Source organism: Apteryx rowi, unplaced genomic scaffold (assembly GCF_003343035.1).
Source record: "Apteryx rowi isolate R43461 unplaced genomic scaffold, aptRow1 scaffold_1226, whole genome shotgun sequence".
NCBI classification, from domain to species: Eukaryota; Metazoa; Chordata; class Aves; order Apterygiformes; family Apterygidae; genus Apteryx; species Apteryx rowi.
In genome coordinates this window covers 1-65,429 of record NW_020447449.1, presented here as the reverse complement: position 1 = coordinate 65,429, position 65,429 = coordinate 1, and the positions used below count along the sequence as shown (strand labels likewise).

General features: G+C 47.6%; 2 protein-coding genes and 1 pseudogene across 2 annotated transcripts; all 3 read left to right on the top strand.

Moving 5' to 3' along the window:
* Positions 1–8,735: 8,735 nt before the first annotated feature.
* LOC112978570 (olfactory receptor 6F1-like) lies at positions 8,736–9,689 on the top strand. Its single transcript, XM_026092177.1, has one exon. It carries the CDS (start codon positions 8,736–8,738, stop codon positions 9,687–9,689), a length of 954 nt encoding a protein of 317 aa, XP_025947962.1.
* A 19,547-nt stretch (positions 9,690–29,236) lies between these two features.
* Positions 29,237–30,190, top strand: LOC112978579 (annotated as a pseudogene).
* A 31,244-nt stretch (positions 30,191–61,434) lies between these two features.
* Positions 61,435–62,411, top strand: LOC112978561 (olfactory receptor 6M1-like). Its single transcript, XM_026092164.1, is given in 2 exon segments — positions 61,435–61,621; positions 61,624–62,411. Coding segments are annotated over 2 exon segments (975 nt in total).
* Positions 62,412–65,429: the final 3,018 nt, after the last annotated feature.

Here is a 65,429-nt window from a genome sequence, read left to right as displayed (position 1 = left end):
TCAGGAACTATCATATTAGCAGAAAGTGCTCATGATATGCTTTATGACTGAATACAACCTATGGATAGGTGGGGAGAAGTAATTGCTGATATCTATAAAAGAAGCCCTGAATTAAGAGCCTCATGTCTGATGTTTGTGTGGAGGATAAAACACTGCCAAAGTGACTTCAGGTTACGCCAAGTGTGTGTGTGTGTGCGTGCGTGTGTGTGCACACGTGTGTGCACATGTGTGTGTGGGGGGGATGAGATGTTTTGGTCTGGGGTATTTCTTTTCTGAAAAGCATGATATTCTAGTCAACATCTTTCTAAGCAGGAAAGCTAGCAGAAACCAGCTGCACTTAGTACAAGAGTGTAACAGCCTTCAAGCAGTTCCATGAGACATTAAGAGCAGTAGCCTTGTTTAAAAGGCCTGACAACATTCCAATGACCCGCCTGGATGACCTGCTGCAGGACCTTTGTCATGCAGTTCCCATCCTGCTGGGAATTCTATAGAAAAGACTTGCAGTATTTCAATGTTACAGTTAACACCCAGCCACAATCTGTAATAAAGACTGACTGTATCACCCCGGACAGAGGCACTTCACTTTGGGGCTTGCCTTCTTGGAAGAGAAATTCTTGGTCCATCGAGATGTGGCACTTCTCAAAGGACACAGGCAGAAGACTAGGCCCTGCCCTCAGCTTCAACTACCTGAACAGACCACGACAGACTCCTGCACATGACAGAGGAAACTGCTCAATGGGACAAAGCACAGAGGGAGGAGCAAAAGGCAAGTTGCGGAGAATGCCATGAGGGGTGACCAGGTTTCCTGGGGCCCAGAAGGGCATTAGGTGAAAGCTGCCCAGACTCCAAAGGGAACTGAAAGGAGCACTGGGGACCTGCTGGGGRAGAAACAAGGGGACCAATCAGAAGAAGAATTCAAGGTGTAACTGGAGCTAGCAATGAAGTGAAGAAAAGGCTTAGAATCAGAGAAAAACCTTGGCCTTTCAAGAACCTGGTGGAAAGCTGGAGTACTGAGCAGCACCACTGCCACGGTGCATTGAAACGGACTGAGTGCCGACAACTCTGAGCGCCCTCCTCAGGCTCCGGCTGCTCCCCAAACAACATCAGCGTCCAACAGAAATGACAATGCAAACTGTAGGAGCCTTGTGCAAGTGGCCAGGCAGTTTTGCAACCAGAATATGATCAGGGTCACCAACCACTGCAGTATACAGAGGGGCACAGGCACTTTCCGTGGTTGTTGCTTCCTGACTTAAGGCCTTCCTTGCCAATGCCTTCTGCTCTTTCGCATGGGTGTACACATCAGGAATCTGACACTTGCTGTTCCTCAGAGATAGCCTATGGCTCCAAGTACAACACTGGAATAAACCAGTCATTCAGAGTGCAGCAAGTCTCCACAACTAAGCAACAGACCCCTCTAGATGCACTCCCTCCAGTCTCTGCTACCCCTGGGAGAGCCRTTTCTTTCTCTGAAGGGCTCTGAAAGAAGAAGGTCAGTAGTATACCTCTCCTGAAGGCCTTGAACAACTCAATGACTTGAGGGTACAGACAGCACCATTAAATGCCACCAGAGTTGTCCCCTAATGGGTGAGTACACAGAGAGGAAGAAATATCCCCAAAAGCTGTGCAGCTGGGGCTGGTGAAGGGAGTGATGAATTCTTTACAGTCCCCAAAGACCAGCCTTCTGCTTTGCTTGGGGCAAATGACTTCCACTTAATTTCCCAGGAGGGGACCAACGTGCCAGAGATGCCCAGCAGGATCTGCCCCAGCAGCAGTGGCCAGGAGAGCCCGGCTGTCACAGTTGAAAGGCCAGGGCCCTGCACAGCCACCCAGGCACCAGGAATTGGAGCTGCTCTTGTAATGCTGAGGAAGTCCCAAAGTTCCCGGGGCTCCTCTGCGCCCTGCAAGCACCCTGCAAGCACTCCATCTCAGCTCACCCAGCCTCCTGGGGCCAGCAAGGCCAGAGGCACATGGTTTCTGTGGGAGTGGGTCCCCCTTTGGGATGTGGCTCTGGGAGGAAAGGGGTCCTGCATCCCAGAGGCTGGGGTGTCCTGCAGCTCCAGCGAGGCTCTCCAGAGTCTGCTGCAAATGCCTTTGTTGAAAAGTGATCCTTCACCTTGTAACAAATTCAAGTCATCTGCTTGTTTGGGAGAACCTCTAATCCTTCCCCCTGGATCCTCTTGTGCCTCCAGCTTGGCAGAGCATGTTTTGGGCTCAGCGATGCCATCTTCAGATGGCCACAGCCCCCCCGTCCTCCTGCAAATTGGGCTCAAACATCTACACCCAAAAGAAAGCATGTTTGGGAGAGCAGCTTGTAAACAGGTGGGGGACGCCACTGCAACCTAGCAAGTGCTGGCTGACCCCAAGGATTCTTGTCTGAGCTGGGGTGGGCAGTGCTGAGGGGAGCCCAAAACAGCCATCTACCCCAGCCCCTCCTCATGACCCCACACCAATGCTCCCCAACACCAGCAGGCCCAGAACTGGGCTCCCCCTCACTGCCCTGTGGCCCCATAGGGCTCCTCAGCCCTCTGGAGCAACCTCCCGGGGCACAGCCTGGCCCCGCAGAGAGCAGCCCCTGCCTGGCTGTGGCCCGGTCCTGCTGGGCGCAGCGGGAGGGCTGCCGAGCCCCGGGGCTGCTGTGGGGAGGGGGCGGGGCAGGAGAGGAGAAGAGAGGACACCACCCTGCCCTGGGGGCAGCAGGACACTGCCCACGGGCTCCGGTGCCCCAGCCATGCCCAGGGCCCCCACGCTGGTGCCAGGGCTGCCACCAGCACAGGCCCCAGCGCTGCTCCCCCATGCCCGCCATGGCCCCCAAGGTGCAGAGCAGCAAGCAGCCCCACGGGGCCCCTGTGGCAGAGCCCAGCCCCGGTGGGGCAGCAGCTGCACCCCGGGGCCCCGCACTGCCTGGCCACATGGGGCCGTGCTGCCCCCAGGTCCTGCCACGCCCCAGCCCTGTGCTGCTGCCCACAAGATGGCGCCCGACCACGGGGGGAGAGGGCAGAGCAGGCCACCAGGGCAGGAGGGCCCAACATTGCCATGGCACTGCCCCAGTGCAGCCCTCCTATTGGATGGCATGAGGAGGAGGACGGGGATAGAGTTCACTGATGGCTCTGCCAGCCAATTGGGGTCCACCATGGGAAAAAAAAAAGATATGAAAGAGGAGCAGGAGCAAAGCAGGCGAGAGGCGAGCGGGTGAGAGAGCGGGTGCGAGTGGGTTTGGTGGGGGCTGCGGGCGCGTTCAGCTGCTGGCAGGTGCCCTCCTGCCGGGGCAGGGGCAGCGGTGCTGGCGACGGGGCTGCTTTCCTGCAGGAGCTGCAGCGGGGGCTGGTGGGGCCGTGAGCATGGGACAGAGCGACCTGGGACAGAGGGGGGAGCTGCCCTGCAGCCGGACATGCCGGCCTGCCCCAAGCAGCTTGGCCAGGGCGGTTTAGTGGGGTTCTGGGTGCAGGAACCTTTGGCCCTGTGGTGGGTCTGGGATCCATGTTAAAGCGTTTCCCTGAGCTGCTGCTGCCATCGCAGCCCCAGGTGCTGCTCAGAGCTGCGTTTGGGAGCTGCTGGGCAAAGTGTGAGCAGGCCGCTGGTGTCGTTGCGAGGTGCCCTTCCCAGTGGTGTCTTTTGTTTTGAAAAGTGCRCTTCCGAGTGGCTCTGAGAGAGGCTGTCCCTGCATGTGATGCTGTGCCTTAGCCRTTGTTTTTGCTCCAGGCCTCTTTCTTCGCCCTGAGACCTGTGAGCCTGGCAGCATCCTGAAGGGTGTTTCCAGAACAGCTCTGTAAGTGTGAGCTGTTTTGCTTGTCAAGGGCCTTGAAAGTGGATGAACGACCAGTGCTTGCACTTGCCATTGTTGTTTCCATACTCCTAGGTCAGGGTGAAGAGTTGCTGAATTGTGGCTCTGCTGGTTTCACCAAGTCCTTCCGTGTGTCTCCAACTGTCAGGGCATAAAACAGTCAGGAATGCTGGTTGCCCTTGATGTGTAGAGGATTTTCTGGGTTTGTTCAGCACTGGGGAAGGAGCTAGACTTCTGAGTTGCAAGAAGGCTTCTCCCTCTGACTGGGACATGAGGCCCTGCTGTCTTCAGGTTCGTAATTGCTGCTCTCATGCAATCCTGCCACTAGAAAATGTTGCTAAGAATTACTTGTAGGCCTTTCTCCCATTCCTAAGTGTCCTAGACTAGGTGTAGGTGTTACCTAGGCAAAAGCTAATCTTTTTTGGGGGTAGTAACTGGTACRTAATGTGTGTTTTGGTGCACTATGAGCATTGAGAGGAGCACAAAGTGAATGAGGGTGGCCGTTCAGTAGGTGGCTCAGGCTTGGGGGAGGGCATGGGGAGCTGCAGGTGGCAACAGACACATGGTCAGGGTGTGGGTAGTGAGGTCATGGGTGTCTACGAGAGCTATGCTAGAAAATCCCCAGTGTCAAATGAATTCTGTGTAAACGTTGCTGCTAGGCCTGGAGGAGGCACATGACTCAGCCATTGCTGATGAGGTCACTTCTGTCAGAGCACCTGATAGGGCAGCTGGAGGAACAAGGCTTGGCTGTTGATTGTGAGGTCCCTTCTGACTGCTGAACCGATTGGAGAGCAGCAGAGATGTGGCTGGAAAGGTGATTGCAAGGTCATTTCTACCTGAGCAGTTGATAGGGCAGCAGCAGGTCCATGCCTGGGATCTATGTTTTTGAGATGATTTCTGCCTGAGCTGCTGATAAGGCAGGATTTGTCTCATGCCTGGGGAAGTTCTAGTGAGGTAATTTCTGTCTTAGAGGCTTCTAGGCCAGTGACAGAGACATGGCCGTGAAGRTGACTGTGAGGTCATGTCTTTCTGAGTCCCTGATAGGCCAGCAGCAGGCAGATAGGTGTGGATGTTGATTGTGAGGTCTCTTTTGTCAGAGTACCTGATAGGCCAGCAGTAGTTCATGGCTGGGGAAGTTACTTTGAGGAAACTTCTGCCTCTGAAGCCCATAGGCCAGCAGCAGGCACCTAGAGTGGGTATGCGCTTGTGAGGTGACAGGTGCTACACAGGCAAGCGTGGGACTCYGGATGGTGCAGCCCACAGAAGAGGGGTTTGCTCTGGGGTGCTCCCCAAGAGTTAACGAACCCTGGCTGCACCATGGCCTGTGGGACCACCACACTGTGGGGTTGCTGCAGCCTAGGGGCACACCCTCTAATGACCCCATCAAAGGCATCAGATCTTTTGAACAGGATGGATGTCCAGATGCTGTCCAGATGGCAGTGGCAGTCTCCTTTGCCGGGGTCCTTCCAATAGTGGTTTCCACTGGATCAGATTATACTCCCCGAACTGTTCTTCTGGGGAATTTTTATARTCCAGCTGGCTTGTGGTCCTGTGTGACCTCTCCAGTACATGCATGATCCATTGCTACTGATTACCTGAAACTACATACCAAAGCATCTCCTAACTCTCCTAAGAATGCACAAAAGACTGTCCTACATGGCCACTGCTTCATCTGCAGGAGCAGTTTCTACTGTGAATTTTCAAGGGTCTTAACTAATTACAATTTAATCAGTTCTGCAGCAGGAGCTGCTGCAGAGATTCTGAAACAGCCAGATGCTCCACCTGTGATGGTACCCACCACATTAAGCACAGGAATTGGTCCAGACACAGTAAGATCTGCCTCTGGAAATCTCTAGAACTGTCCAAAATATCCACTTGGAGAAGTCCTGCACCAGTTAATGCAACACTTAATTTGGAAGGTGGTAGGAGTTCAGTCAGTCTCCTAATTTCAATCCATCCCCTGTCTCAAACCTGTCCATCATCTTATCTGTGTGGACTACTAGATGGGGGAGTTCCTGGGCCACCCAGYGGATTAATGACTTGAGTGCTCTGAGTGCGCACACAGGCACAGGCCTGATAGCCTGTTACCCACCCACGCCACAGTTATAACTGTAAGAGAAACCTGAATTTCATACATGAAACTTGATTTTCAGAGCTTTTGCCACAAGTACTGGCTCTTAGCTAGCAGTCCGGGCTACCTCTGCAAGCAAGTGAGGCAGGCGAGTTATTTACTGTGTCTAAAGATAGGTGGGATAAATCAACATTTATTTCATGGCATTGGATATAAACAAAGAGAAAATGAGAATCCCTTGTGCAGTTCTGGTCTTCCACCTCAAGAAAGAAGAGTAGGACTAGGAAAAGTGAAGGGAAAGTTGATGAAGGTAGCAAGACGAATTTCACCATGCGTGACATTAGTTAGTCTGGTCACACCTTCAATTGACTGGGTTCTGAAATGGATCCTCCCAACCATACCATAGCTAGCAAATTCTTCCTCAAGGCCTTTTCAGTCACTCCTCAAATGTAAATCCTCTTCTTGACACTGCCGTGGGTGATTTATCTGCTCACTGCCTTGGGGAATATGGTCATGATATCCATCATTTGGCTCAGCCAGTTCCACCCCTAGCATATCTCTTCCCCAGCAGCTTCTCCTTCTTAGATATTTGTTTCCCTTTGCCCCTAAAGGGTTTGTTGGCCTCATCTTGGAGATTAAGACCATCCCATGGCTGCTTGCTGGTTCCAGACCTTCCTTTCCATCTTCCTGGGCACAGCTGAGTTCAACCTGCTTGTTGTGATGTCTTTCGACTGCTGCGGGGCCATTTGCAACCCGTTGCACTGGACCATCTTTACGAAGCCCTGGTTGGGCTCCATGCTCATCTTTACCCACTGGGTGATGGCATCTCTATCCTTGCTCAGCCCCTCATCTTATATACCAAGGTACCCTCCGTCCCCAGTAGAGACTCTTTCTTCTGTGGCCTCATCCCTTTGGAGAGAGCAGCCTGCATGGGCCCCAGCTATCTTCAAGCAGGAACTCCTCCGCTGTGTTGCTGAGCTCCTTCATCCTGACCTCTGTGTCTTATGCCTGCACTAGATGCACTATCCTGAGAATACCCTCTGGGAAAGCCATAAGAAGCCTTCTTCACCTGCATATCTCACACTGACATAGTCACTGTTGCATATGGTAGCTCCATTTTTGGCTACRTGGGGCCTGAGTACAGCAAATCCTCTGAACCAACCAAAGCCTGATAAAAGGGTTCAACAGAGGGTTACCTCCATGGTGAGCAGAGAAGCTGCTTTGCTGTAAGCTCTCAGCAGCTTTGAAGGTTCTTCTGAGAAAGTACATTCAGGAGAAGCATGATTTTAGGTGACATCCAGCAGATTAAGAAGACACAACCCTTTGAGTGTTGGAACTTACCCAGAAAATGGGGAGCTGAGACTGTAACCTCTGATTCACTGAGGCTASAGTGATATTGCTGTAGGTGACTGGGCTTGAGCTTTTGCTCACATAATTACAGCCAGTGGTTCAATTTCAGCATATCTTCCAGATGAACCCAGTCCAGAGATTCACCTATACCAGACTAGAAGCAGAGAGCAAGACTGGGCATTTGGGATCTAGGACTAACCTGAGCTCCAGGTTAAAACAGCAATGCAAACATGGGGTATTGCCCACTACTGAGCTTCTTGTTTTACTCTCTGTATAAGAGTCATCCGTTATGCTCTGAGACAGGGTCTGGGGGGACAACAGAGTCTGTGGACGACCTTTGTTTCACTGCTTGAAACCCATCATCTTCACTTCCCTCCGCCCTTGCATTTTTGAGGCATCCTATTTGTGGAGTCATCTGCTCCTTTCCTTTATATGTCTAAAACCAAATGCAAAGGTGGAGGGAAAAATGTCATTATTTATTGTCTATGTTTTCCTTGGGCTTCCTTCTGTTAGACATGTTCTTTGGTTTGAAAAAGAAATTAGCTACTAAATCAATTAAGAGGTTTGAGACTGAAATAGTGAGATTCATTGACTTCATTAGAGGTGTCTGTGAGCAGCTGGTGTCTGTACTTGTTTTCCCTTGGTCCCTATGTAGTCAACAGAGGCAAAGAGAGACTATAATCAGCAGGTGAAAGAAGTGTTACTCTCCTCTCTCTCTCTGCACTGACAAGATGGGAGTAAGCTAACTTGCTCAAACTGAAGTGCCTAACTTTTAGGCATCTAAAATATATCCCTACTTAGTATTTTTGTTGTTGTTGTTGCAGATGCTTCCCACTTCAAATAATCAAGAGTACAGCCTTTAAGTTCTTTAAGATGATAAAATTTCCCCCTTCCCCTAAAGGGAAAGCAAGGCATTTAGGTCAGGACAATGTTAAGAACAATGTTTCCTCAATGTTTCTGGAGAAACAGAGAGGAAGAAGATRTGAAAGAAAGCAGGGGATTACAAAAGAGATACTTGATATTAACTTGTTTTGAAATCAACAGCCTCACAGATGTTCCAAGTTAAAAAAGGCAAGTACTGAAAAGTAGAAGGAATAACTTCCAAATACTTATCTAAATGGATGGTCTGGCATCTGGAGATAATAGTAAGTATTTTTGCTGGAAGATTAGTTTGGCTTTTGAAACACAGATGTGATGGATGTTTGCAGTAGGTCTAAGTGAACTGGGAATTTCCCAGGGATGGCATGAAATAGTTCACAACCTCTTTAAAGTACTGTACTCTTGAGAAAGAATCCTTTGTGAGCATTTGGAAAAGGTAGAAAGAAGACAGTAAAATCTCTGAGGACTCTAAGTGAAATGTGAAGCAGAGAAATCAGGGTGCGATGAATGGCTGAGAGGAATATTTCTGTCTATGTTACATAGGAAGCAAGCAAGGGAGCAAAGAAGGAAGGATATACCCTCCCGTGGAGACTGTGAAATTCTCACACTTATTTCTTCATGCTCCTGTCTCAGCAGGGTGTACTGAAATTGGGCATGGGAGCAGGAAATGAAACTGTGATTGCTGAGTTCATCCTGGAGGGTTTCTCAGGACTTGATCAAAGACTACAGCTGTTTCTCTCCCTGCTCCTTCTACTCATATACCTGACAACAGTGATGGGGAACACAGTGATCATTTTCCTTGTGTGTGTGGATCACCGCCTGCAAACCCCCATGTACTTTTTCATCAGCAATCTGGCATTCCTGGAAATCTGGTTTACATCCTCCACAACCATCACATTGTTGGTGATTCTGAGCTCTGGTAGGAGAACAATCTCATTAAGCAGCTGCTTTGCCCAGTCCTATTTCTATTTTGCCCTCGGTTTTACAGAGTTCTCTCTCCTTGTTGTCATGTCCTTTGATCGCTACATTGCCATCTGCCAACCTTTGCATTATGCTGCCATCATGAAGCAGCAGCTCTGCACCCACCTGGTTGTTGCTGCGTGGGTCATAGGCTTCACACTCTCGAGTTACCACCTGGTCCTCCTCTCAAAGCTGACTTTCTGCGGCCCCAACAAGATCTACCATTATTTTTGTGACAACTCCCCCTTATTCAAACTGTCCTGCTCTGACACTAGCCTGCTCTGGAAAGCAGACTCCATTTTGATATCATTTGTAGTGCTGAGTTCCTTATGTTTAATCCTGCTTTCCTACATGTGCATCTTCCACTGTATTCTGCATATGCCAGCAGCATCTGGGAGGAAGAAAGCTTTTGTTACGTGTTCTTCCCATCTCACTGCCTTAGCCATCGCATATGGAAGCTGCATTGTTCTCTATGCACGGCCCTCAGAAGGTGTTTCCTTGGAGACCAACAGAATTGTAGCTTTGCTGAACACTGTCCTGTACCCGTTCTTAAACCCCTTCATCTACAGTCTCAGAAACAAGACTGTGAAGCTGGCCCTGAAGGAAGCCATCGGCCATGCAAAGGTTTGGCTTTTCCCCCGGTCATGATGCTTTTTATGACAGCAGTTCTAATTATGCATCATATATCACACACACACACACACACATATATATAGCTATTAAATATAGGTGCCTCAGGAGATTTATTTTCTCGTTGGATTGTAGTAGTGAAAGGAAGGAACGTGAATTCTGTGTCTTGGTTACAGGGAGTTATTATAAACAAAATCTAAAAAATATTAATAAAATATTGAACACACACACTTCTTAGGACTGGGACATAGACTGCCAGTGCATGCTGACACAAGGAAGTTTTCATAAGTCACCTCAGGAAATTTAGCTGAAAACTCTGGGGACAATGTCCAAGTGTTGTTGAGAAAAGCTCAAAACACTTTCTCTCCCTGAATAACAGAAGATGCTCAGCATGAAAATTAAGCTCAGACACTGCAATGGGTTCAGATTCATTGGATTCAAATCCATAATATACTTCTCAGTTTCATTAGTGCGATGAAGACAGCCTCACTGATTTGTCAATGATAGCATGCAGACGATAGTTTTATTATTCACTTTGGAGGGAGGTTTCTTAAAAATTCACATTTTTGTAACATAGTGTGACATGTCCACTGTTTAAAGCCCTGCTTTATCTATCTCCATTGATGACTCTAGGATGCATTCTCCTGAAGGGGAAGAAAAAAAAAAAGTATTCCTTCTTGGATAACTAGGCATTTTCTATCTTCTTTTTCTTTGCTAAAGGAGTTTTTCATGATCAAGAATTATATCCAATAAACTGAGTATGCTCCTATAACACTTTTTTCTGCCTGTCCCTCAATGAAATTATATATTCCCCCATTATTTTACATTTCTTTCTCCATCCATGTCTTTACATGGCAAAGTGATTGGCAGAAGCATTGATAAAAGGAAGCATGTTTTAGAGATCCCTTTTCTCCTTTGTTGCATTCCACRGGGAAGAAAAAAAGCACAGAGAAAGGGAAAACATTGCCATTGCTTTACTCCTTTGTAGTTGTTTCTAATCAGCATTTCATTTTGTTAGGGCCTCTGAGGGACAGAATTGCCCTTCACAGCTCTTTTAAATTTTGTGTGTGAGCATCCCATTTCCAAAGGGTGGAAGGCTACAAGGGTGAAATCTTTGTAGGAAAATTCATCTCCTCACATGGGACCCCAGGGAAGCTATGGCATGTTGGGTGACCAAAGCTCAGCCCAGCAGAGCACTTGGGCACTCTTGGGCAGCTGGGTCATCTTGCTCTGGGCTGGGTTCTTCTGCACCACAAGGAAGGATGTGGTGGCCCTGGGTCTTCCCATCCAGGCCCACAGCTCCACTGGCAATATGACATTAGGGTATGCAGGCAGACTAGGCTCTGGCTCGGGATTGAGATAACTGAACAGGGCGTGAGAAACTAGTGGGTATGAGAAGTCATTGGACACTGCAAGTAACAGAATGAGACCCTGCCAAGTTACAGACAGCACTGTGAGGGATGGCTGGATTTCAGCAGTGGTTAAGGGAGAGTTATATGAGAAAAGGACAAGTTTCACACATAACTGGCATATTGGGGATCCTTCGGGGAGCAGACTCTTGCAGCACCAGCAGTACTAAGGTACCGATATCAGAAGAACCATATGAGCCAGAGGTTACCTAGCTAACAGTATCAGAAATATTAAACTTGAGTACATAGGCAGTAAAACTGGGACCAATGAAGAAAAAAAACACTTAGAGATGGGCTGTTTATTTCAAAGGGGATAAAGCTGGAGAAAGGGAGGGATCAAGCTGGATCATGTAAGAAGCAGCATGGGAAAATGGAGGCAGAGGGAATAAAAGGGGCCAGTCATGTGTAAGCAAGCTGCTGGCAAGTACGCTTGTCTGGCCAAACTGAGTACCTGGTCTCTACGGTGTAGCCTATCATTGTATGAAATCCTATTCCTAGCTATTTTCTGTGTCAGCATGCTTGCTGTTCTGCATGAGTGCATGTGTGGAAGGTTTGCGGGCATCAAGGCAGCCAGCTACCTGAGACACCTGTGTGAGGGTGCATGTGAGGTCTCCTACAAGCTTTGAGTCTGATTAGCTGGTGAGCAAGAACAGGACCAGGCCAGTCGTATCGTTCGTGTTTATGAGTGCTACTCATGTCTCTGTGGTGGCTGTAAAGGTACTGTGCCCCTGTCTGAGTTGATTTTTTAGTGGTTGACCATGTTYGTACAGAATGTGCGTATGCCTCTTGGAAGTACATGCCCCTCCTCGCTGCTGGCAGGACCTGGGAACAGTGAACCGCAGTAGTCTCCCTTCCAGTGGACCAGAAAGGAGGAATCCCTTTATTCAAAAATCCAGCGGATCCAGCATTCTTTAACAGTGCAGGCCTTGGAGATGCTGCAGCCACTTGATCATGATGTCGAGGTCCCACTTCTCCATCACCTTGTGGTTCCCAAAGGGCACAGAGGCTTAGGCTTTGGGGTTGCAGCACGAAGGACCAGCTTTGGCACACATCTTTCTATTTCCCCACTATTAATTTAAGCAATACAAATACAGAGATTTTATAAGTGTTTGGGTCAGTGATCCCCTAGAGTCAAAGGGAGTTTTGTTTTGCTTTGTTTTTTCTGATCAGACTTTCCATCTGCCAGCCTTTATTGTAAAAGCAGCTGAGGTTGGACAGGCAGTGTCATATGATCTACCCTCCATTTCAAAACCATCCATAGAAAGCAGCACTATTTAGTCAATCTAAATAGCAGGGGCAATGACCAGTGTTTTGCTGGTGGTCCGTAACAGGACAGTTGTGCTGAGTAAAACTCCATTGTCTGAGGATCTGCTACACATTACTACACACATCTTCATCATGTCCAAGGGTAAAAAAAAGCTGGGGGATATTTAAGCCAAGTAACAATCTCAAATATCTCAAGACCTGTTTTCTCCTTTTACACAACAAACATTACTCTCATGTTAAAGTATTTGGGTTGAGAAGCTTATTTGAGTTCTGTCAGGCATTGCACAAACATCTCCGTAGCTGCATTATTGCCATTTCTGCCTGCTGCGAGACTACGGATAACATGGGCACAAGAATAGGGTGCCCTAACTGCAAGCTTATGTGTAGATCTGGGGCAGCACAAGACCATGGCTATTAGATTTACATGTTTTGTCCATGATTTTGTGAGACARGTGCACAGTCTACATGGAAAAGCATCACAAATATAAAAGCTGGGAATTCTTTTTCTATCGTGAAAAGATCTGGAATGTCAGCCAGCACCAGTGTTTCACACCTGTGGTCAAACCCCCAGCAATAGGAAAGGACTATATTTCCTATGATATGTAACATCATAGGAAACTGGAACAAATGCCCCAAATCACATTTCTCTCCTGGAGGTAGCACTGGAAGTAGCATGGGATGAAGAAGGGGTGGAAAGGAAAGCTCAGTGAGAATGGGAATTTAAAAAGGTCATGAGTCTCATGGACTTTCTTGGGCTGCTTATGAACACAAAATTTCTGGGCCACCCCCTCACAGCTGATAATGCCAAAGGCTGTGATGGCCCCTTTGTTGTTAGTCAACTTCTGAACAAAAAAAATGGACCTGACACTAATCACCCAGGGTGTCATATGCATAGAAGTCCCCAGCCTGAGTATGTGCTTCATAGGCTCCTTAAACTTTTCACCCATGAAACCAAGAAGCCTTCCCTAAGCATTGGGATTTGATGGTTGCAAAGGCTATTTTCTCCATTTTTAACATTGCTGAAGATCAAAAGTTATGTAGGCCCTCCTCCATAGCCTGTATATAATGGATTGGACAGCATGCTGCCCAAGGAGAAGAAAGCAATTGCTGGCAGGGCAGTGCTGACAGCCTTCATGTGAATGAAGATAAATTCTGCAGAGGAAGATGTGTTGGAGGGTGGTGGGGGAAACGGAGATAAAAGTTCAGCACCTATGTCTTCTGCGAAGCCATGTGGTACCTCAGCAGAGGGGGATTTGTGGCTCATTTCAGTGCTTGTTATTTTGGTCTCCTGTAAAACCCTTTGGCAGTTGTCTCCATCTGTGGGGGTGTATATGTGATTGAAGATAATGTTTCTCCCAATGACCTTTCATCCTGGTGGTTGATATATTCTCTCCTGACGATGGCACTCAAATTCTCTGCTGATGATCACCCTTTTGGCATCTATATACGCTGAGGTTTCAAAACTGTACTTTTTCAGGATGCCAGATAAGCTGGAGTGAATAATTCTGGTGGCCAACACAATTTCCTCAGAAGAGGTTAACTTGTTCTTTGAGAGGCTGTAGGTCTCGATTTTGGGGTGCTGAGAACTTGTTTCACACTGGAACAGCTGAATGTGCAGTCATTTCAGAAGGCTGTGCTTCAGCATCCCAGGCACAGAAATCCTGGGATGCAGGGAACACCATGCTTATTATTTCATTGCCCTTTTCTTTTAAAATGGTGTTAGGAAAAACACTGCCCAAGGGCTGTGAAGGCCTTGGCACTGGTTTGTGGGTTGGCTGAGTCTTGTCATGTTCCTCGTATGTTAAGGTTTGCATGTGCAAAACCATGAAAACAACAACAAAAAAACACGAGAAGAAAAAAATACTGCCATGCAGTCTTTGGAAAACACTGCTTCAGTGGCTTCAGTGAAGGGGTACAGAGCTGCAAATATCAGGCCCCTCTCGCTACCATGATTGACCACAAGGTTGCARAGAAAGCTGAATTTATTTCAATGCTAAGGGGACTGGAGGGTGGCCCTTGTTTTAGATAAACAGCTGTATCAGTTGAGTGGATCAACTGGTTATGTGTGACTGCAAGGTGGGAAAGGGAGGATTGGATACCGGTGTAGAGAGACACTGCAGGTTCATGGGGGGTTAAACAGAGTAGACTTAATGAAGGACTTACACCCCAAATTGCACAGGGAGCCCCAGAAACCGCTTGGAAGGGTTGATGATGGGAGGCTGCTGGATGCACGGGTCAGACCCCCAGGCGGGACTCAGTTTGTTGTATCCTAAGGTCCCCTTACATCTACTAGAACTATTTCCTTATCTCAGCTGTGCTAACCTTGAGTAGCTACTGTCCAGGAATCAGCTGGACATTGTAGACAAAACAGAATATGCCTGCCTGACCCTCATGGGAATTTGGTCAGTGTGTAGTTTCACACGCTGGGCCTGCTACCACGTACTCTGCCAGTCGCTGACTCCTCGCCAGATCTTCTGCAGGTATTCTCACTACACTCCACCCCCTGACTGACAGAGATGTGGTATTGGTGCCACCAGTGTGCAGACAAGGTTCGGACATGCTTTTCAGGCATTAGCTTAAYTAACAGCTGAGTTGTACAAGCAACTAAATTCTAGTAAATATATGGTAAATTATAACATACGTGCATGCAAAAATAATCAGCTCAAAAGACCAGGAGTATAATGTGTTTTCCCCATAGTCCTAAATCTGACAGCCATGATGACAGTCATTGCCAGGGGTTGTACCATGCTGATTCTTTGGATCTGACATTGTGTAGTACTTGGAGTAGACTCATCATCTTGTGGACTTCAGTTTCAATGGGCTTACTGCAGTGTTGTCGGTGTCCCAACTACCATCAGTGTATGGGGTTAGGATGGAGAGCAGCAATGTCGCAGCTCCGTTTGGCATGTTCATCAGGTCGCAGTTCTCTGGGAGAGAGTCTCCTAGAGGGAATATGGACTGGGACACTTTCCCCTTTGATTAGTACCAAGTGGGTGTCCTCTCAAAATAGTAACAGCTGTTGTAATGTATAGGGCCGCCCAAAAAAGAAGGGACCCCCTTCAGTATCGATTATTTCTTCCTCGGAGTATGTTGATGCCTAAAATACACACTTGGATTAGGGCCACCAACACAAAAGCCCTAATGGGGGCTGCTTTGCTCATTGCCAGTTTTAATTGCATAGGAGAGGCTTGCACATCAGCCCTGCTGAGGCCACTCACGGTTACTGAGCCTCCCCAGCGGGATGGAGTCCCGTGCAAAATGGTAACCTCCGCCCCCATGTCCACCAGCTCTATTACTCGCTGTTGTTCCCCATTAGGCCAGTAAATTTTAATTGGGACGAAAGGGTGATGATCCTCCATTACATATCATCTAATTTGGATGGGGGATGGGGGAAACCTGCCTCCCTTTCAATATCGGGCTGGCAGCTCCCCCTCCATGCACTCTGCCGGTGGGGCAGTGGGTGTCGCGGGCCCCCCTGCGCTCTCCAGACTGCTCGCCAYGCTTCCCAACCCTGTGGGCTTTGTGTGCTGCTCTGGGTGAAGCTGCAGCCACCATTTGAGCAGCTCTGGGCTGGGTTTACCGTCCACCTCCCTGCAAGGCATGGTGGCTCACAGCAGGTCTCATAACATAGTGCCGCGACTCACACTTTTTTTCTTTCTTTTTCACATTTATCCACCTGTTTCCTGACTTCCCATCTCTGCTAACAGAGGACACCTTGGCTAACTGAGATAGCAGTGTTGCTACTCCCTGCACTGTACCTGCCCCCCACCAATCACAGTAGGCACCATCATTTTAAGATGGGGAGGGGAGGTTTGCAGCATCTTAGTCCGGATGGTTTTGCTCATGGGGATCGATCTGGTCCTGTAAACTCGGGGAATAAATTCCAGACAGCATTCCTAATTGCTGCAGGTGGTTTATCCCTGCTGCAACAGTAGTCCACGCGGTGAGCCCACCATTGATGGCTGCAGTGGTTGGCCAGGTTAAATGCACCACGGCCAGCACCCACTCCATTAGGGAGGGGGAAACGTTTTGGTTTTGCTGGTGCAGAGAGTGTTGTGCAGCCTGGGATCCTGAGGCAGAGCCTCCATCCTACCAAGCTCCTCTCTAGTAAAATAAACTACATCTGCCCCCATCATCCCACAGCCTTAACAGCCACTCTAACAACTCTTTGCGGGGTTGCTGCCTGTAGCATCCCTGTGTATCCTGCAGCTCTGATGCTTTAAGATCGCCGGTAGTTGTGGTCCCTTCAAACTGGCTGCATTCGATCTGGTGAGCCACTGCTCTGACACTGGCTGGGCAGCTGCCTCCCCCTCATGCTCAGTGTCTAACTCCGAACTGGGGAGTTCATCGGTGTCCCAGATATTGCTATCCCAAATATTCATTCACCACTTCTAATTTTTCAAATATACTTCAGAAAGGAAACAGGTGGGTCTTTTCCAAAGTATTCATAAATGCACTTTATAATATCAAATATGCCCTTTTTGATGAAAAGAAATGAAAAATGGAAAAGCTACATCTGTCATTACTATGATATACCGAACCAGAGTTAATGTAAGTCTGTACTACTTTTAGAGTGACAGTGTATGATGCAAAAAAMCATGCATTTCTGTTTAATGGTAACTTCTTTATACAACTAAAATTGGAAAGCATAAAAACAAGGACTCAGAAGCACCATCTTCTGCAGTTGAAATATAGTCTATCTGAGAAAGAAAACACATGGAAGCTAATATCAAAGGTAATTCACAGGTGCTGGGAAATACAAAGAAAACTGAAATAAATTTTAATATTTATAGAACGTTTTGTCTTTTTTTTATACATGTATTCTCCATGATTTCCATCCCTTATTTGATTTGGGCTTTCCTGTCCCATGTTTAACCAAAGATATAAAATATCCCAGATCTCTTGTGAAATACATATAAATATGCAGCTTAGAGTGTTTGGATTATAAGGGGTCATCTTTCAGAAAGGCTTTCTTGGAGGAGTTTCTTGAAGATAACACTTCTGAGATCTGTCGAATCCCAAGTTTTCTTAGACTAGAGGCATAGTAGTTGCCTCTATCTCCTGCTATATAAAGTCTTATGGGGGGGGTACTGCCAATAAACATAATTGGTGCTGACTCTGTTTTCTTCTAATATGGCAGTATCCTAGAAACTCTTTGCTCTTAATTAATCATCCAAGTAACCCCCCAATCCAGTGAAATAAGGTGGTGGCGGGGGGAGGGGGGGAGGGTCCTAATCTCTCCCTGCCAAAGGGCTCACTGCCTTGCGGATCTCTGYTGCAACCTGCACAYCACACACTGCCCCAGGCCCTGAAACAAGACATCCAGGGGCTGACTTCCAGGAGGAGGCCTCAGAGAGCAGTTTTGACATGTTGGGACTTTTTTCTCTGGCATAGTKAACAAGGAAATGGTCTTGCCATGACAGAGCACTTGGAGGTACTCTTTCAAGCAACAGTGCCACAGTCATTACCTTTCGAAATAGGCAAATAAGGAAAACTTCCAAAGACAAAGTATTTCTTCAGAAAABAATTGGCCTCTTACAACAAGTTCTCCCAGATGCGTATACAACAGTGAGTGATGTTTCAAGGGCTCAGAGCTTATTTTTTGTCCTGAAAACTAAGAAAATCACAAYATTGCTTTTGGACCCTGAGAATCATCGCCTGATGCTCAAGCACTTTCCTGCAAGTTGGCAGGAAATATGTGAAGGGTCATAGTTGAGAATCAGCTTGCAAAGTTGAAGTGGTTTTATGCAAATAACTCTGCAAGACCCTTTGGTATTATGTTCCTCACCTTTCCACATGCTCCTCTCTTCCTTAAGGGAGCCATTTCTAGCCAGACAGTTCAGGTGTCCATCTCAGCTGAGCACATTTTGCAATGTGTCACTAGGTTGGTTGAGGCCTGCAGTTTCTGAAATTCTTGCCAGGATCTCCAGCCAGGATGCTAACTAAACCCCCACTTTCAGCTGATCAGATACAACTAAACTCACCATCATCATCCAAGCCATGTGCCTGCTGCTGGTGTATGAGCTGCTAAGGCAGGAGTGACCTTGCATGCACATGCCCCAGCCATRAGCCTGCTGCTAGCCTATCAGAGGCTGAGTCAGAAGTGACCTCCCAAGCAAAAACACAAACCTTGTCCATCAGAGAAGAGGAAAGGCCATCAGCAGCCACATGGGTTTGGTAGATGACTGTTAGGTCACCTCTATCTGAGCAGCTGATAAGCCAGCACTTGGCTAATGCTTGGGGCAATTGTTTGTGAGGTYGCTTCTGCCTGAGGACCTGATAGGCCTCCAAGTGGCCCAGGGCTAGGACGTTGATTGTGAACTCATTTAGAACTCAGTAGCTGATGGGCCAGAAATAGTTACATGTCTTGGATGGTGACAGTGAGATCACTTCTATCTCAGCCTCTGATAGGCGAGCAGTAGGCGCATGGCTCAGGTGATGATTGTGAGGTCATTGCTGCATGAATACCTGACTGGATGGATGCCAAAAACATGCTGAGGTGATTTCCATAAGGGCAGGGGAAAGACCAGCAGCAGGCCCATTGGCTTGGCAGGTGATTATGAGGTTAGTTGTGTCTGATTGGTTGATAGGCCACCAGGAAGCTGATGGCTGGGGACATTTTTATGAGATTAATTATTTCTCAGAAGCTCATAGGAGAGTAGGCAGCCCATGACCATAAAGGTGAAAGTGAGGTCAGTTCTGTCTCTGCAGTTGATGGACCAGGAGCAGGCACATGGGTGGGAAAGTGGCTGTGGGGTGACTTCTATGGCTGAAGCTGATAGGCCAGCACTTGACTCCTGTCTGGGGTAAGAGGTTGTGAGGTCCTGTCTGCCTGAGTACCTGACAGGCCACCAACAGGCACAGGGCTAGGATGTGGGTTTTGTGGTCACTCCTGTCCCTGGTGAGTGCTACTTGCTCTGTACAGAGTGAGGAGTGGCATAGACAGCCCTGGGCTGTGGATGGTTTTGGGCCACTGGACTCTGTGCGAGACACGGAAATATATTTTTTTTAATGGTGCAGGCCTGATAATACCAGAGATATTCAGAAAATGTCAATAAAAAATGAAACAAGAAAGAAATTAAAAAATAATCTAAAGCGAAGAAATGTTTTGTTACACTTTCCAGCTTTTAAATTTTTTGTGTTCTTATTGTCTTTCTTTGCTTTGTTGTCTTTTTTTTACATCCTGGTCTTTTTTTTTTTTCCTTGAAAAGGAAAGCGATTTCCAGAATTGGGGTGGGATGCAATCATTGGGTCACTGACGGCTTGTGCCATTGTAGGTTCCCTGGTCCCCTCTGCCCAGCCTCCATCTGCAGCTCCGAGGGGCTCTGGTCTCCYGCAGGTCYSCYGTGAGAGCTGCCAGGCCCAGGCCGGTATCTCAGGTACACCAGAGGGCCTTTCCAAGTGCCACTGGATGCTTGTGGTTAGAACAGAGCTCTGACTGAAAATGTGAAGAAGAGTTTTCAACATTTAAAAACTATGAACACACTTTCACAAGCTAAAATGACTGACTAATTTTAAAATCCACTTTTCCATGATAAAATAGAGGAAATGTTCAGGCAGGGTATGAATCTCAGGAGAAGAAATACTAATCTGCCCCTGAATTTGTGTTACCACTGCTCTGTCTATTATGCTGTGGATATAGTCTCAGTAATTTCTCACATATTTTCACGTCTTGATTAAATTGATCATTTCTAAAGTCATCTTTGCATCAGATTATTTGGACATATGCACTTTCCATTTCTTTCCAGTTTTCTTCCTCCTCTTACTCTTTATCCATCAGATACCTCTCAGCTCTCTAGTTGCTTCTCTGAGCTTCAGGGAGTCTGAAGCCTTCCTCACCTTTCAGGAGTCGTACTGTGTCTTTAGTCAACTCCTTCTGTTTCTATCTAGCCTTTCCTATCTATCTGTCAAAAGCATTGCAAGGAGGGTTATTCCTTGTGGAAAGTGGCCCTCACTGGAGGCAGCTTGGACTTAACATACAGTTGAGGAGTGTATTTGACTTCTTATTAAACTGTATCATATTTTATTCTTGCTTGTTTGCAATTAAGAAAAATTCTCCTGTGTCTGCAGCTAGTTGCCTAAGGAAAGCAGGTGGGAACTGGTGCATAGGAGCTGTAACATTCAGCTACAGACTCAAGTGGAAAAAGGTTAGATTTAAGAGTCATGTAAGTCCCCAGTGGCTGATGAGAGAAATGGCAGGGTTGGGGAGGTGAGGAGGAAAGTTGTCCATAAAGGTCTCATACTGAAAATACTGCTTTTTCTACATGTCTGGACTTCATTAGGAGACACTCTGGATCAGTATGAATTGGAGAATGTGGCTATCACTTATTTTGTAAGCCAAAAAATAAAGCTTAAAAAGGAGAAATCCTTTCTTTTTCAGGTGCTCATTGAAATCTTGCTCTTGTAAATACACTCCTGAATCCTCTCCAATTAGCCACTGAAGAACTGAAGAAAATTATGAAGAGTGACATGCCTTGTTAGGGCTTTCTGCATTTTAATGGCCTCTCRAGTGTATTTGGTGCTGAGTCCATGAACCTCAAATACTGAGAGGACATTGAACAAGCCTCTCAAGAAGTTAAAATCAGAAGTAAATTCCAAAGTTTCTTGGAGTTTTAATGGGTCCCATTGAGGGTTGTTACCCAAGAAGGCTCCCCAGGGGCTGATGAGAGCAGAAAGTTGGAGGCCCTGACTGCAGGTAGGCAAAGGAAATGTGCAGGTGGCTCTGATGCCAAGCCTTGACATGTTTTATCAAACAGAATGGCCAGGCACTGAGACCCAGCCGCTGGTTAGGGTGATCCTTTCCCTCATGCTTTGCTCAAGGCTGTTCCTGGGGGCAGTGTGAGGGTGGGGGTGTGCAATGCTGAGTGCAGGACGATACAGCACCTCCTGAGTCCCCAGGGACGAGAAGGCAGCGAGGTCACAGTGCTTTAAGGAAACACCTTCTTGAGGGCCTCAGTGGCAGGGACAACAGCCATAGCCAAGAGGTAAAAGACCTCAGTTTTGTTGGCAGCTTTCAGCCTTGGCAGTGCCCATGGCTGTCTCCACCACAGGCTGTCCTATGCTGTCCCACACCTGTGTCTGTTTCCCTGCAGACACCTAACTTGCTTTGCCACCTTGTTCTCACCTATGGATCTCCCTACCCCTACTCATGTCTCTCTGTCCTCCCTTGGTTTTGCTTGAAACAAAGCCAGGGGCTGATCACAGACTCCCTCTGGGTGACCTGTAGCACCACAGCACCACCCTTCAAGTGACATTCCCTTTTCCTAATGTTACATCTGAACCCCACAAGCTGCTGTTTGTGGCTTTTTTCCCTTCTCATGCTGTTTCCCACTACCAAGAAAATCTCCATCATCTCTGAAAGCACCCTTCAAACAGTCACAAGCTACTACCTCCACTTCAGCAGGCTAAAGAAGCCCAGGTTCCCCAGCATCTCCTCATGGACATGGTTATTCCTCCCTACTCACAGGACTTGACACTTCTCTTATAAATCTTCATGAGGTGTCTGTTGTCCAAATCACCCAAGTTTCTCAAGGTCGTTCAGGACTGAAGTTCCTCTGTGTCAAAAAACAACAAAAAACAACAAAAAAACACAAGACATCACCAATGGGGAAAGGGTAAGCAGGTGAGGGCTGGTTTTATGAGAGAGCATCAGGATGTTAAAAGACACAAACTTAGAAGGGGGGGGGAAAAAAAAAAGGAAATTAAAAGTGAAGCAAAGGATTGATCAAGACCGTTTGGGGATTCCTGCCAAGAAGCCCTGCATCTGAACCATTCTGACTGGAGGAGGAGAATCAAGCTGACCTACTTCCACTGTCATGGGGAACCCATGTTCTCTCCCTGACATCAACAAGCTAAGACCCAGAGGGGGGAAGAATCACAGACTTCATCAGGGCGGAATGGACCTCAAGAGGTCTCTAGCCCAATCTCCGTGCTCACAGCAGGGTCAGCTCTGGGGTCAGCCATTTTGCTTGGGGCTTGATCCAGTCTGGTCTTGGAAACCTCCAAGGGAGGAGACTGCACAGCCTCTCCGGGCAACCATTTCCAATGCTTGACCATTCTCTTAGTGGAAAAGCTTTTCCTTATCTCCTGCATGAAGCTCTCTTCTTTMAACTCATGCCCATTGTCACTCATCCTCCTACCACACACCATGGTGAAGATCCTGGCTCCATCTTCTTGGTGATCTCCTTGTAGCCTTTGGAAGGCTGTTATGAAGTTCCTCCAAAGCCATCTGTTCTGCAGGTTGAACAAGCCCCGTATCTTCACAAAGTTCTTCAGCTCCCCAACTATCTTGAAGGCCTTCTGCCAAACTCGCTCCCAGTTACCAACCTCTTTCTTTTTCTGGGGGCCCAAACTGGATGCAGTGCTCTATACATGGTCTGATGAATACTGACTAGAGGGGATCATCATTTCCCTCCACCTCCTGGCTGTGCTCCTGATCACACAGCTCACAGTGCTTTTTGGCCTTCTTTGCTGCCAGGGAATGATTCTGGCTCATATCTGGCCGTCTGGCCTTCTGTCCACCAAGACCCTCAGGTCCTTTTCTGCAGAGCTGCTCCCCAGGCTCTCAGGCCCCAGCTTGTAACACTGTGGGGTGTTGGTCTATCCCCAGTGCAAGACCTGGCATTTGTCCTTGCTGAATTTAGTGAGGTTTCTGAAGCTCATTCCTCCTGCCTGCCTAGGTCCCTCTGAATGGTAGTCCTCAAGCATATGACTGGTCTCTCCCTTCCGTTTTGGGGCAATCTACAAGCACGATGAGTGTTGCTTCCTTCATGTCACTAAGCAAGATGATAAACTGGAAAGGTTTCTGGAGAGATCAGTGGTGCTCCACTTATCTCTGGCTGCCAGGAAGAGCACTACTCATTCACTACTGCCCTCTGAGCCTGACTATCCAAGCAGCTTTTTACTCATCCAGTTGTCTTTCCGTCTAGACAGTAATGTTCTAACTTGCATACAAGAATATTGTTGAGGACGGTGTCAAACACCTTGCTAAAGTCTAGGTAAAAGTCATTTACTCTTCTCCAGCCACAAATACAGTTATTTAATCATAGAAGTCAATCGTGTTGCTGAAGCACAATTTACCCTGGGTAAATTCATGCTGCCTGTTCTCTATCATCTTCTTCTCCTTTATGTGCCCAGAAATGTGATCTGAGAGGATTCACTACATGAGACACTCCTCACCAAAGTGAGGCTAAACTGCCTGCAGCTACCCAGGTAGTCCTGCTGGCCTTTCTTGAAGATGGATGTAACATTTGCCTTTTTCCAGTCATTGGGACTTCGCCCAGTCTCCACAACCTTTCAAAGATGATAGYGAGTAGCCTTGCTATGACAGCAGCCAGCTCTCACAGCATCCTCATACACAGCCCATCTAACCCCATTAACTTGCATAGTTTGAGTTCTCACAAGTAATCCGTCACTAACGTCATCCACTGTTGGTTGTTTTTCTCCTCAGGAATTCTGAAGTAAGGCACAACAGCCTGGGAGACCTTTTTGGTGAAAATGGAAGCTAACAAGGCATTGATTCCTTCAGACCTATCTGCATCTGCTGTTACTAGAGTTCCTGCCCCGTTCAGCAGGCAGCCCACCTTTTCCTTTTTATTCTTACTGAAGCAGTAGCAGCTCATCCTCATGCCCTTGACATCCCCTGCAAGTGTCAGTCCTAGGGGAGCTTTGTCTTCCCTAACACCATGCCTACCTTGCCAGACAATATTTCTGAATTCCTCTTTTGCAGTCTCTCTCCTCCCCCTTTCCATATGCTGCCCTATTGTCCTGGAGCTCAGGTGTGAGTTCCCTGTTTAGCCAACCTGGTCCCCTGACATGTCTACTGGTTTTCCTGAGTATCATGATGGACTATTCTTGTGCTTGGTGGCTGCTGTCCTTAAAGACCTGCCGACTTTCCTGAGCTCCTGTGCTCTTCAGAGAGCTGCCTCCCATGGGATCCCACACCAGGCCCCTGAAGAGGCTGAAGTCTGTTCCTCTGAGGGCCAGAGTCTGTACTCTGCTTCTGTCCTTCCTCACTCCCTTCAGGATCTAGGAATCCACTTTTTCATGGTCACTGTAGGAGGGGCTGACACTGACTAGCCCATGCCTGATCATTTCCTCCTCATTTGCAATTTCCACCTCCAGGAAAGCATCACCCTTATTGGCCCATCTGGTGGCTATGCTGAGAAGTTGCCCCTGGCATCTTCCAAAAACCTCCTGGACTCCTTGTGCTCTGCTCTTTGTCCTTCCAGTGAATGTCAGGGAGATTAAGGTCTCCCCATAAGAACCAGAGCCTGTGATGCACAGACTTCCTCAAGCTGCTTAAATTGCATCCACCTCTTCACCCACATCGGATAGTCTGTAGCTCCCATCACAATGTTATCCTTACTCTCATGCTTACCCACAGGCTCTCACGCAGCTCCTTGTCCATCCCAGGGAAGAGCTCCATACATCTGAGCTGCCCCTTCACACAAAGGGCATCCCCCCTCCTCGTCTTCCCTGACAGTTTCTCCTGAAGAGCTTGTACTGTGCTGTCACAGCCCTCCAGTCGTGTGAGTGATCCCACCACATCTCAGGTATTCCAACAATGTTTCAGTCCTGTGACAACTTGTGCATCTCCGTCTGCTAGTGTCTGTGCCCCAGGCTGCATTTGCTTGCATATATTTGGGTTGCAGAGCCTCAGCTGTGGCACAGAGCAYAGAYTGCTCATGGTGAACCATGTTACCAAGAGTCAAGGACACTGTATGTGCAATRGCCCACTTCAGTGCAGGGACATGCTGGCATAGACAGCAGGTGTCAATGCAATGGTGAAAGGAGGTTCCCACTAAGGGAGCAAACCCTGCAGTACCTGAGGCCAGAGGAAAACAGAGCTGGGCTATGCAGAAATGGCAGGAGAGGGCTTTGCTGCCTGAGCTGACTTTGTAGCACCACAGGGCCTGTGACAGAGGTCAACTGATCTCCAGGGAGGACAAGGTGCCACTGAAGAAGTCCCTGGGCCTGGACATCCTGTGATCCAGCCACTCTGTGGAGATCATTAGCACTGTCCCTGTTCATATCATCTGGGATGAGAAGAGGTTCAGAGATGGGAGAGCTTGAAGGGTTTCAGARTGCAGAAACTACAGTGGAGGCCTTGGTGTGATGTGTCTCCCATTTATGCTACTGCTTGAATGTAGACAGGATGGACTTTGCCTAGAGGCAGTGGTGGAATTCAGTTATTTGGGCACAGGTAGGACACCTGAGAGGGCTTGGGAACGTTCCCAGCAATGACCCCAAAAGGATATGGCTTTCCTGTAGGTCCCATGCTGTATCTGCTAGAGACCTGTGGTTGTGCTGGACACCCCAGGCATCTGACATGGCCCTGCCTATGGCCGATTTTTATATCATTAAATCAAGGGTCTACACTGAATTACATTAACTGCTTGCAATGTAGAGATGTGCATGAGTCTCAGCTTCCTAGTGAGTGGAGGTCTAGGAGCAGTAGTAGGCATCTAGGGTCATTTCAGATTGCCAAGGAAATTCCCCACCAGGCCCCCACCACATGCTCTAGAAGGATGCAGGGCTCCTAGTTGTTCCATCAGAGCAAGCAGACACTGGCACATGCCTCGCACCACCTCTGTYTCTTCAAATGTCACCTGGTGTTTTTGTGGGGGCAATTGACTCCCACCCTCCTTCTCCATTGATTACAGTGGGAGCTTAGACAAGGAGCTTGCATGCAGACATCTCTGTTGAGCACACTTCAGCTTTGGCAAGGGGAATCCCACCTCCTGTGAGTTTGTGGAGTTCACAGGAGGGAGGTGAATCCTACTCTACCCCAGGGGCTTCTAAACTGGCATAACATGCCCAGATTGACTCATCTGAACTAACACCTGAATCCTGGGTAAATGAACTCCCTTCTTGTCCCTGTCCAGGTGTCCTGCCTTGTTAAGGGATGGGAATTGAGGCTTCCAGAGTCGGACATTTCCACCTGTTGCAGATAAGCATCCTCCGATGAGACAAATTGCAATGCTGGAATCAGTAGAGAGAGGCCATCAGTGATTATTTTAGTCCACCTCAGTGAACATTTCGCAGGAGGAGGGAGTACAAAGAACAAATAAAGTCACACCTTCATCTGGGCCACTGTTCCTGATTGAGGCCAGTCTACTGGGACAGAGGGAGCTCATGGCAACCTGGCAGCACTGCCAAGGGACAGCTCTGTCCAGGAGCAGCTCCTCTGCAAAGAGCAGCAGGGCTCTGCACACTGCCTGCTCTTGCTGACATAAGATGACAGAAGACAGACATTAAAGGCAGTCTGGAGTGGGAGGACAGAGGAGAGCTCACTGGAGGAGAAATCTTCACAGCCCTTGACACGGTAAGTCTCTGGCCGCAGGGCAATACTACTGAGGTTTCTGGAGGAGTCTTCTAAACCCATCCCATCCCATGACTGCTAGTTTTTTAGGATGTCTTTCCTGGCTTCTCGAGTGCAGAGGAGGAGGAGGAGATGCTTCAGAGCAGGGATTCCCTGACACACCATCAGAGGGACAGTGCAGCCTGCCGCCTTCTCCTAGTGACAACGCAGGGGAGTGAAGCTGGCATGTGCACCCAGGTCTGCCCAGGACTGTAATTCAGATCAGTGTCCCTGCGCCCCAGGATGCTGTGTGCCTGGGGCAGTGACGCTGCCGCCTGTGAGGGTCAGCACTCAGGCTGCCCAGGGAACTCCCCACAATGCTGTGGGGAGGATTGACCCTGTCAGGGCAAGTTCATTCCCCCATTGAGAGGGTTCTTCCTGGGTCAGGGCTGCTCACAGCTCCAGCTCATACACAGGACATTCCAGAGGGGACTTTTCAAGAGGAAGGTGAAGGCAGGGATTTCCAGAAAGATAAGCCAATTTCCTGAGATGGTACTTTAATTTTCCTGCCACCTGGCAAGGGGAAAATGAAAATGGAGCTGTCAGGTTTGGACAAAGGACTGAGACTCATTAACAGTTTCAATGAGCAGTCAATGGGTCTGCCAGGAACTTCTGAAAGTCCCTGCACTCATCCCTTAGCCTATAGACAGCACCAACCTCCCCTTTGCTGGCCTCATCAGGGTTTATCTGCCCTGCTCCTTAGCACCTGCAAAAATGGGAATGCCCCTGGACAGTGCCCTGCTGCTGGGAGGTTTCTGCAGGGAGAACTGAGCACACTGGAGAAGCTGTGGACATTGCAGGGACTGACCATGACTTGCCCACATCCATCCTCCCATGATGTTTCTATAAGCAGTTTCCTCTCATTCACTGCCCAGCTCAGCTGCCTGGAGCTATCCCTGCTGGGAGCTGTTTCTCTGMCCCAACATCTTTTCCCACTTGGTGCTTACAGACCCCGTCCCACCCTTTGTGTGCTCAGCTCTGCCCTAAAGAAACCTCCTACAGGCAGGGCACTGTCCAGGGGCATGTCTGTGCTTGCAGGTCCTAAGGAGCAGGTCAGACAAATCCTGATGAGGCCAGAGAAGGTGATCTTGGTGCTATCTGAAGGCTGAGGTGGAGATGAAGGGACTTGCTGTGGTTTCTCTCAGCCTTTTTGATCTTTCAAAATGATGGGGGTGTTCAAATTCAGTCAAGACACTGACCCTGCGTGTCCTGCATGGTGTTATCTTCATAGCAGTGAGCAACCCAATCCCCTTTGAACCCGTGAGGCTCCTGGCAATGCATTTCATCAGGTTGGGTAATCAGCTGACTCTTCTTTAAGTAGAGTTCATCTTTAGGCCCCTTGACTGTTTCTCTGGGGTGTCCTGCCAACTTGGAAGCTGCCCTCCAGAAGAGCACAGCTTCCCTGTAGCATTCCTGTGATATGTGAGTCTGGTCATGTGAGTCAGAAACCTCATCACACTCTTCATCACTCCCTCCATCTCTGGGCTGAGAGAGAAGAATTTGGAAATCTTCACTGCAAAACTGAACTCCTCTGCTCTCAGCTCGGTCTGGTTACTTTCTTAGAGGAACTTGCGAGTGTGATTGTCCTTTAGCTGAGGGAGGTGCAAGTGCAGGACAGAGAGGGGAAAAACTTATTGACAGATCAGATCCCGTGACTCTGCATAAAGTCACAGAGACCTTTATTTCCTCTTGGCATACACAAGTGCTCATGCTGAGAGCTATTGAAATGCCAAAGATTTCTACCTCWTCAAAGAATGCTCCTGCAGTGAGATGGAGGCCAAATAAAAATAAATAGCCAAATAAAAGCCAAAGAAATATATAAACTAACTCCATCACTGAAGATCATTTTCTGGAGAAAATGAGTTTCAAAATGTTGAACAGCCCTTTCACATAAGGAGTGGATGTAATCTACTCCAGGATGCGCACGTCAGAGCTAGCCACTTCCCATTCCCACTGCAGTGCCTGAAGGAAGGGTGCGAACGGTATATTGACATGAAGACAGGGTCTATCTCATTGGAACAGAGATGCCTAGAAAGTGTGAGGTCACCCTCTGCCTTCACTTGACTGCTTCTCTCCCTTGTTAGAGTGGGAAATGGTGTGACTGGTTCAGAAACAGACACCTCTGTTCAAGAGGGCAAGGCTGGGGGAGATGAATCCCTCACAAGGGTCTTCTCTTTCAAAGACAGCTAGTATGACTGTCGTATTCATCTTTCAAAATGGTAAATAGAGAATATTCTCACTGGGTTACTGGACCAAGTCCCCTCCACTCAGTTCAGGGCACCCATCCCCAGGTATTCCTCCAAATACCTGGCACTGTTTGACACCTCCATTTACATCCCCAGCAGAGCAGAACTGACTCCTCTGGAGACCACGGACGGGGGCCTCTGCTCAGTGTGGCACACACAGCCAGCACAAACAGAGCACAAGCAAGGGAGCTGAAAGAAGGTAAATGACAGAGGAAATGTGGGGGGGTACTATGAGAAATGGAATGGATTTTGCTCTGGGAAGTCTGCTCTAACTTTTTACTGTCTTTTCCTCCTTGGATAGACCCCCATGCTCAGGGGGAGCAAATGTTCAACAGCAGCTCCCTCACTGAGTTCCTCCTCTTGGCATTTGCAGACACACGGGAGATGCAGCTCTTGCACTTCTCACTCTTCCTGGGCATCTACTTGGCTGCCCTCCTGGCCAACGGCCTCATCATCACAGCCATAGCCTGTGACCACCGCCTCCACACTCCCATGTACTTCTTCCTCCTCAATCTCTCCCTCCTTGACCTTGTCTCCATCTCCACCACTGTCCCCAAATCCATGGCCAATTCCCTGTGGGACACAAGGGCCATTTCCTACTCAGGATGTGCTGCCCAGGTCTTTCTGTCTCTCTTCCTGTTGTCTGCAGAGTGTTCTCTTCTCACAGTCGTGGCCTACGACCGCTTTGTTGCCATCTGCAGACCCCTGCACTACGGGACACTCCTGGGCAGCAGAGCTTGTGTCAAAATGGCAGCAGCTGCCTGAGGCAGTGGTTTTCTCAATGCTCTCCTGCATACTGGAAACACATTTTCAATACCACTCTGCCAAGGCAATGCTGTGGAGCAGTTCTTTTGTGAAATTCCCCAGATCCTCAAGCTCTCCTGCTCAGACTCCTACCTCAGGGAAGTTGGGGTTCTTGTGGTTAGTGTTTGTTTATCTTTGGGGTGTTTCATTTTCATTGTGCTGTCTTATGTGCAGATCTTCACTGTTGTGCTGAGGATCCCCTCTGAGCAGGGACGACACAAAGCCTTTTTCATGTGCCTGCCTCACCTGGCTGTGGTCTCCCTGTTTGTCAGCACAGGCATGTTTGCCTACCTGAAGCCCCCCTCCATCTCCTCCCCAGCTCTGGATCTGGTGGTGGCTGTCCTGTACGTGGTGGTGCCTCCAACAGTGAACCCTCTCATCTACAGCATGAGGAACAAAGAACTCAAGGACGCACTGAATAAACTGATTTAGTTGCTACTATTTTAGCAGCAATAAGCTGCCCATCTCTATTCACAAGCGATTTCCAATCTATCTCAGGCAACTCTTGTACTTTGGGAATTCCATCTGTGACACTCATGTTTGTACACAACTGCTTGAATTCATCTCCAGAGGCACAAAGCCCATCTGTCTGACACAGAGGCCTTCTGTACACCTGCCTACCACTACATCAGAGCTGGCCTCCCAAGTAGCATCTCTGTAATAAAAGGGAATTTCCTCAGTACAGTGCCTGAAGGTTGGGCTCTTCTTCCAAAGCAGGAGCCAAGATTGCACTGAGGGAGTTGTAACCCTGTCGTGGGGGTGAGGGGGGAGGAAGGTTATTGGTTATTAGTAGGTTATTATTATCTCTGGGTTTATTGCAAACAGACTTATTGAAGATGCCTATACAGTGTAGTCATAGCAAGCGAATCTTACTGCACAYTTGTTATTGCCCAAGTCTCAGTTTCTTACCACTCCAACGGTTTCTTGTCAGAGGTTCTCTTAACTCCAGGAGAGCAACCTTGAGAGGCGTCCCAACTCAAGGGGAGATTCACCACTGTGCAGCCTGCTGCCATGCAGGAGAGCTCAATGGTCTCTAGGCTGCAGCGCTATTTATCGGCATGGAGTTTGACTCATGGTCATACAATATTTGGCGTGGGGATATACCTTTTTTGCTGATCTCTTGTTGTATTGGGGAAAATATACCTTTTTGCTGATTTCATGCCCATTTGTGGCCCCACCAGTTGCAACTAGGATCGCCTAGTTCCTCCTGGTCAGCCCTGGGCACTGTCAGTTATTTGTGGTTAGCTGGGGCCTGAGATAAGGTGTGTGTGTGTGKGGGGGGGCAGTAGTTGTGTTCCGCCACAACCCCAAAAGCCCTTTGTTGCTCATGAGTTTTCCATGGGCTAAGGGGGATGCGCTCACAGGGTGATGTATTAGGAAATGAGGGCAGGATTCTGCCCTCACTTGTRGGTGCTGAGTGCCCCTGGAGAGGATAAGTGGTATCTGCTGGGGACTGTCTCACATGTTACAGGGCTGATGACAGATGACCATATTTCTGGAAGAGAATACAGAGCCACCTAGAGAGCACAGGGGATCTCCAGGGACAGCATGTGCCTGGAATGGGCAGTGAGAGGAGGCTCACAAAACCAAGTGGAGTCACCCAGAGAAAAGGGCTAAACCAGAGAATGCACCAAATGCGGGCTCTGTAATCTCAGGAGAGGCAGTGGGGACTCCACAGGCACAGGGAAGAGAGCCCTGAGAGCAGTTCGTGTCACCCAAAATGAAAAACCGTGAGCTGGATTTAATGACACATCTAAACCCATCCTGAGCCATTTGAAATGCCCTGTGATTGCTCCAAGCATCTTCCACTGCCACATACTCTGGGAAGGGGGTTGTCAGGTGCAGTGRTGCTGGTCCAGCTGGGTCTGCTTCCTGCCCTGACCAGCACTGCCAGTGTGGAGTCAGTCCATGRCCCCACAGCCTGCTTGTGCTGCAGAGCAGCACCGCCAGTCCGGGGCCTTGTGGGAAGGATAGAGAAGGGGAGCAGGAATGGCCAGCCAGGCCAGCAGATACACTCACCCGGGGAGCAGGGATTTCTCCAGAGAAAAGCAAAGAAACAATTGTGTGCTTATGGAGAAGAATAAATGAAAGCCTCTTTCTACATGTGTCAACTCAGGGCAGGCTGTTCCATTGCTGGAGCAGCTGATGTTGCTTGAGGAGTCCCAGGGCCAGGACTGTTGTGCCATCCTGGGGAGAGGGTCTGGCGTGGCTGCAGGTAGTCTGCGTTAAGATCTCCTGGACAGGAGAGCAGTGCAGACAGGGAGTGACTGGCCTCCATCTCCCTGTGCCATTGCTGGCCCCCAGCTCTGGGGCTGACAACCTTCTTGGCCTCTGAGGAGCTGCTGTGCCCTTCAGGGGGGCTTGGGCTGTGGTATGAGTGCCCAGAGCTCTGCAGTACCCTGTGGCGGGCACTGCTGTGGGGCCACCCACAGACTGCGCTTCTCTGCTGGGCTGGGCTGGGGAGAGGGCAGGGGAGGTGGGGAGAGCCAGGGAGGGGCTGGGCTGGGCTGGGCTGGAAAGGCCTGGGAGAAGAGCACGCCAGGGCTAAGACTAGTCAGTGTGGGGCACACACCCACGCCCTGAGCAGGGTCAGGCCTCTGGGGAAAGGAATCAAGATGTGAAGAGCCCTCTAAGCCCATRTAGGACCCCACAGTGCACATCTCTGCTTGGAGTTGGCCACCATGGCTGGCCTGTGTGGTTCCAGAGGATCCCAGGAAGAGCATGCTTGGAGGCCAGGCCAAGATTGTGCTAGTTAGGTCAAAGTGGATGCTGAGTGGAGGCCAGAGAACAAATCCCTGAAGAAGGGTGCCTCACATTTTGCTGGGGGCACACATGAGCTCAGTGGGACACCCTTACACTGTAATTCTCCTCAGTGCCRTGTAGAACCATCATACTGCAGAATAATTTTGGCTGGGAGGGGGCTTTAGTCTTTAGTCCTAGCTCCAGGTAAATCAGGTTTCTCATGGTCTTGTCCAGAAAATTTTTGAAAAAAACTCCAAAGATGGAGATCCACCTCCATCGCCTGGGATACTGGTCCAATGTTTGATCCCTTAAGGAGAAAATTTCTCTACACCCTCCAATTTGGTCGCTGTAAAGAGCAATAATGACGCCCCTGAGCCTTCCCTTCTCCAGCCTCAACACACCCAGGTCTCTCAGCATCTCTTTACGCCTGATGAGCTCCAGGTCTCGATCATTGTTTTGGCCTCTCTTCTCACACCCATCTGTCATTGTCTTTCTTGCATGAGGGAGCTGCAACTGGACATAGCACTCCACATGCACTCACAAGTACTGGACAGAGGGGTCTCCACCGCAGGCTGCTCCTCTGCAAAGGGAGGAAACTCTGATGTTCCCAGCATGGAGCTGACGTCAAAGCAGCATTCAGAGCCTGGCCAGCCCTAGCGGCCTCAGCCCTTACCAGCCCAGTTGCAAGGCCCCAAGTGGGGCTGCTCGCCCTGCCCCGCAGCCCCCTGCACTCCCCCTCCTGCCATGCCCTGTGCAGTCCTTGCGCTGGCTGGCTGCACTGGGTTGGAGTAATTCCAGCTCCCTGCAAAGGGGAAGTGGCACAGTGGGAGCAGGCTCAGGGGGTCAGGAGGAGGCTGGTGTCCTGCTTCCTGGCTGGGGCTGGATCTCCACTGTGGGGAGAGATGGGGAGGACCGGGGGCCAGGGAGCTCCTGCCTGCAGAACTGGTCCCCACGGTGCCAGGAGAGGGGCTGGGGGCTGGGAACAAGGCGGGGCAGCAGGCCAGGCAGGGGCAGGGGTGGGCAGGGATGTGGCAGGGACCGCAGGGAGGGGGCGCAGTCAGTGCTGCTGCAGTGCAGTAGCTGTTGCGGTCACCTCCCTTGCAAAAGGTTCTGCACTGCCCCTGGGCAGACACAGGCTGTTCCCCCATCGCGGAATGGGGACACATGAGGAGGGGCTCAGCCTGCCCCGTGATCAGGGCCAGTTCCCCGGGGCTGCAACAGCTTGGCCTAAGGCACCTCCAGCTCCTCGGCCTCTGCTCCGGCACGGCTGGCACAGGGAAAAGAGCTCATAAGGCAGAACGAGCCTGGCTGGGAGAGCGCCAGAGTGAATACAGCAATATGCTGAAACCACAATTCACATCTAAACTGCATTTAGCAGAATATAGCAATTGAAATATACAGTTCAGTCACAGTACAAAYGTGATTCCCATTACCAGTCCCTATAACATGCTCACTATCACGATGCTGGGCATCCCCAGTCACTGGGAATGAATAAGTGGGTTGAAATGTGCTCAAGCCTATTGCTTTCTTCAAAATTCTTATTCACAAGTGAACAATTCTTGTTCACTTTTCATACTCTGTGTTGTGCTGAGCCACATATACACTACTCCCATCCCCCGTGCTGGTCTGGTTAGCTCAGGGAGACATTCACTCTCTCTTGATTAACTCAGGGAAAAAGATTTACACAAACAGTTGATCCACTCAGCTGTGATGTAGTTAGTTGATCCACTCAACTGATACAGATGTTTCTCTAAAACAGGGGCCACCCTCTGGTCCCCTTTGCATTGAGACAAATTCAGCTTTTTTTTTGGAGCAGTTGTGGTCGGTCACTCCCTACATTTTCCCCTGAGCTTCATGGGTGCATCGTCCTTGCCTGTCTCCTCTGAGCCTTCTTCCATTGCAGGGGATCACTGGTCAGTYACATTCCACCCCTTGGCTCAGACCAACATTTAACCAATACTGCTGCTGCACAGTGAACTTAATCCATTTATCGTGTGAATGACCAGCCCTCTTGTCCGTGTTCAGTGAGGGTAAGAACATGTTGCAGTGAGAACACCTGCAGAAGATCTGGCGAGGAGTCAGTGACTGGCAGAGTACATGGTAGCAGGCCCAGCATGTGAGACTACACACTGACCCAGTTCCCATCGGAACCAGGCATGTACATTCTGTTTTGTCTACAATGTCTAGCTGCTTCCCAGGCAGTAGCTACTCAAGATTAGCACAGCTGAGATAAGGGAATAGTTATAGCAGATTTAAGGGGCCTTTATGAACAACGAGTCAAGTCCTGCCGGTGCCTCCAACCTGTATGTCCGACCCATACCTCCAACAGCCTCCCATCGGCGATCCCTCCAAGTGGTTCCTGGGGCTCCCCATGCAGTCTGTAGTGTAAGTACTTTATTAAATCTATCCTGCTTAACCCCTTATGAACCTTGAGTGTCTCTCTCTGCCGGTATCCGATCCTCTCTTGCCCGCCTTGTGGTCACACATGTATACATGGGAAACTGTTAATTTACAATAGTTTGGCATGTGATTTAACTTGAGTTAATATTTTATGCATGTGTACTATTCAATTTTTAAGATAATAGATCAATATCAAGGTTACAAAAAATAATAATACAGTGATCATTAACAGTATGACCACAGGATGYAACATCAATTGCAATACACTGGTAGCTTTTGGTGCAAAAATAACACGTCATTTGTTCAGTCATATGAGAAGTTAACCACTAGGTCTACTTGGTGATTTGGTCAAAAACATATGTCTCATTACCGTGGCAGATGTTGCCTTTCATGTCTGTAGTACCCATTTCACTCTACTGTAAAACCACGTGCAGCTTCCCATCTAGTGTGTTATCACATATAGTTACATTTAGACTAACTTTTGATCTTAGGGTTAGTGTAACTTTATTGCTTCCTAGCAGTCACTGACCTCATGCTATTACAAATGGTATTCCTCCTGCAACTGTAGTTTTAAAGATGGTTTGTAACTGATTGTCGTGGTGAAGGGAGGGAAGAAAGGCCCCTCCTTATCTTGGTAATTTACCTTTGCCTGACAGAGCCCCTTGTTCAAGGACTTTCCCTGAGTCAGTTTCACAAAGCTGTAGATTTTATTAAAGCAACAGATACAACAGGTTCGAAATTGCCATTGATAAATGCACTTGCTGCAACAAATTTTCTTTCTTTGAGCTCAAACTAACAATTAAGCGCTTTCAATAATAATATATTTCCCCAGGGAACGTCTAACGTTGTCGGAGGCACAAATCTTACCAAAGAGGTGTCCCTGTTTGGGGGAAGAAAGAAGGAGGCTTGCTCATCAGCAATCTCCAGTGAATAGTTTGGGGATTCAGTTTTCTTCCCTTCCAAAACTTTAGTGGGTTCTCCTCTCTTTTATTGTTGCTGAAGGTGGGATGTGGAAGCGCAGCAGTCATACTTCATTGGCTAGATTGCCGTTTGCGCGGTTGTTGTGGGGTATGCCCCCCTTATTTACATATCGTTATGCAGCAAAGGGTGTGTTTTTTAATATGGTAATCAGGGATAATGAGGCTAGGAGCACTATAGGTCAACACTTAGTCTGTGATCAGCAAATTTTTCAGTATGCAACCCTTCGTGGTCAGGGCGGACCGTGATAGCTTCATATCGCTCTCTCCTCCACCGTGTAATCTGAACAAACTGTCTGGCCTTCACCAGCTAGTTTGTTACTCATGTTGCAAAAGGGTGGTGTGCTTTGTCTGCCAGGTGCCATTTTTCCTTTGTGCCCCCCCTCCTTTCCTCCYGAATTCTCTCCTGACTCCACACTGATCTTCAATACCTGAGTTGTTCCATGGGCAACGTGAAAAGGCAGAACCTGGTAGAACCTGGTAGAAACAGGTTTCAGGTGTTTGTTCCAGTTATCAGTGTTCCCATGATGAGAAGGTAACTCTACATTTCCCGACAAGAGGAGACACCTAAGTCTGGGGCATAATCCAAGCCTCGCTTCTGGTTAACTACTTCCTTCAGTGTCTACAGCATCCCATGCTCCTTTTCCTTTGTAGAACAGCAGAGTCACCCAGACTAAGCCCTAGCTAGGGTGTTTAACCACAACCTCATCTCCAGGATTTTGATACTGTTTTATTTCTGTTTTAACAGGAATTCATGCAGCTACTGACACAAAACCCTTATCTATGGGACTTCCCATGGGGACTTGTCACTTATTTAGCTGACTTACGACTTCCTGCAAATGGAATCTCCACTTAGAAGTACTCTACAAGAGAAGAGTCACTCGTTTAGCTGTTGTTTCTGTCGTCCATTCCATCCTTCTACTACCCCATCACTTTGAGGTCAATACGGTAGGTGGAAAGTCCACTGAACTCCATTTGAAGAACACCAAGTTTGCACTTCTTTATTCTTCAAATGTGATCCTTTATCAGATTGTATTTCTCTGGGAAAGGGGAAAGCAGCGAGCCACCAGTTCAAACCAGCAATGGTTGCTAGACTTGTTGCAGCTCAGGTGGGGAGCACATTCTCTATACTGTTAATAAGTTTTACTCCTGTAAGGATGTATTTCCAGCCTTCAGGTGTTCACATGAGTCCAGAGGGTGGCCTAAAACAAAAGCCACCCTCTGGCTCCCCTTATGCTGTGATAAATTCAGCTTTCCTTGCAACAGCTGTGGTCAGGCACAACCTATGTTCTTCCCTGAACCTTCTTCCACTGTGGGGATTAACTGGTCGGTCACAATACAATAAGCAAGCAGAGTTAAATTTCTTGGAGTATATTCTAGGATACCAGACTAGAATGCACATAGGTGCYTTTGTCAAAAGAAACACCTATAGCTATGACAAGAGGCTTCTAGGCTTAAGTAAAGTCAAGTATGAAATTCAAAGAACACAAACTCAAGGGTTTGAAAAAAAGGATTGCTTTTATCCTAAATAAAATTCTCAATTTTAATACAGTCATCCCAGAGGAATTTCATTTTGAGTTCACATGAGGATAGCTTTTTTGCTTTTGTAAAACACAGGTAAAATGTTTTAAGTTTTACAACAATTTTTTTAGACAATGGACATGCATCATTTTTCCAATTCTAACCATGCCAGCTGAATAGGCCAACACCCACCTACTTACATTAGTGGAGGGCATAATTTATACACTGTGTAATGTGCTTCAGCCTGAATCAGTCCAGTCTGCTCATCAGCTGTTTGAACTAAGCGAAGTAATTTTGTCTTCAGCCCATTTTGGAGCCCTCCTATTACCCTGCTTGCCAGCAGATCTCCAAAGGGCAATCATCTCTCCAGCACAGAGATGAGAACAGATTGCTGGTGGGATAATACTGCCTGAATCTGGTGGAGCTCTGTGCAGAGCGAGCGGCTATCTGCAACCTCCTTTTCTTCACAGAACATAGCTGCAGTTTCTGTTTTGATGGAGCAGCTCAGGCTAGTGTTCATGGTTAGGTCATGGCAGAGCTGTTATTCAGTGTGGCGTGTTTTCATATTGGATTTGTTGTTTCGTAGGGGCTTGGTAATGGAGATCCTCATGCAATTGAGCATGCATTCAAAGTGTTTGAATGGTATTAGAGATAACTCCCTCCCTGAAGTCTGGGCTCCAGAAATGATCGGTTCCACCTACTCTGAATGTAATTAATACTGCATTTCATAGTTTGGCTATGAAACACAGAAAAAAAGTGAAAATGTCTCTGAACTTGGTCAGTAGGATCTGGGGAAAATTACTTCTTGAATCCAAATCCCCTGGCTCATGTGGCTTGGGCTACGGGTTGGAGCTCGGCTTTCAGGCTTGGGGTTAGGGGAGGCTCTGGGGAGGGTTCGGGCTCTGCTCAGGGTTTCTGGGGAGTGCTGCGGGCACAGGCTCGGTTTGGGTCATGGCTGGGGCTGCAGGCAAGGGCTGAAGAGAAGGGCTGGGTGCGAGCGGGAAAGGGGTCACAGCAGTGGGGGTTCCACAGCTGGGGCGGGGCAGGGTCAGAGCAGGGCTAGAGCCAGGCTGGGGCTGAGCTGGAGTCAGGGCAGCAGGGAGCCTGCCCGGCCCTCAGAGCTGCAGCCCCCTGGCTGCCCAATCAGTTAGCGAGGGGAGGCAGCGAGCCAATGRGTGCCTGGGGGGGGCGGGCTGTGCCCTGAGTGACATGCAGACTGCCCAACGACGCCCCGTGGTGGGGGCTGTCCAGGCTGCCTGGCCCCAGGGCCAGCGTGGCGCAGCATCTGCTGCTTGCTGCCCCCTGTGCCTGGGCCCGGGCTCACCCGGGCTGGGCCTGTGGGTGAGTGGGGTGCGGCGTGGGCATCTGCCCCACGGCAGCGTCAGAAATGGCCTGCTGTGCTCCCCATCCCACTGTGGCGCGACCTGGCTGTCACCCCCATCCCTGGCTGCGGCACAGCCCATCTGCCCCCCCAAACCACCAGCCTTGGCCATGGCCCAGGAGTAGGGTGCTGCCATGGACGAAGTCCTGTTTTGGCAGCTGCCACGTGCCCGAAGGTCTCGCCTGCGTGGAGGGAGACATGGTGAGGACCGTCCTGGTGCCCCACAGAGCCAGCTGCCGGGGGGAGCTGTGGGYGCAAAGGTCAGAGGTTTGGGGGCAGCGCCAGCTCTCGTGTGCTCAGAACTGGGGCTCACCGAGACGGATCGTCTCTTTCTAATGATTCCCGTGGAGCGGTTTGTCCTGAATCTCTGGCTCCAAACCCATCCCTGTATCCCCTCAGCACATCCCTGGGTCATGGCTGTTGTTGTTGTGGGTGTCAGAGATGTTGCTGTTGTGGGTCACAAAGATGACTGACAGGTTGGAACATGTCCCATAGGAGGAGACGCTGCRAGAGCTGGGACTGTTTCGCCTGGAAAACAGACTGCTGGTGAAGATCTTTTCGGGGTGTCTAAATATGTGATGGGAGGGTGTAAGGAAGACGGAGACTGTGGCTCTGAGTGGTTCTCAGTGGTATCCAGTGAGGGGAGGAAAGGCAATGGGCACAAAACGGCAAACCAGGAAATTCCACCTGAATGTAGGAAAACACTTTTTCACTGTGAGGGTGGTTAAACAGTGGAAGAGGTTCCCTGAGAGGTTGTGGAGTCTCGACTCTGTGAGATACTCCAAACCCACCTCACCCAGTCCTGGGCAACCTGCTTTAGGTGCCCCTGCTTGAGCAGGGGGGTTGGACYAGAGGATCTCCAGATGTCCCTGCCAACATTGTCCATTTTGTCATTCTGTGGAAACAACAAAAGTCACACTCAAAACAATCATTCAAAGAAAAAAATAAAGTAGCTGGAGGGTTGCTAGCARCAACTAGATTGGCTCAGTTGCTTTCAGTGTTTGTGGATATGGAGGGGAAAGAAAGAGGGTTTTCAATTCAAAGTCTGTTCTTTTCATATCGTGTTCATTAAGGAAAAAAAACCCCACTAGTCAGGATATCAGGATGGAAGCAGCTGTGATGTTGCTGACTGGAGGTCAAAGCTGCCCTGTCGGTTCCCCAGGCCCTGCTGGCTTGCCTGCTGGTGAGTAGCGGGGCCCCGGGGAAAGAGCTTTTGGGGCCGGGGCAAGGGGAGAGGGTGGGAGAGATGGTGCCTAGGCCAGCGCCGGGCGCCCCGGGAGGAAGCAGGAGCATGTCGGAGGGTGCCTGAGCCTCCCCTGCCTGTCAGGGGCTCCTGCTCCTCCTGGGGGATGGCAGTGCCCAGGCAAAGCCATCGGCTGCCTGCTGCCGGCCGGGGCAGTGCCGACCTCCCTGCCTGCCTGCCTGCCTGCCTGCCTGCAGGGGTGGCTGTAGCTCCTGGGGCAGGCGCGAGCCCATCTCTCTCCTGCCTGGCCTAGGTGGTGGCAGCGGTGGCTCCACACATGGGCGGTGGCCATGGAGCCACGGCCCTGCAGCTGCTGTAGGCGCTCGCCAGCACAATCCATGGAGCCGTGGGGGACAGCTGGGCCATGGAGATCCCCCTGCTGCTGCARCACCTGGCAGGTAAAGTGCTGGCGGGAGGGAGAGGCTGGGGGTGGAGGGGGCAGCAAAATGCCTTCAGCTCCCCAGCCTGGCAGAGGGCAATGGTCCCAAGTTTGCCAGCGCTTGTCAGCCTGGTGGCCTGAGGCTTTGGGGTGTCAGACTCCAGAGGAGACACCCGGGCTCTCCTGTGCTGCTCGCTGGGATAACAGCGAAGGCTTTGCTTCCTTGGGCTTTGCAGGAACAACTGCGAGCTCCCTGGACGTGGCCAAGTGGGAGAGCCTTCTGCTGAAGGTACAGTGTCCCTGTTGGAGGCCCCAGCTGGATGGGACAATCAGGAGGCAGGAAAAATGGTGGGAGGAACCTGGGGGCTCCCTGTTCGGGCACCGAGCAGCATGGGCACTTCCCGAGCCCCCGGCACCTGCCCCAGCCATGGGTGCTGCCCGCTCAGAGGAGCCGCTCTCGGCACGTGGGGCACGGCTGAGCACGAAGTCAGCCGAAGGCTGGGGCAGAGGCCTCTGGTGCAGCCCCATGCCGTGGCATCACCTGCTTCTGGCATGTGCTGAGCCCAGGGGACTCAAGTAGCGCATTAGGGGAAGAGCGAGAGGCAGGTTGTGAGAGGGGCGGGTGGGGAGACGGACTGTCGCGAGGGGGAGCTCTGGCCCGACAGTCTCCAGGGCCACTTGGATGTGCAAAAGGCCCTGGCCAAGGGCAGGGGAGCATTTGCTTCATCTCCTGCTTCATTCTAGTTCCTGCGAACATTGCTGGAGGTCATCCAGAGCGAGGCCTGGACTGTGGGCCTGAGCCGGGAGCTGAGCTGGCAGCTGGGCAGCTCTCCCTTCCTGTCCTGGGAGAAGGTTTGTTCCCTGTGTGGCGTCGCTGCCGCTCACATGCCCTGAGGGCTGTGGCGGCAGAACTGCAGGAGGCTCGGGCCAGGGTGAGGGCTGACAGCAGCGCTCTGCCCCATGGGCTGGTTTCCCTGCTGCCTGCTCTCTTTCCCCAAGAAGGTGCTCGTGCTCCCCTCCATGCTGAGCTGGCGGCAGGGCTGGGCTGGCCGCCGGCTGCTGTTGGGGCTGGTGCCATGGATGCCTTGGCAGGCCCCGGCATGGTGGGGTCTGCCATGGCCTGGCCCTCTTCTGCCAGGCTGGGCTGTTACCACAGCTGGGGCTCAACCTCTTCTCTTGCAGCGGTTCCTGTACAAGGCTCTCGGCATGGCCCTGGCAGCTTGTGGGTGTCTCCGCCACGTGCAAGAGCAGACCCTGAAACATCTGAAAGCAGCCAGCTTCCTAGAGCTGTGGGAGGCACAGGTGAGGTTTYCTCATGTCGCCCTGCTTTCCCGAGTGTCCCCTGCATGTCCCTGGGCAGAGGGGCCCTGCATGCCCTGCTCCAGCCCTTGTTGGTGTTCTGTTCACGTCCGTTTCCCTGGGGAAAGGTCCTGCCTGACTGGTGGAGCTGTGACGTTGGAAGAACAAGAAAATTGGAAGAAATGGGAGGCACAGAAAGAAGAAACAGGTATCTGGACCATAGGAGGAAAACCTATCCTACCTAAGAGGTATTCAATACCAACTGCACGGTGGTATCATGAGAAAAGTCATGGGGGAATACATGCAATTGCCGAACAAATACAATGGGTATGGGCAGCACCCGTACTTTATACCGCCATTAAACAAATTATATCTGGATGCCCTACTTGTCAAGTATATTCGGACAAGCAAGAAGCGAAAGAAGAGGTAGGAAGGCCTTGGACATATTATCCTTTTCAAAAATTACAAATTGATTATGCGGATATGCTGGCTGTAAATGGTTTTGAACATCTATTGGTAATGGTAGATCAGTTATCAGGGTGGGTGGAAGCTTTCCCCACTAGAAAAGCTGATGCAGGAGGAGTGGTTAAAGCTCTATTAAAAGAGATAATCCCAAGATATGGGGTTCCAGAAGTAATAGATTCAGATTGGGGATCACATTTTTCTGCTATGATTATAGGGCAGGTGTATAAAACTTTAGGAATTAAAAGGGAATTACATACCCCATATCACCCTCAATCTTCTGGACAAGTATAAAGGATGAATTGGACAATAAAAACTAAATTGGCAAGAGTCTGTACCCACTCAGGCTTAAAATGGCCTGATGCATTAAATTTGGTATTGTGGGATATTTGAAACACCCCAAAACAATCAAGTGGATTGACTCCTGCAGAGAGCCACATTTAGTGGTACCTGGCACATATGTACCAGCAAAAACAAGTCTATTAGATGGAGATGAACGAGTAACCCAATATGTGTTAGCCTTACAGGAAACCTTTAAGAAATGCCGAGAAGTAGCCCAACTGACTCAACCTGTCCTGACGGATACGGGTTCGCTCTTTTAGTCCAGGAGATAAAGTATTGTTAAAGGTGTTCAGTCGAAAACATAAATTAGACCCAAAGTGGGAAGGACCCTATGAAGTACTGTTAAATTCTTACTTTGCTGTTAAACTTCTAGGAAAAGAACAGCGGATTCATCATTCACATATAAAGCGGCTGACTGAACCAGATGACCTTGGATCCACCACATGAGCTAAGCTGTACAGATTATCAAATGTCACAAGGGTGGTTTGTAACATTGCTTGAATCGCGATCTTTGTTCTTCTATTCCGAATGTGTGAGTAAGTTATATCGTAGAAAAATCTAGAGAACTCCAGTTGAGATAAAGAGGTAAAATGTGGAAATATATTTATCTTCTGTTCCTATTTATATCTAATATCACAGCCATAAAACTGACAGTAGGATTAAATAGATATCCTTTAAGGTCAGATGAAAAATGGGAACAAAAAATTAGCCAAACTGACAAGTCCAGTGTGTCAGTAACTATAAATTGTACTGACTCCTGGTGGCCMGGTAAGACATTCTTTAGATTCTGAAATTTTAATGAATAAACTTAATACAGCCACCATGGATTTGACTGAATTGGAATATCCATTGAAGTCCTCCCTGTTGTCTTTGGGAGAAACTCAGTGGCTCCAATCTAACGTGTTATTGACATGGAAAGATTTCTGAGAAGGTTTAAAAAAACATTGCTTACTGCATTAGGAACAGTCCAAGAAAATGTATCCTTAGCCCTCAGTTGTATACAAGCACAACTATGGATACAATCAATGGTAGCAGCTGTTATAGGAGAAGGAGAAAATGGAATATTACCTGCAGAAATAAGGAAAATAATTTGGAATAACGCTACCCAATTTGAAAGGGATTATCAAGCCTGGTGGAAACTGGTAAATTTTACATATCATTTTGAAAATGATTGTGTCACAACATTCGTCCTAACTATTCCAAATGCATCTGTATCGAATATCTACCCAATAGTTGCGTTGGGATTAAATCATAATGATACTATTTTGTTCCCTTTAGAGCATAAGGTATGGGTGGAAAAATCAGAAGGAAAATGGAAAACTGTAGATGTAAGTGCATGTGTGATTCGAGAACAATAYRGGTTTATCTGCGAAGGAGATACATTACAGGTGCAGGACATTTGTTTAGATACTGAACAAAATGTATGTCAGTTTGAGATGCATTCAAGTAACCAGCGGAAAACTATGATTGTGTATATTGGAAAAGGCTGTGTATGTCTGCGAACCTTCTGTAAAAACATAAAAATTGATGATTCATTCTTCCCCATCATAAAGGGTAACAATTTATGTGTATGTGATTTTACTGTGCTGACCGGTTGTGATTTCAATTATACAGTACCTCTGACTACCACACAATTAATTAAGGATAATTACACCTTCATAAAAGAACTCCATCCACCACCAATAGGGATGAACTTAACCTTGATAGAAAAACTGCTCCAACATGAAGAACTGCGACAGATGGTTCAAGAAGTACAACAACAAGGAGAAAAGACTGATAACTGTACACCACGATAGTGAAGAAATCCACCAAATAATAAAAAGAATCAAGAAAACAGGAGAACATCACAGGTGGGAAGCACTATTTGGATGGTCCCCGATGGCAACAACCATTTATAACCGCACGTTACATCCTGTTGTTGTTTTGTTTGCATTGATTTGCCTTTGCTTCCTTGTAACACTTTTATTGTATATCAAGTTGTGGCACTTAGCACGTAGCTTAGAACGTTTGCAATTATACCTTATGTAATGCAAGAAAAGAATTTGTTGGTAAAAAGAAAAAGGGAGGAGTAATGTTAAGAAATTTAATAGTAGTATTAAGGCCTAGCTGATTAGAAAATGATTAAGCAGGTTTGTACTGGAAAGTTCTGGAAACCATTGGGCTATTGCCACATGGCTTGTTTATCTGTAAACGCAAGGTAAGAAGAAAGCTAACCCCGCCCAGAAACAGGGAAGATACCCAATGGAGAGTGAGAAGACCCCAGACCTGATATATCTATTGGATCGGATGATCGCATGAGGGATGGGTACCTGAGACTGTAGGGGTATAAATATCCAGGGAATATTCCATTCGGGGTCCCTCTTCCGAGGCACCCAGCTCAAGCTGTTCATGTTACTTAAATAAAGAGTTAAACAGAGAATTCTCAACTCAGCATGTTAAGACTCTCGGAGACCCAGTGAGTATATGATATTTTCGTAACAGCTAGTCTGGTGGCTGCTGTTTGTGGTTGTGAGGTCACTTGTGCCTCAATGCCTGAGAGGCCAGTGCTAGGCCCATGGCTGCTGTTTGTGGTTGTGAGGTCACTTGTGCCTCAGTGCCTGATTGGCCAGTGCTGGTTGTGTGGCTGCAGTTTATGGTTGTTAGGACAGTTGTGCCTCAGGGCTGGATTCCCCAGAGCTGGTCATGTGCCTGCTGTTTGTGATTGTCATGTCACTTGTGCCGCAGGGCCTGATAGGCCAGTGCTGGGCGCATGTCAGCTATTTGTAGTTGTAATGTCACTTGTGCCTCAGTGCCTGATAGGCCAGTGCTGGTCATGTTCTTGCTGTTTGTGCTTTTGAGGTCAGTTGTGCCTCAGTGCCTGATAGGTAAATGGTAGGCCCATGGCTGCTGTTTGTGGTTGTGAGGTCACTTGTGCCTCAGTACCTGATAGGCAAATGGTAGGTAAATGGCTGTTGTTTCTGGTTGTGAGCTCATTTGTGCCTCAGTGCCTGATAGGCCAGTGCTGGTCGTATGGTTCCTTTTTGTGGTTGTGAGGTCACTTGTGCCTCAGTGTGTGATAGGCCAGTACTGGTCATGTGGTTCCTTTTTGTGCTGGTGAGGTCACTTCTGCCTCAGTGCCTGATAGGCCAGTACTGGTCATGTGGCTGCAGTTTGTGGTTGTGAGGTCACTTGTACCACAGGGCCTGATAGGCCAGTGCTGGTTATGTGGTTGCTGTTTGTGTTTGTGAGGTCACTTGGCCTCGGTGCCTGATAGGCCAGTGCTGGTCATGTGGCTGCAGTTTGTGGTTGTGAGGTGACTTGTGCCTTCATTGTGCGATAGGCCAGTGCTGCTCGTGTGGCTGCTGTTTGTGTTTGTGAGGTCACTTGTGCCTCAGTGCCTGAGAGGCCAGTGCTGGGTAAATAAATCCTTGGGGTATGCAATTAAAGGTGTTTTGTATGGCACTCCAAATTAAAGAAAATTTTGGATTGTCTTGCTTTTTGTATTGCAATTATAAAGAACATATCTTTTCTATCTAACACTCCTAACCACTGAAAAGCATATTCATTTATTGTATTAACTATATCTATTATGCTAGGGACAGTGGTTATTAAAGGGCCAGTTGCTTTATTTAAAGCTGTATAGTCAACAGTCAGGTGCTGTGCCCCATCTGTTTTTAAACAGGCCATATTGGGCTGTTATATGGTGAATGTTTTTTTTTCTATAATGCCTCATTGCTCTAATTGTTTGACTAATTCTGTCACAGGTTTTATGGCAGGAGCAGGTAGCTTATACTGAGAAATGTTAACTGGTTTGCTGTTAGGCAGGAGTGGGGCTATTCGTAAGAGATTCATAGGCTTAATCATATGGAGATTAGTTTTTCCTGTAACTGGAGGATTACCAATTTCCCATTTCCCCCAGCTCTCTATCCAAGACTCTCCCTTCAGAATATCCATTCCCAGAATATTCATTTTGCCCAATAACAACAAGGGTCATATGGTGCGTCCATTGGACAGCATTAATTTAGCCTGTACAACTGGATAGGTGTTAATTGCACCATTAATGCCTACTACTGAAACTGCTTGTTTCTTTAAAGGAGCTTTACCTTCGTAGGTACACTGATCTATCATTGAAACCTGCGTTCCTGTATCAATCAAAAATGTTGTGGTATATTTGTCATTTACAGCAACCAACATTTCCGGACTCTGGTTCCATGTAGCTGCCTTGGCGGCCGCGACCCAGACAACGAAGCCAAGCCGGCTCCCCTATTCATTTGAATCTATTTGTTCATTAACTGGGTCTGACAGCTGTGCTGGAGTTTCTCCTGCTAATTGTTTTAGCACTGCAGTTGGAAGACCATGCAGTTGCCTCCTCGTTAACCCTTTATCTAAGCATTTTCACCAGACACGACTATGTTCCTTAACACACCGTCTGGGGAATCTTTGCCTTTAGTATTTCTTGACTGGAACTGAGAGAAAGTGGTGTTGTTGCTGGGTTTAACTGTTTGTATGGTCCTAATCTTTACCTTAGAACCTGATGTTTCATATTAGGGTAAAGCACACAGCATCTGCAGCAGAACTGTCTGCCACTGAGTATCTGCATTTATTCCTGTCATTGTAGAAAGAGCAAGCGGTTTAAGCGCTGCTGTTCCTCTAATTACAGGACACATACCTCCTGAGTGGCATGGGATTGCCAAGGGTTAATACTTGGGGGTTGCCTGTTTTGATCTAATGGCTCTGGTCTATCCAGCATGTCCAAGATAGCAGATTTTAGCATGGCAGTTTGCAACTCCTGAGCACTCTCCCACAACCATTTACTCTTTTCACCCCTCTTGCTGATGGGGAGTTGCCTGGCCCAGTGCACAGCACAGCTCCACAGCGAGTCAGCTTGCTGCGGTGTAGGGGTTTGTAGGAGAATTTCCAGCCCTAATACTAAACTGAGCCTCATCCATGGTGAGCGTAACCTGATTTGCTCCTTTTCCCTATATACAGGCCATCCATTCTAGGGACGTATCTCCAGCTTTAGCCAAAAACTTAGTTTGGAGATCAGCTAACTCAAAGGAACTAAAACCCCCCTCGCCCGAGGGGGTGCATCTGCTGTTTGCTTGATTTTTATCATGGGAGCAACTACTTTCACATTCTTTCTTTCTCCCATGTCATCTGAATCATCATCGTGAAGAGGATCAGGATCAAGCCAGATATCTCCTGACCATTCATTGTCCTCAGTATACATTGCAGCCATTACTTTAACAGGGTCTATTTGATTAGACTGTAGTAAGTGATCCTTACGTATGTGGGCATTGGCTATGATCTGCGGCTGTAATTTTGATTCTAAGAACCTATTCTGATTTTCTAGCTGTGTACRTCTTGTTTTATACATCATGTTATCTTTTATAACTGTTTCTTTCTCTCTACTATGTTATTCTTACATGWCTCCTTTTCTGAATTTTCCACTACTGCCCGCAAGCAACTTCCTAACAACCAGCAAAGGCTTGCTTTTCCCCTTCCTTTCTTCAACTTTTTAGAACTTTTCAATTTTTCAGATTTATCCCAGATATCACTGGGATCAGCACAATGTTGTTCTACCCACAAAAAATCCCAGACAGGATTTTTCCATCCCTCTTTTTCAAATTTATTAGCTAGTTTTTTCCAGCCTTTGTTACTATTCATAATGGTATATACGCTTTTTAACGGTTGCATTCCCATCTGCATCCGATCTTATCACTGCCCTTCCCAATCAGTGCGAGTTGCCTCTGTCAGGCTCTTATTCCCAACTGTAACCTTAAATCAGAGATACTGGTATTGCTGAAATGTTATCAATACAATAGAAAATATTCACAGAATCACAGAACGGTTGAGGTTGGAAGGGACCTCTGGAGATCATCTAGTCCAACCCCCCTGCTCAAGCAGGATCACCTAGAGCACATTGYACAGGATCGCATCCAGACGGGTTTTGAGTATCTCCAGAGAATGAGACTCCACAACCTCTCTGGGCAACCTGTTCCAATGCTCTGTCACCCTCACAGTGAAGAAGTTTTTTCTCATGTTCAGATGGAACTTGCTGTGTTTCAGTTTGTGCCCATTGCCTYGCATCCTGTCACTGGGCACCACTGAAAAGAGTCTGGTCCCATCCTCTCTACACCCTCCCTTCAGATATTTGTACACRTTRATAAGATCTCCTCTCAGTCTTCTCTTCTCTAGGCTAAACAGGCCCAGCTCTCTCAGCCTTTCCTCATAAGAGAGATGCTCCAGTCCCCTAATCATCTTTGTAGCCCTTCACTGGACTTGCTCCAGTAGTGCCATGTCTCTCTTGTACTGGGGAGCCCAGAACTGGACACAGTACTCCAGATGCGGCCTCASCAGGGCTGAGCAGAGGGGGAGAATCACCTCCCTCCACCTGCTGGCAACACTCTTCCTGATGCACCCCAGGGTACCATTGGCCTTCTAGGCCACAAGGGCACATTGCTGCCTCATGCTTAACTTGGTGTCCACCAGCACTCCCAGGTCCTTCTCTGCAGAGCTGCTTTCCAGCAGGTCAACCCCCACCTGTACTGGTGACTGGGGTTATTCCTCCCTGGGTGCAGGACCCTGCACTTGCCTTTGTTGAACTTCAGGAGGTTCCTCTCCGCCCAACTCTCCAGCCTATCCAGGTCTCTCTGAATGGCAGCACAGCCCTCTGGCGTATCAGCCACTCCTCCCAGTTTTGTATCGTCAGCAAACTTGCTGAGGGTGCACTCTGTCCCTTCATCCAGGTCACTGATGAAGAAGTTGAACAAGACTGGCCCCAGTACTGACCCCTGGGGGACACCGCTAGCTACAGGCCTCCAACTAGACTCTGCCGCTGATCACAACTCTGAGCTCTGCCATTCGGCCAGTTCTCAAGCCACCTCACTGTCCACTCATCTAACCCACACTTCCTGAGCTTGTCTATGAGGATGCTATGGGAGACAGTGTCAAAAGCCTTGCTGAAGTCTAGGTAGACAACATCCACTGCTCTCCCCTCATCTACCCAGCCAGTCATTCCATCATAGAAGGCTATCAGATTGGTTARGCATGATTTCCCCTTGGTGAAGCCATGCTGACTACTCCTGATCACCTTTTCCTCCACATGCTTAGAGATGGCCTCTAGGATGAGTTGCTCCATCACCTTTCCAGGGATGGAGGTGAGGCTGACTGGCCTGTAGTTTCCCGGGTCCTCCTTCTTGCCCTTTTTGAAGACTGGCCACTCTCAGGAATATCCTGTCCATGATGCCAATTAATGTCAGAGTCCAATACTCTCTGAGCAGGTTCTTTTAGATATTGCACACACGGAGGGTGTAATGTTTAATATCAAAATTTACTTCTTTGAAGATATTTGATGCTACACGGGATTTTTGATTTAGTAGAGTGGTACAGCAATATACTGAAATCACAATACAAATGTATACACTTAGCAAAATATAGCAATTGCAATATACAGTTCAATCACAATACCAATGTGATTGCCAATACCGGTCTCTATAACCATCATGACACTGGGCGTCCCCAGTCGCCGGGAAGGAATATGTGGGTTGAAGCCAGCTCAAACCCATTGCTCTCTTTGAAAGTCCTTTGTTAGTTGTTCAGGTTTTATACTCTATGTTGGGCTGAGCCACGTATACACTTCCCCTCATGTTGGTCTGGCTGTCTCAGGGAGAAACATTTATACCAGTTGATCCACTCAACAGATATAGCTGCTTATATAAAACAAAGGTCATCCTCCAGTCCCCTTTGTGTTGAGATAAAGTCAGCTSTCTGTACAACAGCTGTAGTTAGAGAGTCACATCCCACATGATTCCTGAGCTTCCTGGGCACCTCATCCTTGCCCATCTCCTCTGAGCCTTCTTCCATTGCAGGGGTTTATTGGTCAGTCACTTTATGTGTTATGTTTTTGTCTGAAAAGGAAAGTAATTTTCAGAATTGGGGTGGGATGCTGTCAGAGAGTCATGGACATCTGATGCCATTGTAGGTGCCCTGGTCACCTCTGCCCAGCCTCCATCTGCAGCTCTGAGGGACTCCAGTCTCCCACAGGTCCTCTGGGAGAGCTGCCAGGCCCAGGCAGGTACCTCAGATACACCAGGGCCTCTCCAGGTGCCACTGAATGCTTGTGGTTAGACATGAGCTCTGCCTGGAAAGGTGAAGAACTGTTTTCAACATTTAAAAAATATGGGCATGTTTTCATTAGCTGAAAGATTGAATACTTTTAATAAAGCAGTCCATGTTTTACCATGTTGAAATAATGGAAATTTTCAGGAAGGGTATGAATCTTAGCAGAAGAAATATTGATCTGCCCCCAAACTTGTGTTACCACTGCTCTATTATGCTGTGGATATAGTCCCAGTAACCTCTCACATATTTTCACATGTCCTGATTAAAGTGATCATTTCTAAATGCATCTTTGCATCAGACTATCTGGACATACGTACTTTCCATAGTTTTCCAGTCTTTCTCCTCCCCTTACTCTTTATTCAATCACATCTCTCTCAGCTGTCTTGTTGCTGCTCTGAGCTTCAGGGARTCTAAAGCTTGCCTCGTCTTTCAGGGGTCTAATTGTCATTTTAGCCAACTCCTTAATGGTGTTTCTGTCTATTGTTTCCTATCTATCTGTGTAAAGCATTTCAAGGAAGGTTATTGTTGTGGAAAATGGACCTTACTGGAGGCAGCTTGGACTTACATACAGTTGAGGAGTGTATTTTATTTTTTTATTAAACGGTATCTTTTTTTTATCACAATTAAAAAAAATCTTTCTGTGTCTATTTGCAGGTAGTTGTCTGAGGAAAGCAGGTGGGAATTGATGCATATGAGCTGTAACATTCAGTTAGAGACTCGGGTGGAAAAAGGTTAGATTTTAACAAGAGTGCTATAAGTCCCCAGTGGCTGATGAGAGAAATGGCAGGGTTGGGGAGGTGAGGCAGGACGTTGTCCATACATGTCTCCTATCGTAAATACTGCTTTTCTTGCACATCAGGATTCATTAGGAGACACTCTGAATCAGTATCAATTGGAGAATGTGGATATCACCTATTCTGTAAGCTGAAATATAAATAAAACTTTGAAAGCCGAAATCCTTTTTTTTTTTAGGTGCTTATTGAAATCTTCCTCTGTTCAATATATTCCTGAAACCTCTCCAACTAGCCACACAAGAACTGAAGAAAATTATGGAGAGTGACATGGCTTGTTAGGGCTTTTTGCATTTTAATGAGCCCTTGGGTATATTTGGTGCTGAGTCCATGAACCTCATATACTGAGAGGAGATTGAACAAACCTCTCAAGAAGTTATAATCAGAAGCAAATCCCAAAGTTTCTTGGAGCATTAATGGGTCCCACTGAGGGCCATTACTGACAAACCCTCCCCAGGGGCTGATGAGAGCAGAAAGTTGGAGGCACTGATTGCAGATAGACAAAGAAAATGTGCAGGTGTCTCTCATGCCAAGTAAACCTTTATGTGTTTTATCAAGCAGAGTGGTCAAGCCCCACATCCAGCCCCTGAGTGGGGTGATCTTTTCCCTCATACTTTGTTCAAGGCTCTTCCTGGGGAACAGCATGAGGGTGGGGATGTGCAATGCTGACTGCAGGACAACAATACAGCACCTCTTGGGCTCCCTGGGGCAAGGAGGCAACGAGGCCCTGGTGCCATAAGGACATGGCATCTTCTTGTAGGCCTCAGTGGCAGAGACACCAGCCATAGCCAAGAGGACAAAGACCTCAGCTCTGTCGGAGGCTTCCACCTTGGCAGTGCCCTCAGCCTTTTCTACCACAGGCTGTCCTACATTGTCCCAAACCTGGGCCTGTTTCCCAGCAGCCTGTAGACACCCAACCTGCTTCTCCACCTTGCTTTCCTCCTGGGATCTCCCAGCCTTTACTTACGTAAAATTACTTACGTTCTCATGGGCAGAGCTTTTAAACACAAAGCCTGGGCTTACYACAGACTTCCTTTGGGTCACCTGTCACCACAACACAACCCTTCAAGTGGCATATCCTCTTCCTAAAGTCGAGTCTGAACCTCTCAGTCTGCAGATTGTGACTGTTTCCCTTTCTCATGCTGCTTCYCACTACCAAGAAAAGTTCCATCGTCTGTGAAACCACCTTTGGAGCAGTCACAGGCTACTAGTATACTGCCCATAGCCTCCCTTTCTGCAGGCTAAAGAGGCCCAGGTCCTTTAGCCTCCCCTGTGGGTGTGGTTATTCCTCCCAAGGCACAGGACTTGTCTCTTCTCCTTGTAAATCTTTATGAGATATCTGTTGTTCGAATACCTAGAATAGCAGATAATCACTTCTCTCAATCTCCTGGCTGTACTCCAGATGTTTTTGTCCTTCTTTGCTGCCATGGCACCCTGCTGGCTCATATTTTGCCTCCTGTACACCAAGATCCCTAAGTCCTTTCCCTCRGAGCCACTCCACTGTCATTTAACATCCAGCCTGCAACATTGCAGGGTATTGGCCTATCCCACGTACAGGACCTGACATTTGTTGTAGTTGAATATCATAAGGTTCCTGACAACCCATTCCTCCTGCCTGTCTATGTCCCTCTTTATGGCAGCCCTCAAGCATATGACTGGTATTGTGCCTCCACTTTGGGGTCCTCAGCAAGCCTGTTGAGTATTGCCTCATCCATATCACTAACAGATATGTTAAACATGACAGGATGCATTCACCACTGCCCTCTAAGCCTCATCATCCAACCTGTTCTTCAGCCATCTGGTTGTGCATCCACCCAGATGGGAACTTTCTAAATTGTATACAGGAATATTGTGGAAGATAGTGTCCAATACCTTGCTAAAATTCAGTTAAAAGATATTTTCTGTTATYCATCCACAAATACAGTTATTTAATCATAGAAGGCAATCAGGCTGGTGAGGCACACTTTCCCCTGGGTAAATCCACGCTGACTGTTCCTTATCACCTTCCACTCCATCATGTGCCCAGAAATGTGATCCAAGTGGACTCAGTCCATGACACACTCCTCACCAAAGTGAGGCTGAACGGCTTGTAGGTCCCTGGGCTGCCCTTTAGCCATTTTTGAAGAAGGATGTAACATTTATCTTTCTGCAGTTATTGAGACCTAACCCCTTCTCCACAGCCTTTCAAGGATGATAGAGAGCAGCCTTGCTATGACAGCAGCCAGCTCTCTCAATGTCCTTGGATGCAGCTGTTCCAATTCCATCAACTTGTGTGGCTTGAGTTCTTGCAAGTAATTCCTCACTCAACCCTCATCCACCATGGGTTGCTTTCCTCATCTGGAGTCCTGACTTCAGGCACAACAGCCAGGGAGCCCCTTCTGGTGAAGACTGAAGCCAAGAAAGACTTGAGCTCCTCAGACCTACCTGCATCTGCTGTTATTAGGTTCCCTGTCCCATTCAGCAATGAGCTAACATTTTTCTTTTTATTCTTTACTGTTACTGAAGCAGTAGCAGCTCATCTTCATGCCTTTGACATACCCTGCAAGTATCTATCCTAAGGGAGCTTTGTCTTTCCTAATACTGTCTCTGCTTCACTGGACAATGTTTCTAAATTCTCCTTTGCAGCCTCCTCATCTTTCTGCTTCTTGTATGCTGCCTTATTGCCCTGGAGCTGAGGTGAGAGTTCCCCGTTTAGCCTGGTTTCCCCTTCTCATGCTGTTTCTTGCTACCATGAAAAGTTCCATTATCTCTTCAAGCACTCACAGGCTACTCCATTATCTCTTCAAGTACCCTTCAAGCAGTCACAGGCTACTACTGTATTGCCCTTCGCCTCCATTTCAACAGGCTGAAGAAGCCCATGTCCCTCAGCTTCTCCATACAGTTCATGCGGTTTAGGCCCCCCAACTCCATCTTGGCAGAGTCCTTTGGACCCTCTCCAGCTCCTCTCCATTTCTCCAGCATTGGGTGTTCCAAACTGGGATACACTATTCCAGATATAGCCACACCAGTGCTGAGTCAAAGAGGATAGTAATTCCACTTGTCTAGGTGTCCAGACTCTTCCTAATGCAGCCCCATATGAAGCTGGTCTGATTTGTGGTGAGCATGTACCACAGGTTGATATGGCATCCCTTGTAACGTCCAGGCCCTTTTCCTCAGGGCCACTCCCCTGCCAGTCAGGTCCCACACTGTCCTGATGCAAGGGGTTTTTTGGCAGGACCTCCCACTTCTGTTTGTAAAACTTTGTGAGGTTTCTGTTGGCTGAATCCCCAAGTTTCTCATGGGCCCTCTAGACTGAAGCTCCTTTGTGTCAGCTGTTAATGCGCATGTGCAGATGGCTCATTCAGTCTTGCAGTGCCTCTGACAAGATAGCAGCATGAAGAACTGCAGGGATCTGTAGGTAATAAAAGGAGGTGCTRGTCGAATTAAACTGCTGGCAATAGTAGAAATTATCATGGCAAGCATATCAGAAAAGCCAAATGAAGGTACAAAGAAAGCAAAACTAAGGTCATGGGAAAAAGTAAACAGAAGTGGGCTGATTGTATGTGAAGGGATCAGGATGGTAGAAGAGAAGTACTTGGAAGATGGAAAAGAGGGGAAGATGTGATAAAAGGTGCAACAAAAGAAAAATTAGGGCTATTCAGGGGTACCAAGTAGTCCTGAATCAGAACTCCTCTTACTGAAGCAGGACAAGAAACCTACTTCCATGGTCATGGGAAGCTGAATGTTTTCCCTAAGGTTGACATGGGAAGATCCAGGAGGGAAGGAAATAAAGAATCATTCAGGCTGGAGAAGACCTCAGAAAGCCTCTAGCCCAACTTCCAACTTAAAGCAGGGTCAGCTATCAGGTCTGAGTAGGTTGATCAGGGCATAACTCATTTAGGACTTGAAAACCTCTGAGGATGGAGATGACACAACCTCTCTGGGCAGCTTGCCCCAGTGCTTGACTGTTTTGATGGAGAAAAATATTGTCCTTATCCCCAGCCTGAACCTCTCTTGTTTCAGCTAAAGCCCTTGGTCCTCATTCTCGCATCATGCACAACGCTGAAGAGCCTGGCTCCATCTTCTTCATGAGCTGCTGGTAGGTACGGGGAGGCTGTTATTAGGTCTTTCCAAAGCATTCTCTTCTCCACGCTGAACAAACCCGGCTTCCTCAGYCTCCCATAGTGACAAAGTCAACATTACAAATGTGTGCCTAGGATATTTATGGCTCTTTCAATCCTTCTGGATTTTATTGGCTCTGCAAAGGACCTTAGGCATATTAGAGTGCAATCACTCTCATGCCATGACCTTCCGCATGCATCATACTCATTTGGCATCGTGTTATAACATACAGGTGTTGTAGGCTGGGAGGAGTGTTGCAGTGAAGACGAGACACGGCAATACACTCAATATGAATGCTACGCATGTCCACTTTATTGTAAGCAGGATCACACTTTTATATTCTGACTCCATATGCTGATTCATTGTTTACTAATTACCTAGTTCGCTATTTGCTTATCAATATGACATTTAATATAATCCAGCTGGYCTTTAATGCTATTTACATCCTGAACTGTCAGTCCATTTATCTTTTGGCGATGTTCTACATCCTGGATAAGCAGTCCATCCGTCCTTGGCGTTCTTCCTTTACCATCCGTCCTTGGCGTTCTTCCTTCAAGGTTCACCATCCGTCCTTGGTGTTCTTCCTTCAAGGTTCAGGTTAAAATTTACTATGTCTTTCAAGTCCTTCTGGACTTTTAGTCGTTTATCACAGTCATTGTCTCACAACATAGTTCATCAACAGGTCACTTATTTCACCGCAGCAAACCCCACAGAGGAGGGCCCATTCTGGACAAGCAGTCATTCATAATTAAACTTTGAGCTTAAAACCTTTCAGGCCCAAAAGGCAACTTCACACCACTAAGAGAGGCTGACTCTGGGGATGCCATATGTGGTGCTAACACACATGCAGAAAAGGAATTCATGTCTGCAAGAATCACAGTAGCTATTGCCAAGATGACAGAATCACTGAACCATCTGGTTTGGAAGGCACCTTGTGAGGTATCTAGTCCAACCTCCTGCTCACATGGGGATCAACACTGAATTCACACCGAGTTCCTCAGGGCTTTGTCTAAGAGTGTCCTGGAAGCCTTCAAGAAGGACTCTGGTCCATAAACTCTCTGGACCCTTCTTCAAATGCTTCATTATCCTCAATGTTTTTTTCCTCCTCTCTATCCAATTTTAGCTGCACTTCTTTCAGCTTATAACTATTGCATCTCATTCTCCTGCCATGAATCTCTGTAAAAAGCCTGGCTCTTCATCAGAGGTAATCTTGTGCTGGAGAGTTTCTATGAGTCCCCCCCCCAAAGCCTTTCCTTCTACAGGCTGAACAAGGCCTGTTCCCTCCGCCTCTCCACACAGGGCAAATGCTCCAGCTCCTGACCACTTTGGGGGCCTGTCACTGAACTCACTCTGAGTGATCAACAGTGTTCTTCTACAAGGGACCTAAATGGATGCAGTATCTAGATGTGCTCTTACGAGTGTTGAGTAGAAGGGGATAATAAGTTTCATTGATCTCTCCTGTCTTTGCTCCTGTTCATGCAGCCCAGGACACTGTGGCCTCCTGTTGCCTGCCAGGGTACACTGCTGGCTCACATTCACCTCGCTGCCCACAAAGACTCCTAGGTCCTTTTCTGAAGAGTTGCTTCCCAAGAGGGCATCACTGTATCACTAAAGGGTGTTAGCCTATCCCAGGTGCAGGACCTGGCATTTYTTTCACTGTTGAATTTCATGAGGTTCCTGACATTCTCCCTCCTTCCACTTCTTGTATGCTGCCTTTTTGCCCTGGAGCTCAGGTGTGAGTTCCCAGTTTAGCCAAGCTAATCTCCTGAGATATCTACTGGTTTTACTGAGTATTGCTATGGACCATTTTTGGTGGGTGCTGTCCTTAAAGATTTGCTGGCTTTTCTGAGCTCTTGGGCCCTTCAAAGCTGCCTCCTATGGGATCCCCAAACAGTTCCCTGAACAGGCTGTAGTCTGTTCCTCTGAAGTCCAGGGTCTGTACTCTGCTACTGTCCTTCCTCACTCCCTTCAGGATCTGGAACTCCATTTTTCATAGTCATCATATGCAAGGCYRATACTGACTATCCCATCCCTGATCAGTTCCTCCTTGTTTGCAATTTACAGATCCAAGAAAGCATCACAATTATTCTCCCATCTTGAAGCTGTGCTAACAAGTTGCCCCTGATGCCCTCCAGAAACTTTGTGGACTGCTTGCACTGTTTACCTTTCTGTGGCGGATGAATGGCACGGACTCAGGAGGATTTGCGTCCTGAGACATTTATTGTTTATTTCTGAGCATATTTAAAAAGTTAGCTGCTTCAGTGGTTTCACAGACACACTTTGCTAGGCCAATCATCATGCAGATTATGTCACAGGTAGCCAATCATTACACCGATCACACACGCAGCGGTCATGCCTTGTACCTTGCTACTTGTTTAGMAAAGCTGTCTTGCCCTTAACCTTGGTTCCCACTGGCTTCTGCTAGTTTATCTGTACTTTCTCAGGATGTATCATTCCCAGCTGCACCAGTGTCCTTGGGTACRTTTGTCTGAGGCTCCTGTTGCTTGCTACTTGCAACTTTCCACCAGTTTAACCCTGTCATGACCCTCCACACCTTTCAACTGAATGTCAGGGGGATTAAAGTCCCTCCACAAGAACCAGGGCCTGTGATCCACAGACTTGTTTACATTGCTTAAAGGAGAGTTCATCCACTTCCTCACCCTCTGTCTGTAACTCTCATCACAATGTCAGCCTTCCTCTTATGCTCACCCACAAGCTCTCACCCAAAGCCTTGCCTTAATGTGTGAGGAGCTCCACACATCTGAGCTGTCCCTTCACACAAAGGGCATTCCCACTCCTCATCTTCCCTGACAGTCTCTCCTGAAGAGCTTGTACACTACCATCTCAGCCCTCCAGTCGTGCGAGTGATCTCACCACATCTCAGGTATTCCAATGATGTTTCAGTCCTATGACAGCTTGTGCATCTCCATCTGCTCCTGTCTGTGCCCCAGGCTGCAAGCACTTGTGTATATTTGGGCTGCAGGGCCTCAGCTGTGGCACAGAGAACAGATCTGTTACGGTGAAACCTGTTACCAAAGGGCCAAGGACACCATGTGCAAGGACCCCACTTCAGAGCAGAGACATGCTGGCGTAGATGGCAGGTGGCAATGTAATGGTGAAATGAGGTTCCCACTAATAGCGCAAACCCTGCAGTTCCCAAGATGAGGGAGAAAAAGAGCTTGACCATGCAGGAACAACAGGAGAGTGCTTGCTTCCTGAGCTGACTCTGCAATATCTTGGGGCCTGTGGCAGAGGTGATCCAATCTTCAGGAAGGACAAGGTGCCACTGAAGTCCTTGGGCCTGGGCAGCCTGCAATCCAGCCACCCTGTGGAAGGTACCAACTTCATAAATGGAGTATGCTTTACCCACAATTGTCCCAAGGCTTTTTTCTTGGATGGAACAAACTGGTTCACTCCAAAAGAAAACCTGGGACTGAACCATTATACATTTAGTGGAGATGATGGAGGCCCCAGACCTCAGGAGAAGCCAAGGTGCTAAACATTTTGAGAGAGCAGATGTGATATCATCTAAGCAAGTCTTTTGGTATCTCTCTCATGGTAGCAGAAGAAACTGTCATAGTTTGACAGTGACCCATCCATCAGTTCTGGACACAGACCCAAAGATGGAACACTTTCCTTTGGAAGGGTCTTGTGTCCACCAATTATTGAGGAAAGCTCTGGGTGGGAGCCAGGTGCCCAGGCATAGATGTCTGATTCTGTTCTAGACACCTCTAGACAATGCCTYGAGACACTGGAGACATCTCTAAAGCTGCCAGAAATGACACAGAAGCTATGGGAATCCTGTGCCAGTGTGATGCACTACCTGGAAGCCTAGTGGAATGCTCCAAATCATCTCAAATGCAAGTGGGCACCTGGGTTCAGACAGTCAAACTGTTATTCTGAAGTTAGGTGATACAAGTCCCACAGTAGATGATCTTAAAGCACTGCCTGCGAACCTACCCTACAGATGAGATGAATCACAAAATATTTCTTCATGCCATCACAGGTGATCTATGCAGCATTATCTACACTACCTGTTTTAATTGCTACAGTTTGGAAATTTGGCCTGTAGACCTGAGTGGGCTGAGCAATTGGTTTCCCCACTGCCTGTAGCAGTCATGAGTGAACTAGTCCCTCATGTTTCCTAAGTTTTCCTGCCTGAAAGGCCTCTGGCTTGTTCCTGTCTGGAGTCCAATAATGAGGATAGAATTTTGATTCAAGTGCAAGTATGAATGCTTGAGTTATCACTGAGTAGTTCCTAAATTTGTGAGGTCTTTAGAAAACATGGAGAAGCTGGGGAGGTTTTGACCCTAATGGGCAAGGAACCCCAACACKACAAAATCATGTTATACTCCAGTTCCRATTTCCTTTGTTCTAATGCCAGCTATTTTCCTCCTTCTCAGCCTTTTGCTGTTGGACAGAAGCATCTTCTAACATGTGATAATTTATCCATCAGCAAATTTATCCTTGTCTTTTTTACTGCTTCTCCACCATCTTCCCCACAACTGGTTGTCACCAGGCTATAATGAATTCAAGTGGCTTCTGCTACTAATTCCTCCAGTGCACCAAAACATGTTGAATTTTACTTCCAGTTGCCTAACTGCTAGAGCACACCCAATAGTGTTGAATTTGTGGCCACTAGTCCTTGGATATTTCTGCTTATAAAGCTTTGCAAACTTTACTCTCCTTCCCCAAGAGAAATGCCGGTGGTTATCCTCCCAGGACCAGCCTATGCAACATGCTCATCAGTTTGGCTGCAAATACATTCAGCAAGCCATAGAAACGCCTGGCTGCCACCTGCACAGCTAAACTTCCTTGCTCTGTGTTGAACAAGGAGACTAACAGGCAAAACTCTTGCTTGATTCTGTGGTTATTGAACTGCTTGAATTTGCTACCTTTTTGAGCTGGTTTATCTGAAAGTGTCAGTTGCACTTTTAGCCACATATTTATGATGTCTATGAATGGAGAAATAGGTGAAGACTGAAGTTGCCATCAGCAGAGCAATGAAGAGATTAGATTGCTTGCTTTCAGAGGTTTTCTGGTGTCCTCATCTTTGAAGATGTGCCTCAAATGTCGACATGGTAGTGGTACAGAGAAAAGTAAAGATACTCAGTGCAAGTTAAGGGAATTACAGTGACCCGCAAGCAATGACTTCCACCGCTTTTATCAGGTGTTCCTAATGTGGAGGTGAGCTCTTTCACTAGGACACAGCTCTCACTTGTGAAAGTAAAATGAAGCCAGCACAGAGACATTGGAGATGGTGTCTGGAAGAATGCAGTAACTGAAAAGTAAGTATTTCTGACAGTCACCGTGAAGGGACACTGCTGTTTTCTGCTACTTCTATCTGGGAAGCAGATGTTCYTGAATGTAACTTGCTTCTCCATAAGCCTGGATTTGTCCTTTATTTTTGAATCAAAGAATGGATGCAAATCTATTTGTGTTTTGGCAATGCTTTTTTACTTTATTAACCAGGCCTTATTCATACTAGATCTGAGTTAAAATATGAAATTCTGATCCTGACTAGACCCTGGGATTTAGGTTAGGGTGGCATTCTGTTCACTCAGCTTTGCCTGTTTAAAAGTTAGGAAGGTTCATCTGACTGATCTTAGTCACCTACTTTAAGATAACCTGAATTGTTGTCAGGAAGTTCCAGTTTCCCTCCACTGAGGGTAAAGTCTAGGATGGCATCTAGCTTGGGATGTGTAAGTTAAGGCAAGTGATTCCCAGGCTATTCTTTTTTGACTCCCTGTGTTCCTATCTTCAGCATCCTCTTCAGTCTTCTCACTCACATCTTATTGTGCTACCCTCTTATTATCATAAGTTATTTACTCCTTCAAAACAGTGTTCTCCACTGCAATTCAAAGTTGACTTTTCAGCACCTCCTAAAAATGCACCAACTCCCTTATTATCTTCTCCTTCCTCAAAAATTAGGAGCATGACAGATACATRCTTTGGAAACAGGATACGTGTGACAGAATTCATCCTCCTCGGCTTCCTGAACCCTTTTGGAGTAGAAGTCATCTTGTTCATGTTGTTCTTGATTGTCTTTCTAGTGACAATGGTTGGAAACTCTGTTATCATCACGTTAATCTGCTCTGACTACCGTTTACAAACACCTGTGTACTTTTCCTCTGCAACCTTTCCATCACTGAAATTCTCCTCACCATGACTGTGTTCCCCAAAATGATGGAAAATTTCCTCTCAGAGAGGAAGACAATTTCCTTTTATGGTTGCCTGGCACAGAGCTATTTTTATTTCCTTCAGGGCACCACAGAGTATGCCCTGCTCGCTGTGATGTCCTATGACTGCTATGTGGCCATATGCTCCCCACTGCACTATAGCAACATCATGAGAAAGAAGGTCTGTATGTGGCTGGTAGTGGCATCCTGGCTGTGTGTTTTTTTCTCCATTTTGATCCCCACAGTAATGAAGCTTCAGCTGCCATTCTGTGGTCCCAACACYATCAACCATTTCTTCTGTGATAGTGCCCCTCTGATGCACCTGGCTTGTGCTGACATCTGGTTGGTGGAGTTTATTGATTTCATCATTTCACTGCCCATTCTGCTAGGTTCCCTGCTGCTCGCTGTCTTCTCCTACTTCTATATCATCTGTGCCGTTATCCGCACCCCTTCTGCCACAGGCAAGCAGAAGGCTTTTTCCACTTGTGCTTCTCATTTTACTGTGGTCACTATCGGCTGTGGCACCTCAATCATCTTTATTTATGTCTGTCCCTCTCAAACCAACTCCATGAACTTAAACAAGGTAGCATCTCTGGTCACCACTGCATTCAATCCTATGCTGAATCCTTTCATATTCAGCCTTAGGAACCAGAAGGTCAAGGAGGCATTAAAAGACTTAGCCAGCAAGAGTGTAGGAGCTCACAGACTTGGCCTGCATTCACAGAGGGCTTGAACTTGATTCCGTTGGAAGACTCACAGGTATGTGCTCAGAACGCATTGTTTTCTTGCAATGAAACAGCTGACAGTATCCATAAACTCATCATCTCTGATGCTGCCCAGTCTGCTGACCTCCTCCCACAGCTCCTTAGCTTGGCAACACAGCTCCTCAATGAGCACACATCTCCTACAGTCTAGAAAACCATCTCCCACTGCCCAAGCTTCAGCAAGAGGCCCCAGGCACTCCCTGCAGCCCAAGACCTGCCGAGCTGCRTCCTTCTTCTGGAGCTCTGTCTACGTCAAAGCCTCTGACATTACAGGGTCAGTTGCTCCAAAGGCTACGGTGCACTGTGCCCTGTGGCACATCACTACCATGGCTGAGGATGTATATCCTGTTTTGGGCAAAGGTGATGGKCCCCTTCTCTTTGCCCTTCTGCACAAACTGCTGCGCAAACTGCTGTGTCTGTTGACTGCTTTTGTTAGGTGCACTAACAGAACACCAATAGTATCCTGGGCTGCATTAGGAAGAGTATCGCCAGCAAATCTAAGGAGGTGATCCTTCCCCTCTACTCAGCACTGGACCACGTCTGGAGTACTGTGTCCAGTTCTGGGCTCCCCACTACAACAGAGACATGGGCATATTGGAGCAAGTCCAGAGAATGGCCACAAAGATGATTAAGGTTCTGGAGCATGTGACATACAACAAGAGGCTGAGAGAGCTGGGACTGTTTAGCCTGGAGAAAAGAAGGCTCAGAGGCAATCGTATCCATGCTTATAAATATCTGTAAAGAAAAAARAAGGTGCAAAGAAGATGGAGCTAGACTCTTCTCAGTGGTGCCCAGTGACAGAACAAGAGATAATGAGCACAAACTGAAGCACAGGAAATTCCACTTGAACACAGGAAAGCACTTYTTTACTATATGGGTGGTTGAACACTGGAACAGGATTCCCAGAGAGGTTGTGGAGTCTCCATCTTTGGAGATATTCAAAACCCAACTGGACAATGTTCTGAGCAACCTGCTCTAGCTGACATTGCTTTGAGCAGGGGGGTTGAACCAGATGATTCCCAGAGGTCCTTTCCAATCTCAGCTATTTTATGATTCTGTAATTCTGTGACACTTTAAAAGCCTCCAGCAAGCCTGTGAACAGAGGCTTAGTTCAAAAGTAATAAACCTAAAATGCCGGTGTTCACTTATCATTAAAGGGCATGATTCATTTAGCCACAGATGTCTGTTGCCATTGGAGATRCCCTGTGACACCTAAGATATCATATGGAGCTGACAGAGATGATGCTGGGCCTTGGGAGACTCATGCTGTTCTGAACTACCTAGCTGAAGACCAGGGGAATATTTAGGGAATCTCCAACAACAATAGGCACCTGTGCTTAGAAAACAAAAGCCCACCTAAGTCCATCCAGGACTGTCATCAGAGCTTAGACACCTATCTCCCTGTTTGACACTTGTGGCAAACACCCAAAGTTAGATAATGTATATCCTGCCCTTCAAAACTTGCTCAAACTGTCCAACCAATGTTGAGCGGGGTTATACAGAGAGGAGACAATCATTCCATATGATGCTGCAACCAGGTAATAACATTTAGTTGAGGGTTGTTATTAATTAGGGACAGCACTGAGGGCTTGATTCAATTGCACACAGAAATGCTTTATGCTGTTTGAGATTCCCTGAGTTGTGCAAGATATCCACCTAAGACTGGCAAATTGCATGCAGGTTCCACAGAGTCCCATGCTCTTTTGGGTGCAATACCCTGCAGTATAAAAATGATACAAGGCACCTGCATTAGGCTGAATCCTATTCAAAATGTCCAACTGTTCTCTGGATCAAGCTAGCACCATTGCATAGCAGCCTTATCTACCTTGTAGAGAAAAACCTCTGGCCTGCTGTTCTATCTTCCACCTCATAGGCTCAGAGCATGCTTCATAAGCTACTGTGTATGTCTTTGGGATGATCAGGGTTAAGGGGACAACACTTTAAAATTGCTCGCCATAAGCAGAGAGGAAGAACAGAACATTTTAGGCTCTAACTGTGGTCCTTCTAGTCAAAAGAAGAAGTAAGAAAAAATTGAATGCATTCATGTCTTCACTCTATCTATCTCTCTTGGAATATCCCACTATTCATTGCTATTTAGAAAACATGACAAAAGTTTCATACATATGTAGGAACAATTTTGAGGATTGAGGAAAACATTTTTCAGGCTGATCCTGATCATAATATGTTTGACTTCTTTATTCCAACTTATGCAGTAGGTGTAATTGCACAGTTTGGGCTAGTGGTCTAGGAGTGTATATGTTGCATTCATGAATATATACACATAGAAAGCTACGTAATTTGTAATCATCTTAGCTAGAAAGCTGTTATTGTGAAGCAGAGTGAAAGCATTCTGGAGACTGCTGAATTATGAAGAAAACCATAACTCTATGATGATCAAAGACACTTATCTCCTTTGCATCACTGCTGGAAACAGGATGATTTACTTTTGAAATTAATGGATCGAGATGGTTTATCAACAGCTGTTCACATACCTGATACCCTGATGTCATCCAGTGAATGTTTTCATTTCACTTAAAATCTCCTTTCACCAGATTTGAAAACATTCACTTCACTTAAAGTAGCTATCACTGTAGCTGAACAGGTTATCCAGGGCTCCTATACTGTCAGTGAGAAGAAAAAGGAGTTTCTAGGGTGACCAGTTCAGCTTAAGACATTTATCATTTTGATGAGTAGAATTTGGTGAGTTGAAACCTAATGAAGTCTCTAAGTTGTTACATAAACCCAACCCTATCTACCTGTGTGTAACAACCAGCATCACTTAACACCAGTTCATCCTGAGAAATTTTTTTCACTTGGTACAAACAAATAAACATGAATGCTTATTCCCACTTTCTGTTTTCTAGCAATGAAGAGCTGATTTCCCCCTGTGGGAAAATAGCTGGAACTAGTAAAAATTGGGTTTTCCTCATTTCATTTTTATATATTTATCTGTAAACTTGGAAATTGAAAGTTTTTTTCACTTTTTG

Coding starts and splice junctions, on each gene's coding strand:
- LOC112978570 (XM_026092177.1), top strand. CDS start 8,736: ATGGGAGCAGGAAATGAAACTGTGATTGCTGAGTTCATCCTGGAGGGT.